Consider the following 58,467-nt stretch of genomic DNA (forward strand, 5'->3'; position numbering starts at 1 on the left):
GGAGACCATTAGGATTGAAAGAGACATATATACGAGCAAAATGTGACATGGCGCAAAGAAAAATGCTCCTTTTCATAAAGTGGGTTTTCTCTCTCAAAACTTTTATCATCAATAAGCGTTGGACAATTTTACAAAATCAAAAGAATTGATCAGAATAGGTGCTAATCCTCCTAAAAAATGAGAATATTTTTGCGTAGCACCTTCAAGTGGTAGTGATGCCTATTTAACATTGATATATGAGTTTGAATTTGAGATTTGTACATTGGATAAACATAAATCTCAAAATTTAAACTATCTAATGATGATGATTAAAATATGAGCATTACCACCACCTAAAGGTGATGAACAAAAATACACCCGGCAAAAATATTGGGGAGAGTTATTATAGGTGTTACAAAGTAATGATATTAGGACATGTGGTAAGTAGCATGTCAATAGCCAATTAAGATTTGATTATTAATAATTTCATTAACTCTAAGTGTTGTTGAACTCATGTTTTTCATATTGATATGTACAACGTGATACAACTCCTTTTAAACGGAGCCGAATCTCCTCTGGATTCAAAAAATCTGAGTCTGAGGATCAAATGATTCGGACCGTTGAAATTTGTTCAAACGACTACAATTATTATAACCTTTAGAGGGACTCCCTGTTTGTAGTAGTTGAATCCAATTTCAACGATCCGGATCATTTGATCCTTAAGCTTAGATTTTTTGGATCTAGTTCCCTTTTTTGTTTGTCTATTTTGGTAACACTAGAGGCGGGAAAAGCTAGATCCTGAGACTGTCAAAGTTTGATCTTTGACTCCTATTAATTGCCATCATTCCCAATAACCCGGCCGCAGCCCAGCCCCACCACCCAGTGGCCAGAAATTTGAACCACTTTGGTATGGGCTTCTTTTAATCCATGAAGCAATCATACATCGATCGAACACACGTTTCAATACATAGATCAAGCCATGAGCTTTCCTAGATATAAAAACTCGAGCAACATGACGTCACATCACAATTTTTTCATTTAAGTCTTCAATAAGTTTTTCCAGGTTCTTATACGAAGAGCCATCTTCGCTAACAGCATGGCGAGCCAACTTTGCAAAATTATCCACTGACTTGAAAATCTGCTCTCTTTGATCGCCTTCTTCCATCAATGCTCTTACCATCTTCTCCACCGTAGACCTATCACACGTGTCTTTCATATCGAGCCCGATCTTCCAGCCTTCACCAACCCATCTACTATTCACCTGTTGGTCTGCTAATTGTGGCCAACAAAGCATCGGAACTCCCGCCCAAATGCCCTCAATGGTCGAGTTCCAGCCGCTGTGAGTCCAAAACCCTCCGACAGCTTTGTGGGCCAGTACCTCTTCTTGTGGAACCCACTCCGCTATATACCCCCTTTCTTTAGTACCATCCTCCAACTCCACCGGAGTTGCACGCTCCTCTTGCCCACTCGAAAGCATATCCGACCGAACTACCCACAAAAAAGGCTTGCCACTGTTGATTAAACCGTGCCAAAACTCCAGTAACTGGACGCGGCTCAGCTTTGCCAAACTCCCAAAGCTGACGAAAATAACGGACCCCGACTGTTGGGAGTCGAGCCACGCCATGCAACGTCGGTCTTCGTGGCGCAAGGAGGAAACGGAGGATGATAGATCGTCTCCCACACGAGATTTGAGAAGGGCATGGAAAGGGCCTAAGGTGTAAATTTTGGGAAAGCGAGTGGCGATCTGGGAGAGTATTAAGGGTTCTAGGTCGTCGAAGGTGTTGAGTATGATCGCAGAGACTCGAGTAATGGCCTCAATTTGCTCCATGAAAAATTTAAAACTTGGATGGTCAATTGGCATTCTGCAAAAACTCGGTAGATCCCGTAGTCGCAGAAGAGCTTCCATCCCTGGAATGTCCCTAATCGGGTGATCCATGTCCTGATCTGTTTCAACACGAGAAGCATATATATAGTGTTCAGCTCAAAAAACACTGAAGCAGTATACTAGCAAGGATACAAAATACACCTGAACTAGTAAAAACCAGTTTCACATGTCACATAGGAATTGTTTTTAACATTTTAAATTATCGTTATCAACTCGCTTTTTTTTCACTAACAAGAGCATTTGTAACTTTTTCAGAGATTTGTGTTTTTTTTTAAAATGCTTTCACTGGGATAATTTTGTCGGGAAAATGATCTTAGCATTTAGTATAAGAAAGAAAAGCTAGTATATGACATTATTGTCAACTAAGGTCAATTTGATAACTATTTCATTTTTTTTTTCATTTTTTATTTTTATTTTTTAGATTGAAAACGTGTAAGAGATGTTACCTAGCTAAGTTTTGAAATCTTTCTCACCCACAATTTGTATTAATTAAAAGGAAATATCTCTTATATAAAACAAACAAAAATAACAAAAAATGTACAAGAATTAAAAAGAAGAGTGACAGATATCACCATAAGGATTTTATCAAAATACAGATAAAATCAGAATTCTGGGAAATTAAAGTTTTATAAGAAAAGAAAAGAAGAGTGACAGTGATCACCTTGGAAGGGAAGCTGGCCTTGTTGAATGAGGTCGGGAATGCATGAATAACACCAGAAGCTGCAAGCGCTCACCGTGCGGAGGGCAAATACGGGAATTCCCACCTCCTCCGCCATGTCAATCGCGAAACACATGATCCCATCTATTATGACACAACTCAAGGGAGGACGGGGAGTGGTGGTGGCGCCACACGACTCGTTGTCCTTTTTGGTTAAGGTTATAAGAAGGTCACGCAGGAGTGGCTTGGTTACGGACCTGAGCGACGAGACGATGTCGTCTAGGGGGGGAATGGTGCGGGGGTGGTCCGGTGGGAGGCCATCGGGTATGGACTCGAAGTGGAGGGTTGGGAAGCGGGCGGAGAGGGCACGGCGTTGGGTGAGGAGACGATGGTTGTGCTCCGTACTGAGGAAGGTAACGTGGATGCCAGCGTGGCATAGCAGCTGCGCAAAGCTCAGCATCGGAGTGATGTGGCCTTGTGCTGGGAACGGCAACAATAGTACGTGTGCAGCAGATTCAGATTCCTCCATCTCCGCCGACATCCACTGTGCGGCTGTGTCTATTAATATATGTGAGGTTGGAATGAAGCTCAACTTAAAACCCTAATCCAGTGTTCATCACTTCTCAACTGTAAGTAAAGACAGGGTCGGCCCAGGCCCAGTGCAGGCAGGGGACCGTCCAGGGCCCAGAAAAATTAGGAGCATCAAAATTATTAGGGTGGTATATTTATATATGTTATTATAAGAGTATAAATGTATAAAATTTGGTTCAAAGAAATAGAAATTTAACTAGAAGTGGTGGTCTGTCATTTGAAAATAATGAGGAGGTCTTGGGTTCAAAACACCATATGTGCTTATTTACTTTTCATTTTTTACAAATTTCATTTCATAAGAGTATAAATTTATAAAATTTGGTAAAAGGATCAAGAAGTCTAATTAGAAACAATGATTTTTGTTGTTTAAAATTAATAAGAGGTTCTAAGTTCGAAATGCTATGTGCATGTTTATTCTTTTCAATTTTTACAAATTTTTGTTTGGTTGTTAATTTATTTTTAGTTACTATCTAGTAGATATGTGGGTTGTTATATTTAAATATTTGTTTTAATTCAAATCTAATCTTCAACAAAGAATAATACGTAGACCAAATTTGCAAATTATATGACATGTCATCAAAATGTTTAATTTAGTGCCCATTCATTAATAATAAATATCAATTAAAGACTCGAAAATATCATTATTTTTTAGTCCCATATTGACAATGTTAGTAAATAAGAAAAAAAAACACCTCACAATTTATTCAAAAACACATTCAAAGTTCAGATGGAAAACAAAACTCATCATCTATCTACTTGTAAGCCCGAAGTTTTTTTGTTTCCCTCTCTCAATACAAAATAAATTAGTCTTTATGTGTTTCTAAATTATTGAGTTTGAAGTGTTTTTCTAAGTAAATTTTATCAATGTCTTACGTGTGAAAATAAATAATTTTCTTACATGAAGTTAGGGCACTTTTTTTACTTCGCCCGGGCCTCAAAAATCTCTGGACCGGCCCTGAATAAAGAAAGGATAAATAATGAGTGGCAATCATAGCCTTAACGAGTATCGGCGGCCTTTCTCATATTAGGGACGAATGACAGTGTCCACTAATTAAAGGAGTCATCTATTGAGATACTTTGGCATGGATAAACGCAGTCAGTCCCACAAACACAAACATATAGGGGCCGCTTGTTTGCCTTCTTTAGCTCTCACTAGATTGGATAGGATTAAAGATTAATGCAATCCATGTTTGTTCGCTCGCCGGTCTTAGCATGTCCCCCTCCCCCCCCCCCAAAAAAAAACTATGGGACTAGCTAAGACGCCTCTCTCTGCTCTTGCGTCTTGTCTTCGCTCTCGCATGCTCTCTCAACTGCTCTCGTTTGAGTCCCTTCCGTCTCTCATCGCCCCAAACCCAGATCATGTCCTCTCTCTCTCTCATCACCCTGCTCGATGCCGATGCTGATCTACACGACCCAACCTCGAGGAGGTGAGATTTTTTACTAGTCGGTCTTGGTTCGCGACCCAGACTCAAGTCAGGACCGGAATCATAGTGTCGTTGTTGGGTATACAAGGAACGCAGCTGGGATTTCGATTTCGATTGAAATTGAAATTTTGATTGTTTGTGTTTTGGGAGCTTTATCGATTCAAATGGAGGAGAAAGATGTAGTTGCAAGTAGTGGAATTTGGACGGAGAGCTTTATCAATTGTAATGAAGGAAAAGCTGTGAATTTTTATTTTTTTGGTCAAAAGGTAAGGAAAAGTTATGATTGGAATCTATGGAGTTTGGAAGGAAAAAAGGAGAGGGAAGAGAGGTTTCAGGAGTGCTCTAGAACCGGAAAAAAAATAGAAAAAGAAAAAAAAAAGAACTAATTTTATTATTTTTATTATCCTGCTTATTAGTCCGAGACTACACCAAATACTTCACTAAGCTAGTCCAGCTTAGTCTAGTCTAAGCCAGTCCAGCTTAGTCCTTGAAGCTAGTCTAGTCCAAGACAATCTAGTACAACAAACGCATACGTATGGTACAAACATCTCAAATCCGTGCCTATTGCACAATATAATTATAACAAAATAAATCCAAATCCATAGAATACCAAATCTACTCCCACGCAGGTTGTATGCAATGAATATACTATATTTACATTCATCACGGAAATACATAGTTATCATTGTATCTCAAATCGGTGTCGAAAAATTTAAGCAACGATGTGGAAATAAGGGGTGAAGTCTAAACTTCACCCCATATCCACGATATTTCTATAAATCAGTCAATTTCTTCAATATTTTCTATATCCTGAAAAAAATTTCGGCAGAAAATTTGCAAATCGTTTTCTCGGGAGACACAAAATGAATGACGTATATCCTTTATTCCCTCTTTTAACATGAATTATTTTTTAGTTTTCATCTATACAATCTAGGGTTTCAAGATGAAAATTTCAATTAAATTAGTATAATTGATTCGTTTTAGTGCAATGGTTTATTTTATTATTTTATTACTTAGCATTAGAAAGAAGTTTCATTCGCCTATATCACATACTTTATTTTACACAATCTAATCATTAATTTATGATTCATAGATATGTTGTGGCTTCATATGACATTCCCTAAACAATAACTTTAAATTTTCATGTTTTTGAGCAAATTTTCATCATTTCCATCGAAGGCAATCGATATCGATATTGGTATTGATATCTCCATCGGTATTTCAATAAATTTGCATATCAATATTTCCACCGATACTGATATTTTAAACACTGGATGCGAGAAAACAATTACATCACACAATTCATTCGATTCGACAGCCAAAAATTAAGAGAATGTGTGTGAAGTAAAAATGGGTGTGTGGATAACACACCCCTTCTTAATTTTGACATCTAGTCTCACTCTTTGGCATCAAACCCATTTATGCAATTAATATTTTCCACTTGCAAATGGATTGTAGCTCAGTTGTTTAAAAGTGTTTGCCTTACATTCGATATTTTTTGTTTGAAGCTCCCACAACCAGAAATTACCATTTGCTCAATGAAGTTTTGCCTGACTAACCACCTTACGTCGACAAAGAAACATTATCCAATGGAATAAAAATTTTGGTTGGGCAAAATTGGTCTACAATTTGGTTTTTTTTTTTTCTAGAAATTTATGGCAAACACGTTTGACAGACAAAGTAACCTTCGTCAGGCAAAGTTTTTGTGCCAAATAAAAAATATTGGCACGTGTTATGCCATCTTTTGCCCGACGGAAAACCTATTTGTCAATGAGCTTAACTTGGCCCAACGAACCATTTCGTCGAGCAAACCCCTATTTATTAAAAATTTTGTTGGTCACTTATCCTTTTTCTTGGTGACTTAGGGTTTAGGGTTTATATTTCATCAATCAAAATGAAATATTTCGTCAGGCAAAGGTGATGGACATTTTTGCATATTCAATTCCTTTAATGATTTTCACAATCTACGAAATTATTTTCAATGATCCAACCGTCAAACTTGTTTGAATATACTCCGATATCGCATACGCCAAAGTTACCAAATTCAGGTTTTCAGGATTAGATAACGGCACGAAATCCTTCGATGGTTGAAAATGTATCATCCCGATTTAAGGTTTTTTTTAGCTCCAATTTTGATGATTTTTTACAAATACAATCCTCAACCCGAGAAGAATAAAATGAATGGACCTGATCATCAATTTAAAATATTTTCACTGGTGGTTACCACAAAATCTTACATTCTACTTAATAAAAGTATATACTAAACTCTAAGTATTTGTTGCCGCTTAGTACTACGGTTTAGTAGTATTTCTCTTCACTTGTAAGTGAGAAGTCTTATGTTCGATTCTCGTCAAAGGCGAATTTGAACCACATTATTGCTAGCTCATTGTGAGGCTCAACCTGCTCCCCCACCCGTTAACTATAGTTGATATCGTTTGTTAAAAAAAAAAAAGATCTCTAAGTGTTTGTTGAATCAATTGTTTTCATGGGATATGTAATGTACGAAACTAATTACAGCTATCTAACGGTCAAACTTATTTGTATATACTTCGAGATCGTGTACGCCAAAAATCACCAAATGCAAGTTTCCAGGATTGGGTAACGTGACAAAATCTTTCAACGGTTGAAAATGTATCATCACGACTTAAGGATTTTTTTAGTTCTGATTTTGATGATTTTTACAACCACACTCCTTGACCCTAGAAGAATGCAATGAATTGCCCCGATATCAATTTGAAATATTTACACTAGTGGTTATTACAAAATTTTACGTTCTACTTAATAAAAGTATAGAATAAACTTTTAAGTGTTTGTTGAATCCATTGTTTTCATAAGATACACAGTCTATGAAAGTAATTTCAACGATCCAACTATCAAACTTGTTTGAATATAGTACGAGATCTCATTGTTCCAACTATCAAACTTTTAAGTGTTTGTTGAATCCATTGTTCCCACAATTTTTTGCCAAAATTTAACTGCGCTGTATTTCTATGCAACCTTTGCCTGACAGGCCACCTAAGTTTGCCCGATGAAGGTTTAGACCCTTGCTTGACAAATTGGTTCGTCTGGCAAAGGTCTGATATATTATAATAGGCTCAAAACCTTATTTTTCTTCCTCGCAACGTCGTTTCTGCTCCTCTTTCTGTGTTGTCTCACTCTGCCCTTGTGGTATCTATCTCTTTGCCCTTTTTGTGCTTTCTCTGTCTTCTCTTGCTCTCTCTCTATTGCCCTTTCACTCACTCCACTCTCACCGTCATGTTCAAATTCCTAAATAATCAATTCAAAGGTATGTTTGCTCATTGCTTTGATTTATATCAGTTGTGTTATTGTAATGATTGATGGGGCCATATTATTCTAAAATATTGTGAAGTTTGTGAAATGACATACCCGACCTAGAATGTCCAACAGGACACTCGAATCGTGATTCTTGGCCGACACCTAGAAGGTGACGAAACCATAAAGTGATGGTGATGTGGAAAGTGCAAGTAAATTAAAACATAAACCAACTAATAGCAGAGTGCACAGTGTGCGAATTAGAAACCTTTGTTGGAAGGAAAATTTTATTCAAACTCATTTATCTTCTTTCTACACCCAACTTATTTTTTTTTGTCTTCAAACTTTAATTGTGTCCAACAATTCTCTCTCTACACCCAAAATGAAAAAGAACAAAAAGTAAAAAATAAAATTCCAGTACAAAAAACTATGGGCCACCCCATCTCTCCAAACCCCAACTGCTCCCAATTTCTACCCTTCCCCACCACTTCCCCTACCACCTACAATGAAAATTCTTAAAATTTCAGCCATCACTACCCCTCTCCCGATCTTTCCCCAACCACATAACAACTTCATCTTCCGCGCAGTCCTTTTAACACGCCGAATTCCATGAAACTATCGATCAGTTAAATCTAACTGTGTTGGACCATCAAGTGTGCTATATGCGTAGAATCATAATTTTAATGTTATCATGAATTTTGTTTTTTTAAATATTGTCATGAATTTCTTTTGTTCTTTTTAATGGTGGGTCGTTAGGGGTTAAGGTTCTCCAAATTTTCAAATTGTTGTGTGTGGTAGGGAAAGTCTGCCGGCGCAAGGGGGTGGTTGGGGTTTGGACAGATGTGGTGGCTAGAGTTGCCTAATGTTGGATTATTTATTTATTTATTCTATTCTTGTTGAGTGTAAAAAGAGAATTATTTGGCACATTTGAAATTTCAAGATAAAAAAATGATAAGTTGGGTGTAGAAAGAGAATAAATGGGTCTACACTAATTAGGATAAAGGAGAAATATTGTATTAAAAATACAAACTAATTTATGGTTGTAAAACGTGTGAAACAACATCCTGAAATTAAGGAAAATACATTGATCGTGCTTTAAAGCCAACACTACTCCATGGACGTGAGGAACTAGAGGCAATAGTTATCAAAGCAACCCACCGCGATAGATGAGAGTTGGTTGTTGTTGCTTCTATTTAAAGGAATTCCCTGCTCACAAAGAAATAATTTGGAGTACCAGGGTCTATCACTATAAGAACATAACATCTTGAGTGAGTAGAAATGTCTCTGTGAGTCTAAAATGCCTATGTGAGTCTTCATGGCCCCTGGAAGAGGAGGGTAACTGTGGCTTGCCACCAGTTGTCCCCTTTTTAAAAAAGAAAGAAAACTACTGCAGTGGCTGCTCGAGGTAAGTCTTCGTTCATGTACTCTAGTTGTGATCTTGGGATTGTGCTAACAATAATTAATTAGGGTTTATTCTTACACCCTTATCACACAAGTGATGCCAGAGCATAAATACACAACAGTAAAGATAAAGTAGAGATATTTCTAGTGAAAGGAGGAATCCTCCCACAAGTGACAAACTCTCATAGGAGACCATTAGGATTGAAAGAGACATATATGAGAAAAATGTGACACGGTGCAAAGAAAAATGCCCTTATTTTCATAAAGAGGGTTCTCTCTCTCAAAATTTTATCATCAATATGAGTTGGACAATTTTTACAAAATCAAAACAATTGATCAGAAAAGTTCCTAATCCTCCTACAAAAATGAGAATATTTTTTCTTAGCACCTTCAAGTGATGGTGATGCTCATTTAACATTGATATATGAGTTTAAATTCGAGATTTGTGCAGTGGATAAACATAAATCTCAAAATTTAAACTCATCCAATGATGATGAATAAAGTCTGAGCATCACCACCACTTAAAGGTGGTGAACAAAAATACACCCTATAAAAATATGGGTTTTTATCACAAGTGGTCCCTGAAATTGACCTTCACCATCAAGATGGTCCCTGAAATTAAAAATCAATCAATGTAGTTCCTGAAAATAGGCGTCGCAAATCAATGTGGTCATTCCGTTACAATTCTGTTAAAAATTCCGTTAAAAGCTAATGTAGCACATAAATAGGCCCCATAAAATTTACGGATTTTTACCACAAATGATCCTTGAAATTGACCCATAACATCAAGATGGTCCCTGAAATTGACCCACACCATCAATATGGTCACTAAAATTGAAAATCAATCAATATAGTCATTGAAAATAGTTGTCGCAAATCAATATGATCATTCCACCACAATTCTGTAAAAAAAAACTTTGTTATATGCTAATGTGGGTTTAATAATTAATTAAAAAAATTGTCTAAATACCTTTTTGCATAATGGATTTTTTTTTTCCTTATAGTAGGGTCTACTCCGAAGAGAGATCACTTCCATAAATTCTCAAAGGCACAAGGCTTAACCAAGGCCTAAGAGGGTGTGTGGAAATAGTTTTCAACCAACAATGGACACACATCGGTTATAACCTCATTATCTCAAGGCAGACCTCGTCATTCTTCGCATCACCAGACCACCAGGGAAGTGTCGAACAAGCTCTCCAAGATTAAGGTTGTGAGGATGTTGATTGCCTAAATGTTAACGATGATGTCCCAAAAGTCGTTACCAATGGGTCAAGTTATCACCAAAGGTGATCTCAATCTAGGTTTGATTCGGTGAAGGGTATTGAAGTGTGTAAAGATGGGTGTATTGAGATGTTTTTATAGAGAATAGAAAGCAAAGGAGGTATATAAATGTGGACTAAGATCGGAGGTGATTGCAGGACTAGGTTTTTGGGTTGACAATTTTTTTATTAACCATTAAATTATTTAAGCCTATTTGTAATTTTTTTTTTAATTTAATTAGACTTGTGTGACCCATTTATGTGTCACATTAGCATATAACAAAACTTTTGACAGAATTGTGACGGAAGAACTACATTGATTTGAGACACTTACTTGCGGGACTACATTGATCAATTTTCAATTTTAGGGACCATTTTGATGTCGCGGGTCAATTTCAAGAACCGTTTTGATGTCGTGGGTCAATGTCAATGATCATTTGTGAGAAAAAATGACTTATAGGGTCCATTTATGTGCCACATCAACATTTAACAGATTTTTTAACATAATTGTGACGGAATGACCACATTGATTTGCGACACCTATTTTCAGGAACTACATTAATTGATTTTCAATTTTATGGACCATCCGAATGGGTCGCGAGTTTGTTGTCCCAAATTACGTGTCTCATTTGTGTCTCTTCTTTAGTTTTGAGACACTTGTCCTCCATTTAACTTTAAAACTTAACAATGTTACTATGCATAAAATTTAATTAAAATTAAAAAAACTATAAAAAAAAAACCACTGTTGAAACTCATCATCTCCAATCTCCCTACAATCCATCCCCCAATCTCCTGCAATCCTTCAAAAGAAGGCCTTAAACCCCGTGGAAACTCATCATCCTTATCGTCCTAGTCAACCCCATCAATCCAATCACTTATCACAGTCCTCAATCTCATAACCCGTAGGAGAATCCACAATCCCAAGACGTCCCCCCAAATCATTTGTGTCTCTGCCGCTAATTCAACCTAAAAAACCCATAACCCACAATCCTCTCTTGACGACGAAGAAGACGACCCTTAACCGGTGGGTTGTGGGAGACTAAACTGGGTTTTTGATTTGATCCATAAGAAGAAGATGATGATGATGGGTTGGTGCATAAAGAGACCGGCAATTGGGAGCAAAAAGGGTCGGTGATTAGGGCAAGGGGTGGCTGTTGGGGTGGTGAGTTGTTGTGGGTTTATTACTTTATTTGTTTTCTTTAATTTTTTAATTTTTATTAATTTTTTAATTTTTATTAATTTTTTAATTTTTATTAATTTTATAGGAAAAAAAAAGTTAATAGTGTTTCTATAGGGTTAAATTGAGTGACACGTGTTACAAAATTACATAAGGAGACACAAATGAGACATGAACTAGGGGATAGCAAACCCATAACCATCTGAACGGTAGGAATCAATTTCAGAGACCATTTGTGATAAAAACCTCAAAAATATTGGAGAGAGTTAATATATGTGTTACGAAGTAATGATATTAGGACACATGGTAAGTAGCATGTCAATAGCCAATTAAGATTTGATTATTAATAATTTCATTAACTTTGAATTTTGTAGAACTCATGTTTTTCATATTGATCTGTACAACGTGATACAACTCCTTTTAAACATAGATGCCTACTCGTTCTCTACTCTACAAACACATGACAGCAGATAGGTTTCCCTGGACAGAAATCAAGATAGAGTGTCCACATTTTTGTGAGAATGTTTTTATATTCCTATTATTTTCATAGCGGAAGATATTGTATTTTTTGTTTGTCTATTTTTTTTTTTTTTGGCGAACAGGAATCAATAACAACCGGGCAAAGATGCCAAAGATACACAGAAGCCTACCCCGAGGCCAAAGCAAGCAACAAACAACTAAGGAAAAGCAGTACAAAGAGGTACAACCGACATCGCACCAAATGCTAAAAATGTCACTCCTCATACTGCTAGGAAGAAATTAATGGGGACAAGGAAGACCATCATTACACAGAACATGAACAAGAGAGGATGGGGGTCTGTTGACCCAAACATTATCACATACCTCCCTACTTTGCCGCAACGCCAGACGATCCGCAGCCATATTTGCCGATCTTGGAGTCCAAGACCAGCGGCAGTCATTAAAAGCCTCCCCCATTCTTTTGCATCGCGCCAGAATTGGAAAAGCTTCCCAACTACCCCTCGTATCCGAGTCTCGAATACAGGATATTGATTCCTGAGAATCAGATTCCACGATGACAAAATTCCATCCCATACTTCTTCCAAGCTCACACCCATGCAGCACTGCCAAAGCTTCTGCCACAGCCACAGACGAGGCCGTGACCCTCCTCCTGATCGCTGCCATAAACCTGCCCTCATCGTCCCGAGCCACCACCCCCACAAAACCAGGAGCTCCACTCCTTAACCAGCTCGCATCCACATTAATTTTTATAAAACCCACACAAGGAGGAGACCACTGCACATCAGAAGCCAAACCATTGACAGAAATAGGCAAACTACATACCGTAGCCTGATTATATTCCTTAAAAGCAGCCACAGATTGGTTGATGACTGCGATGATCTGTCGAGGAACTATAGGTTGTTGATTGAACAGAAAACTGCATCTCGCCTTCCATATAAACCAACAAGTTGTAGCAACATATGAAAGCATATCGTTCCGCACACCCGACTGCCCATTAGCTAAACCAACAATACTGCCCAACCAAACCGCCCAACTTGTGACCGCATCCCTCCGCAATCCTCTAATTAACCTTAACCCAATCCAAACCTCCTCAACCCACGAACATTGGAGAAATAGATGTACCAAAGATTCCTCATACCTATTGCAAATAGGGCAGAGAGTAGACGAAGAGGATCGACGCATAAACAAATTTACTTTCGTGGCCACTGCCTCTTGTAAGGACCTCCATATGAAGGATCTGATTTTTGGCTGAACCTCAAGCTTCCAAACACACTTCCAAACCTGTTTTGGGATGAGGGCAGATCGGTGAGGGTTTCCAATTCGTTGCTGGATATTCCTGGTCATAGCCCAATGATATCCTGATTTGACAGAATAGATTCCATTCTTCACAAAAGGCCACACTAATCTGTCATTCGAACTCGGATCACCTGAATGTGTCTCGTAAATCGCCTTGATCTCCTCCTCCACCAGAAAGGGTTTAAGGAAATCAATCTCCCAGCTACCATAATCAGTGCTTAACAAAGAATTTACCCTGAGATTTAAAGAAACAGGAACTGACCCCAGGGGAGATGGATGACCAGAAGGGATTGAAGGCAGCCATTTATCCACCCAGACTCTGACATCCTTTCCATTCATTATCTGCCAGTGAGCGCCACCCCGAATTATTTCTCTACCAACCAGGAGGCTTGACCAAGCCCATGATGCTCTTCCACCCCTCTTCGCGTCGAAGAAAGAGCAGTTGGGGAAGTATCGGCCTTTAATGACCGACGCCCACAAAGAGTTTGGTTCCGATAACAGCCGCCAACACTGTTTCGCCAAAAGAGCGTTGTTGAACTCCGTGAAGCACCTCAAGCCAAGCCCACCTTCTTCTTTCGACTTCCCCATTTGTTCCTTTGAAACCCAGTGAATCCGGTTTTCCCCATCATTCTGCCCCCACCAAAATTTGGATATCAAAGCATCCAGATCATTGCAAAAAGTCTTCGGAAACTTGAAGAGATTCATAGGATAAGCCGGAACTGCTTGCGCCACTGCCTTAATTAAAACTTCCCGCCCCGCTTGTGAGATAGTGGAGCGTTTCCATCCTTGAATTTTGCCTAAAAGCCTTCCTTTTACATACGCAAGGCCACTTCTTTTTGATCTACCCCAGATGGCCGGCACTCCCAGATAAACTCCCGGGTTCCCAACTTTCTCCATCCCAAGAATGGTGGCCAGTTGGAGAGCTAACTGATCCGGCACGTTCCCCGTAACACAAGAGGCGGGAAAAGTTAGATCCTGAGACTGTCAAAGTTTTATCTTGACTCCTATTAATTGCCATCATTCCCAATAACCCGGCCGCAGCCCACCCCCACCACCCAGTGGCCAGAAATTTGAACCACTTTGGTATGGGCTTCTTTTAATCCATGAAGCAATCATACATCGATCGAACACACGTTTCAATACATAGATCAAGCCATGAGCTTTCCTAGATATAAAAACTCGAGCAACATGACGTCACATCACAATTTTTTCATTTAAGTCTTCAATAAGTTTTTCCAGGTTCTTATACGAAGAGCCATCTTCGCTAACAGCATGGCGAGCCAACTTTGCAAAATTATCCACTGACTTGAAAATCTGCTCTCTTTGATCGCCTTCTTCCATCAATGCTCTTACCATCTTCTCCACCGTAGACCTATCACACGTGTCTTTCATATCGAGCCCGATCTTCCAGCCTTCACCAACCCATCTACTATTCACCTGTTGGTCTGCTAATTGTGGCCAACAAAGCATCGGAACTCCCGCCCAAATGCCCTCAATGGTCGAGTTCCAGCCGCTGTGAGTCCAAAACCCTCCGACAGCTTTGTGGGCCAGTACCTCTTCTTGTGGAACCCACTCCGCTATATACCCCCTTTCTTTAGTACCATCCTCCAACTCCACCGGAGTTGCACGCTCCTCTTGCCCACTCGAAAGCATATCCGACCGAACTACCCACAAAAAAGGCTTGCCACTGTTGATTAAACCGTGCCAAAACTCCAGTAACTGGACGCGGCTCAGCTTTGCCAAACTCCCAAAGCTGACGAAAATAACGGACCCCGACTGTTGGGAGTCGAGCCACGCCATGCAACGTCGGTCTTCGTGGCGCAAGGAGGAAACGGAGGATGATAGATCGTCTCCCACACGAGATTTGAGAAGGGCATGGAAAGGGCCTAAGGTGTAAATTTTGGGAAAGCGAGTGGCGATCTGGGAGAGTATTAAGGGTTCTAGGTCGTCGAAGGTGTTGAGTATGATCGCAGAGACTCGAGTAATGGCCTCAATTTGCTCCATGAAAAATTTAAAACTTGGATGGTCAATTGGCATTCTGCAAAAACTCGGTAGATCCCGTAGTCGCAGAAGAGCTTCCATCCCTGGAATGTCCCTAATCGGGTGATCCATGTCCTGATCTGTTTCAACACGAGAAGCATATATATAGTGTTCAGCTCAAAAAACACTGAAGCAGTATACTAGCAAGGATACAAAATACACCTGAACTAGTAAAAACCAGTTTCACATGTCACATAGGAATTGTTTTTAACATTTTAAATTATCGTTATCAACTCGCTTTTTTTTCACTAACAAGAGCATTTGTAACTTTTTCAGAGATTTGTGTTTTTTTTTAAAATGCTTTCACTGGGATAATTTTGTCGGGAAAATGATCTTAGCATTTAGTATAAGAAAGAAAAGCTAGTATATGACATTATTGTCAACTAAGGTCAATTTGATAACTATTTCATTTTTTTTTTCATTTTTTATTTTTATTTTTTAGATTGAAAACGTGTAAGAGATGTTACCTAGCTAAGTTTTGAAATCTTTCTCACCCACAATTTGTATTAATTAAAAGGAAATATCTCTTATATAAAACAAACAAAAATAACAAAAAATGTACAAGAATTAAAAAGAAGAGTGACAGATATCACCATAAGGATTTTATCAAAATACAGATAAAATCAGAATTCTGGGAAATTAAAGTTTTATAAGAAAAGAAAAGAAGAGTGACAGTGATCACCTTGGAAGGGAAGCTGGCCTTGTTGAATGAGGTCGGGAATGCATGAATAACACCAGAAGCTGCAAGCGCTCACCGTGCGGAGGGCAAATACGGGAATTCCCACCTCCTCCGCCATGTCAATCGCGAAACACATGATCCCATCTATTATGACACAACTCAAGGGAGGACGGGGAGTGGTGGTGGCGCCACACGACTCGTTGTCCTTTTTGGTTAAGGTTATAAGAAGGTCACGCAGGAGTGGCTTGGTTACGGACCTGAGCGACGAGACGATGTCGTCTAGGGGGGGAATGGTGCGGGGGTGGTCCGGTGGGAGGCCATCGGGTATGGACTCGAAGTGGAGGGTTGGGAAGCGGGCGGAGAGGGCACGGCGTTGGGTGAGGAGACGATGGTTGTGCTCCGTACTGAGGAAGGTAACGTGGATGCCAGCGTGGCATAGCAGCTGCGCAAAGCTCAGCATCGGAGTGATGTGGCCTTGTGCTGGGAACGGCAACAATAGTACGTGTGCAGCAGATTCAGATTCCTCCATCTCCGCCGACATCCACTGTGCGGCTGTGTCTATTAATATATGTGAGGTTGGAATGAAGCTCAACTTAAAACCCTAATCCAGTGTTCATCACTTCTCAACTGTAAGTAAAGACAGGGTCGGCCCAGGCCCAGTGCAGGCAGGGGACCGTCCAGGGCCCAGAAAAATTAGGAGCATCAAAATTATTAGGGTGGTATATTTATATATGTTATTATAAGAGTATAAATGTATAAAATTTGGTTCAAAGAAATAGAAATTTAACTAGAAGTGGTGGTCTGTCATTTGAAAATAATGAGGAGGTCTTGGGTTCAAAACACCATATGTGCTTATTTACTTTTCATTTTTTACAAATTTCATTTCATAAGAGTATAAATTTATAAAATTTGGTAAAAGGATCAAGAAGTCTAATTAGAAACAATGATTTTTGTTGTTTAAAATTAATAAGAGGTTCTAAGTTCGAAATGCTATGTGCATGTTTATTCTTTTCAATTTTTACAAATTTTTGTTTGGTTGTTAATTTATTTTTAGTTACTATCTAGTAGATATGTGGGTTGTTATATTTAAATATTTGTTTTAATTCAAATCTAATCTTCAACAAAGAATAATACGTAGACCAAATTTGCAAATTATATGACATGTCATCAAAATGTTTAATTTAGTGCCCATTCATTAATAATAAATATCAATTAAAGACTCGAAAATATCATTATTTTTTAGTCCCATATTGACAATGTTAGTAAATAAGAAAAAAAAACACCTCACAATTTATTCAAAAACACATTCAAAGTTCAGATGGAAAACAAAACTCATCATCTATCTACTTGTAAGCCCGAAGTTTTTTTGTTTCCCTCTCTCAATACAAAATAAATTAGTCTTTATGTGTTTCTAAATTATTGAGTTTGAAGTGTTTTTCTAAGTAAATTTTATCAATGTCTTACGTGTGAAAATAAATAATTTTCTTACATGAAGTTAGGGCACTTTTTTTACTTCGCCCGGGCCTCAAAAATCTCTGGACCGGCCCTGAATAAAGAAAGGATAAATAATGAGTGGCAATCATAGCCTTAACGAGTATCGGCGGCCTTTCTCATATTAGGGACGAATGACAGTGTCCACTAATTAAAGGAGTCATCTATTGAGATACTTTGGCATGGATAAACGCAGTCAGTCCCACAAACACAAACATATAGGGGCCGCTTGTTTGCCTTCTTTAGCTCTCACTAGATTGGATAGGATTAAAGATTAATGCAATCCATGTTTGTTCGCTCGCCGGTCTTAGCATGTCCCCCTCCCCCCCCCCCAAAAAAAAACTATGGGACTAGCTAAGACGCCTCTCTCTGCTCTTGCGTCTTGTCTTCGCTCTCGCATGCTCTCTCAACTGCTCTCGTTTGAGTCCCTTCCGTCTCTCATCGCCCCAAACCCAGATCATGTCCTCTCTCTCTCTCATCACCCTGCTCGATGCCGATGCTGATCTACACGACCCAACCTCGAGGAGGTGAGATTTTTTACTAGTCGGTCTTGGTTCGCGACCCAGACTCAAGTCAGGACCGGAATCATAGTGTCGTTGTTGGGTATACAAGGAACGCAGCTGGGATTTCGATTTCGATTGAAATTGAAATTTTGATTGTTTGTGTTTTGGGAGCTTTATCGATTCAAATGGAGGAGAAAGATGTAGTTGCAAGTAGTGGAATTTGGACGGAGAGCTTTATCAATTGTAATGAAGGAAAAGCTGTGAATTTTTATTTTTTTGGTCAAAAGGTAAGGAAAAGTTATGATTGGAATCTATGGAGTTTGGAAGGAAAAAAGGAGAGGGAAGAGAGGTTTCAGGAGTGCTCTAGAACCGGAAAAAAAATAGAAAAAGAAAAAAAAAAGAACTAATTTTATTATTTTTATTATCCTGCTTATTAGTCCGAGACTACACCAAATACTTCACTAAGCTAGTCCAGCTTAGTCTAGTCTAAGCCAGTCCAGCTTAGTCCTTGAAGCTAGTCTAGTCCAAGACAATCTAGTACAACAAACGCATACGTATGGTACAAACATCTCAAATCCGTGCCTATTGCACAATATAATTATAACAAAATAAATCCAAATCCATAGAATACCAAATCTACTCCCACGCAGGTTGTATGCAATGAATATACTATATTTACATTCATCACGGAAATACATAGTTATCATTGTATCTCAAATCGGTGTCGAAAAATTTAAGCAACGATGTGGAAATAAGGGGTGAAGTCTAAACTTCACCCCATATCCACGATATTTCTATAAATCAGTCAATTTCTTCAATATTTTCTATATCCTGAAAAAAATTTCGGCAGAAAATTTGCAAATCGTTTTCTCGGGAGACACAAAATGAATGACGTATATCCTTTATTCCCTCTTTTAACATGAATTATTTTTTAGTTTTCATCTATACAATCTAGGGTTTCAAGATGAAAATTTCAATTAAATTAGTATAATTGATTCGTTTTAGTGCAATGGTTTATTTTATTATTTTATTACTTAGCATTAGAAAGAAGTTTCATTCGCCTATATCACATACTTTATTTTACACAATCTAATCATTAATTTATGATTCATAGATATGTTGTGGCTTCATATGACATTCCCTAAACAATAACTTTAAATTTTCATGTTTTTGAGCAAATTTTCATCATTTCCATCGAAGGCAATCGATATCGATATTGGTATTGATATCTCCATCGGTATTTCAATAAATTTGCATATCAATATTTCCACCGATACTGATATTTTAAACACTGGATGCGAGAAAACAATTACATCACACAATTCATTCGATTCGACAGCCAAAAATTAAGAGAATGTGTGTGAAGTAAAAATGGGTGTGTGGATAACACACCCCTTCTTAATTTTGACATCTAGTCTCACTCTTTGGCATCAAACCCATTTATGCAATTAATATTTTCCACTTGCAAATGGATTGTAGCTCAGTTGTTTAAAAGTGTTTGCCTTACATTCGATATTTTTTGTTTGAAGCTCCCACAACCAGAAATTACCATTTGCTCAATGAAGTTTTGCCTGACTAACCACCTTACGTCGACAAAGAAACATTATCCAATGGAATAAAAATTTTGGTTGGGCAAAATTGGTCTACAATTTGGTTTTTTTTTTTTCTAGAAATTTATGGCAAACACGTTTGACAGACAAAGTAACCTTCGTCAGGCAAAGTTTTTGTGCCAAATAAAAAATATTGGCACGTGTTATGCCATCTTTTGCCCGACGGAAAACCTATTTGTCAATGAGCTTAACTTGGCCCAACGAACCATTTCGTCGAGCAAACCCCTATTTATTAAAAATTTTGTTGGTCACTTATCCTTTTTCTTGGTGACTTAGGGTTTAGGGTTTATATTTCATCAATCAAAATGAAATATTTCGTCAGGCAAAGGTGATGGACATTTTTGCATATTCAATTCCTTTAATGATTTTCACAATCTACGAAATTATTTTCAATGATCCAACCGTCAAACTTGTTTGAATATACTCCGATATCGCATACGCCAAAGTTACCAAATTCAGGTTTTCAGGATTAGATAACGGCACGAAATCCTTCGATGGTTGAAAATGTATCATCCCGATTTAAGGTTTTTTTTAGCTCCAATTTTGATGATTTTTTACAAATACAATCCTCAACCCGAGAAGAATAAAATGAATGGACCTGATCATCAATTTAAAATATTTTCACTGGTGGTTACCACAAAATCTTACATTCTACTTAATAAAAGTATATACTAAACTCTAAGTATTTGTTGCCGCTTAGTACTACGGTTTAGTAGTATTTCTCTTCACTTGTAAGTGAGAAGTCTTATGTTCGATTCTCGTCAAAGGCGAATTTGAACCACATTATTGCTAGCTCATTGTGAGGCTCAACCTGCTCCCCCACCCGTTAACTATAGTTGATATCGTTTGTTAAAAAAAAAAAAGATCTCTAAGTGTTTGTTGAATCAATTGTTTTCATGGGATATGTAATGTACGAAACTAATTACAGCTATCTAACGGTCAAACTTATTTGTATATACTTCGAGATCGTGTACGCCAAAAATCACCAAATGCAAGTTTCCAGGATTGGGTAACGTGACAAAATCTTTCAACGGTTGAAAATGTATCATCACGACTTAAGGATTTTTTTAGTTCTGATTTTGATGATTTTTACAACCACACTCCTTGACCCTAGAAGAATGCAATGAATTGCCCCGATATCAATTTGAAATATTTACACTAGTGGTTATTACAAAATTTTACGTTCTACTTAATAAAAGTATAGAATAAACTTTTAAGTGTTTGTTGAATCCATTGTTTTCATAAGATACACAGTCTATGAAAGTAATTTCAACGATCCAACTATCAAACTTGTTTGAATATAGTACGAGATCTCATTGTTCCAACTATCAAACTTTTAAGTGTTTGTTGAATCCATTGTTCCCACAATTTTTTGCCAAAATTTAACTGCGCTGTATTTCTATGCAACCTTTGCCTGACAGGCCACCTAAGTTTGCCCGATGAAGGTTTAGACCCTTGCTTGACAAATTGGTTCGTCTGGCAAAGGTCTGATATATTATAATAGGCTCAAAACCTTATTTTTCTTCCTCGCAACGTCGTTTCTGCTCCTCTTTCTGTGTTGTCTCACTCTGCCCTTGTGGTATCTATCTCTTTGCCCTTTTTGTGCTTTCTCTGTCTTCTCTTGCTCTCTCTCTATTGCCCTTTCACTCACTCCACTCTCACCGTCATGTTCAAATTCCTAAATAATCAATTCAAAGGTATGTTTGCTCATTGCTTTGATTTATATCAGTTGTGTTATTGTAATGATTGATGGGGCCATATTATTCTAAAATATTGTGAAGTTTGTGAAATGACATACCCGACCTAGAATGTCCAACAGGACACTCGAATCGTGATTCTTGGCCGACACCTAGAAGGTGACGAAACCATAAAGTGATGGTGATGTGGAAAGTGCAAGTAAATTAAAACATAAACCAACTAATAGCAGAGTGCACAGTGTGCGAATTAGAAACCTTTGTTGGAAGGAAAATTTTATTCAAACTCATTTATCTTCTTTCTACACCCAACTTATTTTTTTTTGTCTTCAAACTTTAATTGTGTCCAACAATTCTCTCTCTACACCCAAAATGAAAAAGAACAAAAAGTAAAAAATAAAATTCCAGTACAAAAAACTATGGGCCACCCCATCTCTCCAAACCCCAACTGCTCCCAATTTCTACCCTTCCCCACCACTTCCCCTACCACCTACAATGAAAATTCTTAAAATTTCAGCCATCACTACCCCTCTCCCGATCTTTCCCCAACCACATAACAACTTCATCTTCCGCGCAGTCCTTTTAACACGCCGAATTCCATGAAACTATCGATCAGTTAAATCTAACTGTGTTGGACCATCAAGTGTGCTATATGCGTAGAATCATAATTTTAATGTTATCATGAATTTTGTTTTTTTAAATATTGTCATGAATTTCTTTTGTTCTTTTTAATGGTGGGTCGTTAGGGGTTAAGGTTCTCCAAATTTTCAAATTGTTGTGTGTGGTAGGGAAAGTCTGCCGGCGCAAGGGGGTGGTTGGGGTTTGGACAGATGTGGTGGCTAGAGTTGCCTAATGTTGGATTATTTATTTATTTATTCTATTCTTGTTGAGTGTAAAAAGAGAATTATTTGGCACATTTGAAATTTCAAGATAAAAAAATGATAAGTTGGGTGTAGAAAGAGAATAAATGGGTCTACACTAATTAGGATAAAGGAGAAATATTGTATTAAAAATACAAACTAATTTATGGTTGTAAAACGTGTGAAACAACATCCTGAAATTAAGGAAAATACATTGATCGTGCTTTAAAGCCAACACTACTCCATGGACGTGAGGAACTAGAGGCAATAGTTATCAAAGCAACCCACCGCGATAGATGAGAGTTGGTTGTTGTTGCTTCTATTTAAAGGAATTCCCTGCTCACAAAGAAATAATTTGGAGTACCAGGGTCTATCACTATAAGAACATAACATCTTGAGTGAGTAGAAATGTCTCTGTGAGTCTAAAATGCCTATGTGAGTCTTCATGGCCCCTGGAAGAGGAGGGTAACTGTGGCTTGCCACCAGTTGTCCCCTTTTTAAAAAAGAAAGAAAACTACTGCAGTGGCTGCTCGAGGTAAGTCTTCGTTCATGTACTCTAGTTGTGATCTTGGGATTGTGCTAACAATAATTAATTAGGGTTTATTCTTACACCCTTATCACACAAGTGATGCCAGAGCATAAATACACAACAGTAAAGATAAAGTAGAGATATTTCTAGTGAAAGGAGGAATCCTCCCACAAGTGACAAACTCTCATAGGAGACCATTAGGATTGAAAGAGACATATATGAGAAAAATGTGACACGGTGCAAAGAAAAATGCCCTTATTTTCATAAAGAGGGTTCTCTCTCTCAAAATTTTATCATCAATATGAGTTGGACAATTTTTACAAAATCAAAACAATTGATCAGAAAAGTTCCTAATCCTCCTACAAAAATGAGAATATTTTTTCTTAGCACCTTCAAGTGATGGTGATGCTCATTTAACATTGATATATGAGTTTAAATTCGAGATTTGTGCAGTGGATAAACATAAATCTCAAAATTTAAACTCATCCAATGATGATGAATAAAGTCTGAGCATCACCACCACTTAAAGGTGGTGAACAAAAATACACCCTATAAAAATATGGGTTTTTATCACAAGTGGTCCCTGAAATTGACCTTCACCATCAAGATGGTCCCTGAAATTAAAAATCAATCAATGTAGTTCCTGAAAATAGGCGTCGCAAATCAATGTGGTCATTCCGTTACAATTCTGTTAAAAATTCCGTTAAAAGCTAATGTAGCACATAAATAGGCCCCATAAAATTTACGGATTTTTACCACAAATGATCCTTGAAATTGACCCATAACATCAAGATGGTCCCTGAAATTGACCCACACCATCAATATGGTCACTAAAATTGAAAATCAATCAATATAGTCATTGAAAATAGTTGTCGCAAATCAATATGATCATTCCACCACAATTCTGTAAAAAAAAACTTTGTTATATGCTAATGTGGGTTTAATAATTAATTAAAAAAATTGTCTAAATACCTTTTTGCATAATGGATTTTTTTTTTCCTTATAGTAGGGTCTACTCCGAAGAGAGATCACTTCCATAAATTCTCAAAGGCACAAGGCTTAACCAAGGCCTAAGAGGGTGTGTGGAAATAGTTTTCAACCAACAATGGACACACATCGGTTATAACCTCATTATCTCAAGGCAGACCTCGTCATTCTTCGCATCACCAGACCACCAGGGAAGTGTCGAACAAGCTCTCCAAGATTAAGGTTGTGAGGATGTTGATTGCCTAAATGTTAACGATGATGTCCCAAAAGTCGTTACCAATGGGTCAAGTTATCACCAAAGGTGATCTCAATCTAGGTTTGATTCGGTGAAGGGTATTGAAGTGTGTAAAGATGGGTGTATTGAGATGTTTTTATAGAGAATAGAAAGCAAAGGAGGTATATAAATGTGGACTAAGATCGGAGGTGATTGCAGGACTAGGTTTTTGGGTTGACAATTTTTTTATTAACCATTAAATTATTTAAGCCTATTTGTAATTTTTTTTTTAATTTAATTAGACTTGTGTGACCCATTTATGTGTCACATTAGCATATAACAAAACTTTTGACAGAATTGTGACGGAAGAACTACATTGATTTGAGACACTTACTTGCGGGACTACATTGATCAATTTTCAATTTTAGGGACCATTTTGATGTCGCGGGTCAATTTCAAGAACCGTTTTGATGTCGTGGGTCAATGTCAATGATCATTTGTGAGAAAAAATGACTTATAGGGTCCATTTATGTGCCACATCAACATTTAACAGATTTTTTAACATAATTGTGACGGAATGACCACATTGATTTGCGACACCTATTTTCAGGAACTACATTAATTGATTTTCAATTTTATGGACCATCCGAATGGGTCGCGAGTTTGTTGTCCCAAATTACGTGTCTCATTTGTGTCTCTTCTTTAGTTTTGAGACACTTGTCCTCCATTTAACTTTAAAACTTAACAATGTTACTATGCATAAAATTTAATTAAAATTAAAAAAACTATAAAAAAAAAACCACTGTTGAAACTCATCATCTCCAATCTCCCTACAATCCATCCCCCAATCTCCTGCAATCCTTCAAAAGAAGGCCTTAAACCCCGTGGAAACTCATCATCCTTATCGTCCTAGTCAACCCCATCAATCCAATCACTTATCACAGTCCTCAATCTCATAACCCGTAGGAGAATCCACAATCCCAAGACGTCCCCCCAAATCATTTGTGTCTCTGCCGCTAATTCAACCTAAAAAACCCATAACCCACAATCCTCTCTTGACGACGAAGAAGACGACCCTTAACCGGTGGGTTGTGGGAGACTAAACTGGGTTTTTGATTTGATCCATAAGAAGAAGATGATGATGATGGGTTGGTGCATAAAGAGACCGGCAATTGGGAGCAAAAAGGGTCGGTGATTAGGGCAAGGGGTGGCTGTTGGGGTGGTGAGTTGTTGTGGGTTTATTACTTTATTTGTTTTCTTTAATTTTTTAATTTTTATTAATTTTTTAATTTTTATTAATTTTTTAATTTTTATTAATTTTATAGGAAAAAAAAAGTTAATAGTGTTTCTATAGGGTTAAATTGAGTGACACGTGTTACAAAATTACATAAGGAGACACAAATGAGACATGAACTAGGGGATAGCAAACCCATAACCATCTGAACGGTAGGAATCAATTTCAGAGACCATTTGTGATAAAAACCTCAAAAATATTGGAGAGAGTTAATATATGTGTTACGAAGTAATGATATTAGGACACATGGTAAGTAGCATGTCAATAGCCAATTAAGATTTGATTATTAATAATTTCATTAACTTTGAATTTTGTAGAACTCATGTTTTTCATATTGATCTGTACAACGTGATACAACTCCTTTTAAACATAGATGCCTACTCGTTCTCTACTCTACAAACACATGACAGCAGATAGGTTTCCCTGGACAGAAATCAAGATAGAGTGTCCACATTTTTGTGAGAATGTTTTTATATTCCTATTATTTTCATAGCGGAAGATATTGTATTTTTTGTTTGTCTATTTTTTTTTTTTTTGGCGAACAGGAATCAATAACAACCGGGCAAAGATGCCAAAGATACACAGAAGCCTACCCCGAGGCCAAAGCAAGCAACAAACAACTAAGGAAAAGCAGTACAAAGAGGTACAACCGACATCGCACCAAATGCTAAAAATGTCACTCCTCATACTGCTAGGAAGAAATTAATGGGGACAAGGAAGACCATCATTACACAGAACATGAACAAGAGAGGATGGGGGTCTGTTGACCCAAACATTATCACATACCTCCCTACTTTGCCGCAACGCCAGACGATCCGCAGCCATATTTGCCGATCTTGGAGTCCAAGACCAGCGGCAGTCATTAAAAGCCTCCCCCATTCTTTTGCATCGCGCCAGAATTGGAAAAGCTTCCCAACTACCCCTCGTATCCGAGTCTCGAATACAGGATATTGATTCCTGAGAATCAGATTCCACGATGACAAAATTCCATCCCATACTTCTTCCAAGCTCACACCCATGCAGCACTGCCAAAGCTTCTGCCACAGCCACAGACGAGGCCGTGACCCTCCTCCTGATCGCTGCCATAAACCTGCCCTCATCGTCCCGAGCCACCACCCCCACAAAACCAGGAGCTCCACTCCTTAACCAGCTCGCATCCACATTAATTTTTATAAAACCCACACAAGGAGGAGACCACTGCACATCAGAAGCCAAACCATTGACAGAAATAGGCAAACTACATACCGTAGCCTGATTATATTCCTTAAAAGCAGCCACAGATTGGTTGATGACTGCGATGATCTGTCGAGGAACTATAGGTTGTTGATTGAACAGAAAACTGCATCTCGCCTTCCATATAAACCAACAAGTTGTAGCAACATATGAAAGCATATCGTTCCGCACACCCGACTGCCCATTAGCTAAACCAACAATACTGCCCAACCAAACCGCCCAACTTGTGACCGCATCCCTCCGCAATCCTCTAATTAACCTTAACCCAATCCAAACCTCCTCAACCCACGAACATTGGAGAAATAGATGTACCAAAGATTCCTCATACCTATTGCAAATAGGGCAGAGAGTAGACGAAGAGGATCGACGCATAAACAAATTTACTTTCGTGGCCACTGCCTCTTGTAAGGACCTCCATATGAAGGATCTGATTTTTGGCTGAACCTCAAGCTTCCAAACACACTTCCAAACCTGTTTTGGGATGAGGGCAGATCGGTGAGGGTTTCCAATTCGTTGCTGGATATTCCTGGTCATAGCCCAATGATATCCTGATTTGACAGAATAGATTCCATTCTTCACAAAAGGCCACACTAATCTGTCATTCGAACTCGGATCACCTGAATGTGTCTCGTAAATCGCCTTGATCTCCTCCTCCACCAGAAAGGGTTTAAGGAAATCAATCTCCCAGCTACCATAATCAGTGCTTAACAAAGAATTTACCCTGAGATTTAAAGAAACAGGAACTGACCCCAGGGGAGATGGATGACCAGAAGGGATTGAAGGCAGCCATTTATCCACCCAGACTCTGACATCCTTTCCATTCATTATCTGCCAGTGAGCGCCACCCCGAATTATTTCTCTACCAACCAGGAGGCTTGACCAAGCCCATGATGCTCTTCCACCCCTCTTCGCGTCGAAGAAAGAGCAGTTGGGGAAGTATCGGCCTTTAATGACCGACGCCCACAAAGAGTTTGGTTCCGATAACAGCCGCCAACACTGTTTCGCCAAAAGAGCGTTGTTGAACTCCGTGAAGCACCTCAAGCCAAGCCCACCTTCTTCTTTCGACTTCCCCATTTGTTCCTTTGAAACCCAGTGAATCCGGTTTTCCCCATCATTCTGCCCCCACCAAAATTTGGATATCAAAGCATCCAGATCATTGCAAAAAGTCTTCGGAAACTTGAAGAGATTCATAGGATAAGCCGGAACTGCTTGCGCCACTGCCTTAATTAAAACTTCCCGCCCCGCTTGTGAGATAGTGGAGCGTTTCCATCCTTGAATTTTGCCTAAAAGCCTTCCTTTTACATACGCAAGGCCACTTCTTTTTGATCTACCCCAGATGGCCGGCACTCCCAGATAAACTCCCGGGTTCCCAACTTTCTCCATCCCAAGAATGGTGGCCAGTTGGAGAGCTAACTGATCCGGCACGTTCCCCGTAACACAAGAGGCGGGAAAAGTTAGATCCTGAGACTGTCAAAGTTTTATCTTGACTCCTATTAATTGCCATCATTCCCAATAACCCGGCCGCAGCCCACCCCCACCACCCAGTGGCCAGAAATTTGAACCACTTTGGTATGGGCTTCTTTTAATCCATGAAGCAATCATACATCGATCGAACACACGTTTCAATACATAGATCAAGCCATGAGCTTTCCTAGATATAAAAACTCGAGCAACATGACGTCACATCACAATTTTTTCATTTAAGTCTTCAATAAGTTTTTCCAGGTTCTTATACGAAGAGCCATCTTCGCTAACAGCATGGCGAGCCAACTTTGCAAAATTATCCACTGACTTGAAAATCTGCTCTCTTTGATCGCCTTCTTCCATCAATGCTCTTACCATCTTCTCCACCGTAGACCTATCACACGTGTCTTTCATATCGAGCCCGATCTTCCAGCCTTCACCAACCCATCTACTATTCACCTGTTGGTCTGCTAATTGTGGCCAACAAAGCATCGGAACTCCCGCCCAAATGCCCTCAATGGTCGAGTTCCAGCCGCTGTGAGTCCAAAACCCTCCGACAGCTTTGTGGGCCAGTACCTCTTCTTGTGGAACCCACTCCGCTATATACCCCCTTTCTTTAGTACCATCCTCCAACTCCACCGGAGTTGCACGCTCCTCTTGCCCACTCGAAAGCATATCCGACCGAACTACCCACAAAAAAGGCTTGCCACTGTTGATTAAACCGTGCCAAAACTCCAGTAACTGGACGCGGCTCAGCTTTGCCAAACTCCCAAAGCTGACGAAAATAACGGACCCCGACTGTTGGGAGTCGAGCCACGCCATGCAACGTCGGTCTTCGTGGCGCAAGGAGGAAACGGAGGATGATAGATCGTCTCCCACACGAGATTTGAGAAGGGCATGGAAAGGGCCTAAGGTGTAAATTTTGGGAAAGCGAGTGGCGATCTGGGAGAGTATTAAGGGTTCTAGGTCGTCGAAGGTGTTGAGTATGATCGCAGAGACTCGAGTAATGGCCTCAATTTGCTCCATGAAAAATTTAAAACTTGGATGGTCAATTGGCATTCTGCAAAAACTCGGTAGATCCCGTAGTCGCAGAAGAGCTTCCATCCCTGGAATGTCCCTAATCGGGTGATCCATGTCCTGATCTGTTTCAACACGAGAAGCATATATATAGTGTTCAGCTCAAAAAACACTGAAGCAGTATACTAGCAAGGATACAAAATACACCTGAACTAGTAAAAACCAGTTTCACATGTCACATAGGAATTGTTTTTAACATTTTAAATTATCGTTATCAACTCGCTTTTTTTTCACTAACAAGAGCATTTGTAACTTTTTCAGAGATTTGTGTTTTTTTTTAAAATGCTTTCACTGGGATAATTTTGTCGGGAAAATGATCTTAGCATTTAGTATAAGAAAGAAAAGCTAGTATATGACATTATTGTCAACTAAGGTCAATTTGATAACTATTTCATTTTTTTTTTCATTTTTTATTTTTATTTTTTAGATTGAAAACGTGTAAGAGATGTTACCTAGCTAAGTTTTGAAATCTTTCTCACCCACAATTTGTATTAATTAAAAGGAAATATCTCTTATATAAAACAAACAAAAATAACAAAAAATGTACAAGAATTAAAAAGAAGAGTGACAGATATCACCATAAGGATTTTATCAAAATACAGATAAAATCAGAATTCTGGGAAATTAAAGTTTTATAAGAAAAGAAAAGAAGAGTGACAGTGATCACCTTGGAAGGGAAGCTGGCCTTGTTGAATGAGGTCGGGAATGCATGAATAACACCAGAAGCTGCAAGCGCTCACCGTGCGGAGGGCAAATACGGGAATTCCCACCTCCTCCGCCATGTCAATCGCGAAACACATGATCCCATCTATTATGACACAACTCAAGGGAGGACGGGGAGTGGTGGTGGCGCCACACGACTCGTTGTCCTTTTTGGTTAAGGTTATAAGAAGGTCACGCAGGAGTGGCTTGGTTACGGACCTGAGCGACGAGACGATGTCGTCTAGGGGGGGAATGGTGCGGGGGTGGTCCGGTGGGAGGCCATCGGGTATGGACTCGAAGTGGAGGGTTGGGAAGCGGGCGGAGAGGGCACGGCGTTGGGTGAGGAGACGATGGTTGTGCTCCGTACTGAGGAAGGTAACGTGGATGCCAGCGTGGCATAGCAGCTGCGCAAAGCTCAGCATCGGAGTGATGTGGCCTTGTGCTGGGAACGGCAACAATAGTACGTGTGCAGCAGATTCAGATTCCTCCATCTCCGCCGACATCCACTGTGCGGCTGTGTCTATTAATATATGTGAGGTTGGAATGAAGCTCAACTTAAAACCCTAATCCAGTGTTCATCACTTCTCAACTGTAAGTAAAGACAGGGTCGGCCCAGGCCCAGTGCAGGCAGGGGACCGTCCAGGGCCCAGAAAAATTAGGAGCATCAAAATTATTAGGGTGGTATATTTATATATGTTATTATAAGAGTATAAATGTATAAAATTTGGTTCAAAGAAATAGAAATTTAACTAGAAGTGGTGGTCTGTCATTTGAAAATAATGAGGAGGTCTTGGGTTCAAAACACCATATGTGCTTATTTACTTTTCATTTTTTACAAATTTCATTTCATAAGAGTATAAATTTATAAAATTTGGTAAAAGGATCAAGAAGTCTAATTAGAAACAATGATTTTTGTTGTTTAAAATTAATAAGAGGTTCTAAGTTCGAAATGCTATGTGCATGTTTATTCTTTTCAATTTTTACAAATTTTTGTTTGGTTGTTAATTTATTTTTAGTTACTATCTAGTAGATATGTGGGTTGTTATATTTAAATATTTGTTTTAATTCAAATCTAATCTTCAACAAAGAATAATACGTAGACCAAATTTGCAAATTATATGACATGTCATCAAAATGTTTAATTTAGTGCCCATTCATTAATAATAAATATCAATTAAAGACTCGAAAATATCATTATTTTTTAGTCCCATATTGACAATGTTAGTAAATAAGAAAAAAAAACACCTCACAATTTATTCAAAAACACATTCAAAGTTCAGATGGAAAACAAAACTCATCATCTATCTACTTGTAAGCCCGAAGTTTTTTTGTTTCCCTCTCTCAATACAAAATAAATTAGTCTTTATGTGTTTCTAAATTATTGAGTTTGAAGTGTTTTTCTAAGTAAATTTTATCAATGTCTTACGTGTGAAAATAAATAATTTTCTTACATGAAGTTAGGGCACTTTTTTTACTTCGCCCGGGCCTCAAAAATCTCTGGACCGGCCCTGAATAAAGAAAGGATAAATAATGAGTGGCAATCATAGCCTTAACGAGTATCGGCGGCCTTTCTCATATTAGGGACGAATGACAGTGTCCACTAATTAAAGGAGTCATCTATTGAGATACTTTGGCATGGATAAACGCAGTCAGTCCCACAAACACAAACATATAGGGGCCGCTTGTTTGCCTTCTTTAGCTCTCACTAGATTGGATAGGATTAAAGATTAATGCAATCCATGTTTGTTCGCTCGCCGGTCTTAGCATGTCCCCCTCCCCCCCCCCCAAAAAAAAACTATGGGACTAGCTAAGACGCCTCTCTCTGCTCTTGCGTCTTGTCTTCGCTCTCGCATGCTCTCTCAACTGCTCTCGTTTGAGTCCCTTCCGTCTCTCATCGCCCCAAACCCAGATCATGTCCTCTCTCTCTCTCATCACCCTGCTCGATGCCGATGCTGATCTACACGACCCAACCTCGAGGAGGTGAGATTTTTTACTAGTCGGTCTTGGTTCGCGACCCAGACTCAAGTCAGGACCGGAATCATAGTGTCGTTGTTGGGTATACAAGGAACGCAGCTGGGATTTCGATTTCGATTGAAATTGAAATTTTGATTGTTTGTGTTTTGGGAGCTTTATCGATTCAAATGGAGGAGAAAGATGTAGTTGCAAGTAGTGGAATTTGGACGGAGAGCTTTATCAATTGTAATGAAGGAAAAGCTGTGAATTTTTATTTTTTTGGTCAAAAGGTAAGGAAAAGTTATGATTGGAATCTATGGAGTTTGGAAGGAAAAAAGGAGAGGGAAGAGAGGTTTCAGGAGTGCTCTAGAACCGGAAAAAAAATAGAAAAAGAAAAAAAAAAGAACTAATTTTATTATTTTTATTATCCTGCTTATTAGTCCGAGACTACACCAAATACTTCACTAAGCTAGTCCAGCTTAGTCTAGTCTAAGCCAGTCCAGCTTAGTCCTTGAAGCTAGTCTAGTCCAAGACAATCTAGTACAACAAACGCATACGTATGGTACAAACATCTCAAATCCGTGCCTATTGCACAATATAATTATAACAAAATAAATCCAAATCCATAGAATACCAAATCTACTCCCACGCAGGTTGTATGCAATGAATATACTATATTTACATTCATCACGGAAATACATAGTTATCATTGTATCTCAAATCGGTGTCGAAAAATTTAAGCAACGATGTGGAAATAAGGGGTGAAGTCTAAACTTCACCCCATATCCACGATATTTCTATAAATCAGTCAATTTCTTCAATATTTTCTATATCCTGAAAAAAATTTCGGCAGAAAATTTGCAAATCGTTTTCTCGGGAGACACAAAATGAATGACGTATATCCTTTATTCCCTCTTTTAACATGAATTATTTTTTAGTTTTCATCTATACAATCTAGGGTTTCAAGATGAAAATTTCAATTAAATTAGTATAATTGATTCGTTTTAGTGCAATGGTTTATTTTATTATTTTATTACTTAGCATTAGAAAGAAGTTTCATTCGCGCATATCACATACTTTATTTTACACAATCTAATCATTAATTTATGATTCATAGATATGTTGTGGCTTCATATGACATTCCCTAAACAATAACTTTAAATATTCATGTTTTTGAGCAAATTTTCATCATTTCCATCGAAGGCAATCGATATCGATATTGGTATTGATATCTCCATCGGTATTTCAATAAATATGCATATCAATATTTCCACCGATACTGATATTTTAAACACTGGATGCGAGAAAACAATTACATCACACAATTCATTCGATTCGACAGCCAAAAATTAAGAGAATGTGTGTGAAGTAAAAATGGGTGTGTGGATAACACACCCCTTCTTAATTTTGACATCTAGTCTCACTCTTTGGCGTCAAACCCATTTATGCAATTAATATTTTCCACTTGCAAATGGATTGTAGCTCAGTTGTTTAAAAGTGTTTGCCTTACATTCGATATTTTTTGTTCGAAGCTCCCACAACCAGAAATTACCATTTGCTCAACGAAGTTTTGCCTGACTAACCACCTTACGTCGACAAAGAAACATTATCCAATGGAATAAAAAATTTGGTTGGGCAAAATTGGTCTACAATTTGGTTTTTTTTTTTTCTAGAAATTTATGGCAAACACGTTTGAAAGACAAAGTAACCTTCGTCAGGCAAAGTTTTCGTGCCAAAGAAAAAATATTGGCACGTGTTATGCCATCTTTTGCCCGACGGAAAACCTATTTGTCAATGAGCTTAACTTGGCCCAACAAACCATTTCGTCGAGCAAACCCCTATTTATTAAAAATTTTGTTGGTCACTTATCCTTTTTCTTGGTGACTTAGGGTTTAGGGTTTATATTTCATCAATCAAAATGAAATATTTCGTCAGGCAAAGGTGATGGACATTTTTGCATATTCAATTCCTTTAATGATTTTCACAATCTACGAAACTATTTTCAATGATCCAACCGTCAAACTTGTTTGAATATACTCCGATATCGCATACGCCAAAGTTACCAAATTCAGGTTTTCAGGATTAGATAACGGCACGAAATCCTTCGATGGTTGAAAATGTATCATCCCGATTTAAGGTTTTTTTTAGCTCCAATTTTGATGATTTTTTACAAATACAATCCTCAACCCGAGAAGAATAAAATGAATGGACCTGATCATCAATTTAAAATATTTTCACTGGTAGTTACCACAAAATCTTACATTCTACTTAATAAAAGTATATAATAAACTCTAAGTGTTTGTTGCCGCTTAGTACTACGGTTTAGTAGTATTCCTCTTCACTTGTAAGTGAGAAGTCTTATGTTCGATTCTCGTCAAAGGCGAATTTGAACCACATTATTGCTAGCTCATTGTGAGACTCAACCTGCTCTCCCACCCGTTAACTATAGATGATATCGTTTGTTCAAAAAAAAAAAAAAACTCTAAGTGTTTGTTGAATCTATTGTTTTCATGGGATATGTAATGTACGAAACTAATTACAGCTATCTAACGGTCAAACTTATTTGTATATACTTCGAAATCGTGTACGCCAAAAATCACCAAATGCAAGTTTCCAGGATTGGGTAACGTGACAAAATCTTTCAACAGTTGAAAATGTATCATCACGACTTAAGGATTTTTTTTAGTTCTGATTTTGATGATTTTTACAACCACACTCCTTGACCCTAGAAGAATGCAATGAATTGCCCCGATATCAATTTGAAATATTTACACTAGTGGTTATTACAAAATTTTACGTTCTACTTAATAAAAGTATAGAATAAACTTTTAAGTGTTTGTTGAATCCATTGTTTTCATAAGATACACAGTCTATGAAAGTAATTTCAACGATCCAACTATCAAACTTGTTTGAATATAGTACGAGATCTCATTGTTCCAACTATCAAACTTTTAAGTGTTTGTTGAATCCATTGTTCCCACAATTTTTTGCCAAAATTTAACTGCGCTGTATTTCTATGCAACCTTTGCCTGACAGGCCACCTAAGTTTGCCCGATAAAGGTTTAGACCCTTGCTTGACAAATTGGTTCGTCTGGCAAAGGTCTGATATATTATAATAGGCTCAAAACCTTATTTTTCTTCCTCGCAACGTCGTTTCTGCTCCTCTTTCTGTGTTGTCTCACTCTGCCCTTGTGGTATCTATCTCTTTGCCCTTTTTGTGCTTTCTCTGTCTTCTCTTGCTCTCTCTCTCTATTGCCCTTTCACTCACTCCACTTTCACCGTCATGTTCAAATTCCTAAATAATCAATTCAAATGTATGTTTGCTCATTGCTTTGATTTATATCAGTTGTGTTATTGGAATGATTGATAGGGCTACATTATTCTAAAATATTGTGAAGTTTGTGAAATGACATACCCGACCTGGAATGTCCAACAGGACACTCGAATCGTGATTCTTGGCCGACACCTAGAAAGTGACGAAACCATAAAGTGATGGTGATGTGGAAAGTGCAAGTAAATTAAAACATAAACCAACTAATAGCAGAGTGCACAGTGTGCGAATTAGAAACCTTTGTTGGAAGGAAAATTTTATTCAAACTCATTTATCTTCTTTCTACACCCAACTTATTTTTTTTTTGTCTTCAAATTTTGATTGTGTCCAACAATTCTCTCTCTACACCCAAAATAAAAAAGAACAAAAAGTAAAAAATAAAATTCCAGTACAAAAAACTATGGGCCACCCCATCTCTCCAAACCCCAACTGCTCCCAATTTCTACCCTTCCCCACCACTTCCCCTACCACCTACAATGAAAATTCTTAAGATTTCAGCCATCACTACCCCTCTCCCGATCTTTCCCCAACCACATAACAACTTCATCTTCCACGTAGTCCTTTTAACACACCGAATTCCATGAAACTATCAATCAGTTAAATCTAACTGTGTTGGACCATCAAGTGTGCTATATGTGTAGAATCATAATTTTAATGTTATCATGAATTTTGTTTTTTTAAATATTGTCATGAATTTCTTTTGTTCTTTTTAATGGTGGGTCGTTAAGGGTTAAGGTTCTCCAAATTTTCAAATTGTTGTGTGTGGTAGGGAAGGTCTGCCGGCGCAAGGGGGGTGGTTGGGGTTTGGACAGATGTGGTGGCTGGAGTTGCCTAATGTTGGATTATTTATTTATTTATTCTATTCTTGTTGAGTGTAAAAAGAGAATTATTTGGCACATTCGAAATTTCAAGATAAAAAAATGATAAGTTGGGTGTAAAAAGAGAATAAATGGGTCTACACTATTTAGGATAAAGGAGAAATATTGTATTAAAAATACAAACTAATTTATGGTTGTAAAACGTGTGAAACAACATCCTGAAATTAAGGAAAATACATTGATCGTGCTTTAAAGCCAACACTACTCCATGAACGTGAGGAACTAGAGGCAATAGTTATCAAAGCAACCCACCGCGATAGATGAGAGTTGGTTGTTGTTGCTTCTATTTAAAGGAATTCCCTGCTCACAAAGAAATAATTTGGAGTACCAGGGTCTATCACTATAAGAACATAACATCTTGAGTGAGTAGAAATGTCTCTGTGAGTCTAAAATGCCTAGGTGAGTCTTCATGGCCCCTGGAATAGGAGGGTAACTGTGGCTTGCCACCAGTTGTCCCCTTTTTAAAAAAGAAAGAAAACTACTACAGTGGCTGCTCGAGGTAAGTCTTCGTTCATGTACTCTAGTTGTGATCTTGGGATTGTGCTAACAATAATTAATTAGGGTTTATTCTTACACCCTTATCACACAAGTGATGCCAGAGCATAAATACACAACAGTAAAGATAAAGTAGAGATATTTCTAGTGAAATGAGGAATCCTCCCACAAGTGACAAACTCTCATAGGAGACCATTAGGATTGAAAGAGACATATATGAGCAAAATGTGACACGGTGCAAAGAAAAATGCCCTTATTTTCATAAAGAGGGTTCTCTCTCTCAAAATTTTATCATCAATATGAGTTGGACAATTTTTACAAAATCAAAAGAATTGATCAGAAGAGTTCCTAATCCTCCTACAAAAATGAGAATATTTTTTATTAGCACCTTCAAGTGATGGTGATGCTCATTTAACATTGATATATGAGTTTAAATTCGAGATTTGTGCAGTGGATAAACATAAATCTCAAAATTTAAACTCATCCAATGATGATGAATAAAGTCTGAGCATCACCACCACTTAAAGGTGGTGAACAAAAATACACCCTACAAAAATATGGGTTTTTATCACAAGTGGTCCCTAAAATTGACCTTCACCATCAAGATGGTCCCTGAAATTAAAAATCAATCAATGTAGTTCCTGAAAATAGGCGTCGCAAATCAATGTGGTCATTCCGTCACAATTCTGTTAAAAAATCCGTTAAGAGCTAATGTAGCACATAAATAGGCCCCATAAGATTTACGGATTTTTACCACAAATGATCCTTGAAATTGACCCATAACATCAAGATGGTCCCTGAAATTGACCCACACCATCAATATGGTCACTAAAATTGAAAATCAATCAATATAGTCATTGAAAATAGTTGTCGCAAATCAATATGATCATTCCACCACAATTCTGTAAAAAAAAACTTTGTTATATGCTAATGTGGGCTTAATAATTAATTAAAAAAAAATTGTCTAAATACCTTTTTGCATAATGGATTTTTTTTTCCTTATAGTAGGGTCTACTCCGAAGAGAGATCACTTCCATAAATTTTCAAAGGCACAAGGCTTAACCAAGGCCTAAGAGGGTGTGTGGAAATACTTTTCAACGAAAATGGACACACATCGGTTATAACCTCATTATCTCAAGGCAAACCTCGTCGTTCTTCGCATCACCAGACCACCAGGGAAGTGCCGAACAAGCTCTCCAAGATTATGGTTGTGAGGATGTTGATTGCCTAAATGTTAATGATGATGTCCCAAAAGTCGTTGCCAATGGGTCAAGTTATCACCAAAGGTGATCTCAATCTAGATTTGATTCAGTGAAGGGTATTGAAGTGTGTAAAGATGGGTGTATTGAGATGTTTTTATAGAGAATAGAAAGCAAAGAAGGTATAGAAATGTGGACTAAGATCGGAGGTGATTGCAGGACTGGGTTTTTGGGTTGACAATTTTTTTATTAACTATTAAATTATTTAAGCCTATTTGTAATTTTTTTTTTAAATTTAATTAGACTTGTGTGACCCATTTATGTGTCACATTAGCATATAACAAAACTTTTGACAGAATTGTGACGGAAGAACTACATTGATTTGAGACACTTACTTGCGGGACTACATTGATCAATTTTCAATTTTAGGGACCATTTTGATGTCGCGGGTCAATTTCAAGAACCGTTTTGATGTCGTGGGTCAATGTCAATGATCATTTGTGAGAAAAAATGACTTATGGGGTCCATTTATGTGCCACATCAGCATTTAACAGATTTTTTAACATAATTGTGACGGAATGACCATATTGATTTGCGACACCTATTTTCAAGGACTACATTAATTGATTTTCAATTTTATGGACCATCTGAATGGGTCGCGAGTTTGTTGTCCCAAATTATGTGTCTCATTTGTGTCTCTTCTTTAGTTTTGAGACACTTGTCCTCCACTTAACTTTAAAACTTAACAATGTTACTATGCATAAAATTTAATTAAAATTAAAAAAACTATAAAAAAAAAAAACCACTGTTGAAACTCATCATCTCCAATCTCCCTACAATCCATCCCCCAATCTCCTGCAATCCTTCAAAAGAAGGCCTTAAACCCCGTGGAAACTCATCATCCTTATCGTCTTAGTCAACCCCATCAATCCAATCACTTATCACAGTCCTCAATCTCATAACCCGTAGGAGAATCCACAATCCCAAGACGTCCCCCCAAATCATTTGTGTCTCTGCCGCTAATTCAACCTAAAAAACCCATAACCCACAATCCTCTCTTGACGACGAAGAAGACGACCCTTAACCGGTGGGTTGTGGGAGACTAAACTGGGTTTTTGATTTGATCCATAAGAAGAAGATGATGATGATGGGTTGGTGCATAAAGAGACCGGCAATTGGGAGCAAAAAGGGTCGGTGATTAGGGCGAAGGGTGGCTGTTGGGGTGGTGAGTTATTGTGGGTTTATTACTTTATTTGTTTTCTTTAATTTTTTAATTTTTATTAATTTTATAGGAAAAAAAAAGTTAATAGTGTTTCTATAGGGTTAAATTGAGTGACACGTGTTACAAAATTACATAAGGAGACACAAATGAGACATGAACTAGGGGATAGCAGACCCATAACCATCTAAACGGTAGGAATCAATTTCAGAGACCATTTGTGATAAAAACTTCAAAAATATTGGAGAGAGTTAATATATGTGTTACGAAGTAATGATATTAGGACACATGGTAAGTAGCATGTCAATAGCCAATTAAGATTTGATTATTAATAATTTCATTAACTTTGAATTTTGTAGAACTCATGTTTTTCATATTGATCTGTACAACGTGATACAACTCCTTTTAAACATAGATGCCTACTCGTTCTCTACTCTACAAACACATGACAGCAGATAGGTTTCCCTGGACAGAAATCAAGATAAAGTGTCCACATTTTTGTGAGAATGTTTTTATATTCCTATTATTTTCATAGTGAAAGATATTGTATTTTTTGTTTGTCTATTTTAGTAACACAAGAGGCGGGAAAAGTTAGATCCTGAGACTGTCAAAGTTTTATCTTGACTCCTATTAATTGCCATCATTCCCAATAACCTGGCCGCAGCCCACGCCCACCACCCAGTGGCCAGAAATTTGAACCACTTTGGTATGGGCTTCTTTTAATCCATGAAGCAATCAAGCATTGAACACACGTTGCAATACATGTTAGATAAAACCTTATCAAAAATATAAGTTAAAAAGGAGTTGTATCACGTTGTATGCTTGTTTATTTATATATATTGTGAAGGCCAGAATCCCATCGACACAAATTCACATAAAAAGACAAACCAAGAACATTAAAATCTCTTAGACAAACAAAACTTTTAATGTCGTCAAACCAAGATTTCATCTTTCTTTTATCTTACTAATATTTGGTCTGTACAAGGCATATTTTATGCACATCTTTATAATCAGATTCATTAATTCAAAACGATAAGACCCACAAAAAGCCACGGATTATTGATTACAACAATAATAGCATATGTACTAACATTCCATAACCACCCAATGAATCCTTGATTAAATATTATAAAAATTCAACATGGAATCCAACGCACAGCAGAACAATTAATAATTGTACAAGCTTTAATAGATTAATTCTATCAAATTGAGTTCAACATGTAGCCATCATTCGTTTGGCATCTACATGCCAAAGTTACGAGACCGTATGCGGCAAACATGATATTCATTACAAGAAACTCCATTCAAAGTCCAAAATTTCTCACAAACTAAGCCTGAACCCTGCTAATTTACCATCACGTATTTTGCACTTTTAATTTAATACTTTCAATTTGAATTCAAGAGCAAAAATCTTAGGCTCTGATACCACATGTTAGATAAGACCTTATCAAAAATATAAGTTAAGAGATTAAGCTCATGAACCACAAATTTATACAAGTATTAAAATCACAATTTGATAAATACAATGACAAACTAACCCGTAAAAGCAATGGAAGAATAAGCCAAATCAGACTTCAAACAGTGCACCTTCTCCTCTCTTGCAAAACCAAAAGTACTCAAACTAACAATAGGTCTTAGTTCAATATTGAGTGTATATTTTGTGAGAGCAGTGGCTTATGTTTTTATACTAAACATAGATTGCCCTATTACAATCCTACAAGGAATACAAGACCAAATCCTTGTATAAGTATGAGTTCTATTCTCGAGCCAATAGTAGAGTTTCAATCCAAACCAAAGTTGAATTAACTCTTATAAACACATTAAGACCTCTTTATACCAATCTAAAATAACAATGATTATTACTAAACTGTAAGAATCACACTCATACTCTAACATTCTACCACTTGAGTATGATTCACAACAGTAAATAATCATCTCAAATTCAATATAAAGGTGATCACAAAAGTCATTCTTCAACCACACTAGTACATAGACACAACCAGCTTACATAAACCAAAACAATGAATTTATAATTGCCTTTGCAACACAATATACAAATTTAACTTACAAATCACAATGTCCAGTTTATGTTCATAGCAATGTATCTAAGCTCAAAAGTAAACCAAGACGTCTACTCCCACTCATATAGCCACCAAATCTTTTGGATAACAAAAGCTTAACCTCACATACAACTTACCTATGCATTTTAAAGTATTGAACTTAAGAATCTTTTCTGTTACATCGCATAATTAACTCAAAAGTCACAACATACTTAATTTGCACTTTGTAATTATGTGAACCAATATAGCAAAAACCAAACCAATTTGCTTCCACTTATCTAGGCTATACTTAACACAAACAAGTTAAGTATAAGTTAATATCAACTGTATTAACTAATAGTCATTGCAATACACTGAATGTCTTATCAATGTGATCAATTGCCGCAACAAATATGCAAACAAATTCCATGATCACATTCATCCAATTTGTATTTACAACAATGTGATTTTACTTGACCAGAACAAACACATAAATTGATTTGCTCCCACTATATCAAGTTAAGTTTAGTTCCAGCAAATAGCACCAAACTTCTCATTACTTAAACAAATTAAGTAACATAAATAATTACCAATTGCTTCAATAAAACCATAATTTGGTTTTCAAGCATCCAAATGAATTATAATGGCCGGCCTAAATAACCTTATGCTTACATTCGAACGTATGATTCTCCCACTTAAGCATAAGCAGAATGTACTGCACAGCCAATAAAGAAACCGGAGATATGAACCAATTGATTCCCGATTCCTTACCAATTGCATAATTTCAGTTTAGTCAAATACACCTAAACCATTATGCAAGCAGTCTATGTATCAAAAGATAGTCACAATCCATTCGGAAAAACTTATCTCACATAAACCCAAAATCACTAGTTTCAACAATGATCAAAATCAGAATAGCAAGCACAATATTTTTGCATTCAATTTGATCCTAACTAGTTCAATATCTAGTTCAATATCCATCGAGCAAGATCGACCAAATTTTGATAATGTCTGGATATGTATGACAACAACATGTCTTGATTAAAACGAGATAATCAAGACCACTATTTCTTCTGGAGAACTCAAAGTTCATCTTCCTCCCTATTTGTGATTTCAACCAAAATATAATAGCGGAAGCATGCATCATGAAATCACAAATATACATATACAATAAGCATGCATCGATATATACATGATAAGATTAGTCGACAATCATCCAAATTAAAAATATTCATGCCTTTAATTCATTGTCAACACCATCATCAATTATATACAGATTCGTAAGCAAGTCCTTGGAGAAAATAACGATAGCCACATATCATTAATCTTATGAATTTCCAATAAGATGACAAAATAATTATTTGCTTTCCGATTCATAATAGAATATATATTTTGTAAATGGCTAAAAGTTTATTGTCACAAGACTCATTATAGGCAGTCAATAAAACATCTACCTTATATATTCATCTGTTCATATATTTTCTTGTATGCATGCATGCATCAATATGCAGAGAAACTTATGCAAGTTCCATTTGATATATATAAAAACGCATGCCCATAATTACAACGTCTATGCACGAATGCTATCTCCATATATATACAGATTTCATTCAAATATGCTATTATGTATAAATCACAAAGCAATTGGCATCCACTTTATATATGCATTTATTTTTGTCGCTTTATAATACCTCATGACTTGCATATGATATGCAGTCAAATCCATTCCAACTCAAACTTGATATAAATCAAACCAATTGAAAATCAAGAATTGACACTAAGATGTGCATGTGTAGCTCCCCGCAATTTAAATGTATCGAGATTCATACATGAAAAAATGCATACACATTGACTCTTTAATGAAAAATAGAAGAGTATATCTAGACATACACTAATTTATTTATGCAGCAAAGGATGATTCCAGACATCTCACATAAATCACAAGTTGGCATCTACAGGGATTTCGAGTTTAATCATGCCTTCACAATATATATAAATAAACAAGCATACTCGAAATAGCAAAAGCCCTAATTCATTATGCTCCAACTCATCGAACTATAATCACGCATATAGGAGAACAATTAATCATGCATGAAACAGTGAACTGAGTTACCTGAATGCATCATTGGACCCGTGTTCGTCAATCCGATTGCAATTCCTCGGTTCCAAATCAACGAAACAAATTATCCATAAATGCTCGAGACCCATCCATGCAGATTGCCATCACTCCCAATTTCCATGGACCTCATACCATTGCAAATTATCGAAGCAAATCGTCATTGTTACAAATGCGCCGAACCAAAATCATCGCCAAAGCGATGGCCAGAATCCCATCGACACAAATTCACATAAAAAGACAAACCAAGAACATTAAAATCTCTTAGACAAACAAAACTTTTAATGTCGTCAAACCAAGATTTCATCTTTCTTTTATCTTACTAATATTTGGTCTGTACAAGGCATATTTTATGCACATCTTTATAATCAGATTCATTAATTCAAAACGATAAGACCCACAAAAAGCCACGGATTATTGATTACAACAATAATAGCATATGTACTAACATTCCATAACCACCCAATGAATCCTTGATTAAATATTATAAAAATTCAACATGGAATCCAACGCACAGCAGAACAATTAATAATTGTACAAGCTTTAATAGATTAATTCTATCAAATTGAGTTCAACATGTAGCCATCATTCGTTTGGCATCTACATGCCAAAGTTACGAGACCGTATGCGGCAAACATGATATTCATTACAAGAAACTCCATTCAAAGTCCAAAATTTCTCACAAACTAAGCCTGAACCCTGCTAATTTACCATCACGTATTTTGCACTTTTAATTTAATACTTTCAATTTGAATTCAAGAGCAAAAATCTTAGGCTCTGATACCACATGTTAGATAAGACCTTATCAAAAATATAAGTTAAGAGATTAAGCTCATGAACCACAAATTTATACAAGTATTAAAATCACAATTTGATAAATACAATGACAAACTAACCCGTAAAAGCAATGGAAGAATAAGCCAAATCAGACTTCAAACAGTGCACCTTCTCCTCTCTTGCAAAACCAAAAGTACTCAAACTAACAATAGGTCTTAGTTCAATATTGAGTGTATATTTTGTGAGAGCAGTGGCTTATGTTTTTATACTAAACATAGATTGCCCTATTACAATCCTACAAGGAATACAAGACCAAATCCTTGTATAAGTATGAGTTCTATTCTCGAGCCAATAGTAGAGTTTCAATCCAAACCAAAGTTGAATTAACTCTTATAAACACATTAAGACCTCTTTATACCAATCTAAAATAACAATGATTATTACTAAACTGTAAGAATCACACTCATACTCTAACAATACATAGATCAAGCCATGAGCTTTCCTAGATATAAAAACTCGAGCAACATGACGTCACATCACAATTTTTTCATTTAAGTCTTCAATAAGTTTTTCCAGGTTCTTATACGAAGAGCCGTCTTCGCTAACAGCATGGCGAGCCAACTTTGCAAAATTATCCACTGACTTGAAAATCTGCTCTCTTTGATCGCCTTCTTCCATCAATGCTCTTACCATCTTCTCCACCGTAGACCTATCACACGTGTCTTTCATATCGAGCCCGATCTTCCAGCCTTCACCAACCCATCTACTATTCACCTGTTGGTCTGCTAATTGTGGCCAACAAAGCATCGGAACTCCCGCCCAAATGCCCTCAATGGTCGAGTTCCAGCCGCTGTGAGTCCAAAACCCTCCGACAGCTTTGTGGGCCAGTACCTCTTCTTGTGGAACCCACTCCGCTATATACCCCCTTTCTTTAGTACCATCCTCCAACTCTACCGGAGTTGCATGCTCCTCTTGCCCACTCGAAAGCATATCCGACCGAACTACCCACAAAAAAGGCTTGCCACTGTTGATCAAACCGTGCCAAAACTCCAGTAACTGGACGCGGCTCAGCTTTGCCAAACTCCCAAAGCTGACGAAAATAACGGACCCCGACTGTTGGGAGTCGAGCCACGCCATGCAACGTCGGTCTTCGTGGCGCAAGGAGGAAACGGAGGATGATAGATCGTCTCCCACACGAGATTTGAGAAGGGCATGGAGAGGGCCTAAGGTGTAAATTTTGTGAAAGCGAGTGGCGATCTGGGGGAGTATTAAGGGATCTAGGTCGTCGAAGGTGTTGAATATGATCGCAGAGACTCGAGTAATGGCCTCAATTTGCTCCATGAAAAATTTAAAACTTGGATGGTCAATTGGCATTCTGCAAAAACTTGGTAGATCCCGTCGTCGCAGAAGAGCTTCCATCCCTGGAATGTCCCTAATCGGGTGATCCATGTCCTGATCTGTTTCAACACGAGAAGCATATATATATATATATAGTGTTCAGCTCAAAAAACACTGAAGCAGTATACTAGCAAGGATACAAAATACACCTGAACTAGTAAAAAACCAGTTTCACATTTCACATAGGAATTGTTTTTAACATTTTAAATTATCATTATGAACTCGCTTTTTTTTTCCACTAACAAGAGCATTTGTAAATTTTTCAGAGATTTGTTTTTTTTTTTTTTTTTTTTTTTTAAATCTTTCACCAGGATAAAATCAAAATTCTGGGAAATTAAAGTTTTATAAGAAAAGAAAAGAAGAGTGACAGTGATCACCTTGGAAGGGAAGCTGGCCTTGTTGAATGAGGTCGGGAATGCATGAATAACACCAGAAGCTGCAAGCGCTCACTGTGCGGAGGGCAAGTACGGGAATTCCCACCTCCTCCGCCACGTCAATTGCGAAACACATGATCCCATCTATTATGACACAACTCAAAGGAGGACAGCGAATGGTGGTGGAGCGATACGACTCGTCATCCTTTTTGGCTAAGGTTATAAGCAAGTCGCGCAGGAGTGGCTTGGTTACAGACCTGAGCGACGAGCTGATGTCGTGTAAGGAGTGAATGGCGGGGGGCTGGTCCGGTGGGAGCGCATCTGGTATGGACTCGAAATGGAGGGTTGGGAAGCGGGCGGACAGGGCACGGCGTTGGGTGAGGAGACGATGGTTGTGCTCCGTACTAAGGAAGGTTACGTGGATGCCAGCGTGGCATAGCAGCTGCGCAAGGCTCAGCATCGGAGTGATGTGGCCTTGTGCTGGGAACGGCAACAATAGTACGTGTGCAGCAGATTCAGATTCCTCCATCTCCGTCGACATCCACTGTGCGACTGTGTCTATTAATATATGTGAGGTTGGAATGAAGCTCAACTTAAAACCCTAATCCAGTGTTCATCACTTCTCAACTATAAGTCAAGAAAGGATAAATAATGAGTGGCAATCGTAGCCTCAAGGAGTGTAGGCGGCCCTTCTCATATTAGGGACGGATGATAGTGTCCACTAATTAAAGGGGTCATCTATTGACATACTTTGGCACGTATACAGGCAGTCAGTCCCACAAACATCTCAAATCCGTGCCTATTGCACAATATAATTATAACAAAATAAATCCAAATCCATAAAATACCAAATCTACTCCCACGCAGCTTGTATTCAATGAATATACTGTATTTACATTCATCACGGAAATACATAGTTATCACCAAAAACACATACAACAAATATATGGATATATAAAGGGAAGAAGAGTGCCAGAATCCAGAAACTCTTGTTTGTTTTTTTTTTTTTTTTTTGGTAAAGAAATTCCTCCATTTACTTTTGTTGGTTTTGGTAGGTTAGGAGATAAATTAGGAGAGATGCTGCTCCCGTTTATTATTACGTCCTCACAAACCTTACGTTTAGCAAAATATCAAGCCTAAGACATGGATTACTAACTTGAATGACATGGAACATGTGTTAAGTGCTTTCAAATACCATTATGAAAGTTATACGTTTTACTCAAAATCAGTTAGTAACAAAAAAACGTTTGCCAACTTCTTATATACTCATGAAAGATTTCTTAATTATCTCAAGCATTACATCCTCTCAAATTTTGCAAAACCTTTCTACTGACCCCTAAAACCTTCTTATTTGGGCCATCCATCCATTCCCTTATCATCTTCTCCAACGTGGACCTATCAAACTTTCCCTTTAAAGCAAGCCTGATCTTCCAATCTGACAACCAAGCCTGACCCATTTGTATAAGATCCAGCCCAACTCAACAATTTGTGATTTATTTATTTATTTTTAAACAAACGATAAAATTTATACTAAAAGGTGGGGAAATGAACTGAGCCTCACAATGAGCTAGTAATAATGTGGTTCAAATTTACCTTTACGAAAATTGAACTTAAGATGTGAAATCTTGTTCCTGGATTTCATTACTGCAAACTACGTATTTGTATTAAGGAGATTTTATATTATTTTTCAGGAATTTATATTAATTTAGTTGAATTTAGATTTTAATTAAGCTAGTTATGATGTTTGAAGTTTAGAAATTAATTAATTAAAATATGTAGACCTTTCGAGGTCACAATTTATATTTTCAAATAGAGCTCGATCTCACAAACGTGTAGGCGCAAACTGTTCGTGAAACAGAGCTATAACGACAAAACTAGAGACGTTTTGGTTTTAAAAAAATTAAAAATTGAGAAGCTACCAGATGGCAGCGAGGGAAAGGAAGGAAAGGAGAGTACGGGAGAGAAAAGGAGAGAGGGGCCAATCAGAAGAGAAGAAAAGGAAGGGAAAGGAGCGAGGTGCAAAGCATCCAAGCCGAACCCGTACAACCACACACCCGATCCGGTTTTGACCGGTGTAATAGGCGATCCAACCATTGGATCATCTTTAAACTTTAATATGTCATAGTACGTAATATTTGAGGACATTAGAAACTTACAAATCGGGAATCCGACTTACGGATCTTTCCGACTTGGATTTATAAGTTCGTAAAAATAAAAAGTCGACCGCCACATGAATTCATGATTGCCGGAGATCCAACCGTTGGATTGTAATGAAATTTTAGTATGTTGTTCTAGAAGCATAATGTGGACTTTAGGAAGTTACGGATCCGATAGCCAGATCTTCCGGTTTAGATTTCTAGGGTTGTGGACCCTACTATCGACTTTGATCGACGGTTGGCCTTTTAGTTAACTAGCCTGAGTTCTTCTAGCATGTCGGTTATGTTAGAGTGATGTTGAGATTCCATGGAGCTTATCGGGCTCAGCGTGATGACGTGTCTCGATTTACGCACTAGTGGCGCCATATTGTGTTATACTTGGTTATTATAGGTGATTTATATTGAATTGTTATTTTATTTGTTTCCATCGATCTACGTTTATGATTTGTGATTTGATTATAGATTGAAAACATTTATGATATGTGATTTGATGTGTATACTTGAAATGTGCTCTGATTGTATGATTGGCATGAGGTGATGATGTGAGGGCTAGTAGTGGACCATTAACCCATTGTCATGGGGTTTGTTGATTCGCCATGTATTTCACATCTCGTTTCCTTATTTCATTTCTTGTTTCGTTGAGTTTTTGTATTTTGAGTACTTGTTTCATGTCTTGTTCTTCGAGCGTTGTTATATTCCTTGGACTTCCGCTCAATTTCGTTGAGTGATCCGGAACTGGGTATCCGCTAAGGTTCTGTTGAGTGGTCCAGTTCCCTGCTCCCGTCTGGATTCCATTGAGTGGTCTGGAATCCCTCATGATCTGCGATTCTATTAAGTGGTCCGGAATCGTATCCAGCTTAGATTTCATTGAGTGGTTTGATATGCATTGTACTCCACGATTCCGTTGAGTGGTCCGAAATCGTATCCATTCGGATTCCGTTGAGAGGTCCGGAATCCTTTCTACTTTGCAATTCCATTAGGTGGTTCATAATCATATCCTGGTTTGGATTCTGTTGAATGGTCCGAAATCCCCTTTGGTGTCTTGGTTCCTTTGAGTGGTCCGGAACCCGATGTTGATGGATTTTGTTGCGTGGTCCGAAATCGCATTATTTGACTCATTGGTTCCTTGGATTTGATTTATTTGAGACAACTTCTGAGGTGCAGGCTTCGGCCGAACTGTGTCGCTCTATCCCTGCATTTTGATGTATTGTACATGTTATCGTTTGGTGAGATTATTGGATGATGTTGGTTGTGATTGCTGGCATTACGATTAAACTTGTTGATCAATATGGCTAGAGAATATAATTGTGCTTTATCGTTTGTTCTTTGAAATATTTCTGTAGACATCGAAATTTCGGTAAAACAATGTTGACCGATAACTCAAAGTTTCAACGCTCATGTATTACATAAATTTTACACGTAGCGTGTGTCTAAACAAAAAAATCAAAATAAGTTAGAAAAGTCATCAAACAGGACACGTGTCAACACCTGGCAGAAACGACTTATTTCATCTGGAATATTATATTCAAAATTAGGCCTTGGAAATTTCTATAAATAGAAGGGTAATTCATTCATTTGAAAAAAAAAAAGGGACCAAAATCATTAGGCAAAATTCTTGAAGTTCTGAAGCTCTGAAACTTCAAAGCTCTCAAGCATCCAGGTTCCCGAAAAATCAAGAAAGCCTTCTTCGTTCTTCGTTCATCGTTCTTCCAAGATCAAGCCCCGACGGCCCTTGGATCAACAATCATCCACCTTAAAGATCAAACCCCGACGGCCCTTGAAGAAAGCGTTCTTCGTTCATCGTTCTTCCAAGATCAAGCCCCCACGACCCTTGGATCAACCATCATCCACCTCCAAGATCAAGCCCCGACGGCCCTTGAAGAAAGTGTTCTTCGTTCTTCGTTCATCGTTCTTCCAAGATCAAGCCCCAACGGCCCTTTGAATCAACAATCATCCACCAATTCAAGATCAAGCCCCGACGGCCTTTGAAGAACTTCCACCAATTCAAGATCAAGCCCCGACGGCCCTTGAAGAAAGCATCATCGTTCATCATCCGTTCATCCAAGATCAAGCCCCAACGTCGACAAATCCACACATCCAACCGTTCTTCAAGATTGAGCCAGTTGTTCTTCGATGGAGGTAACGCCGATGGTCATGACTTGTGCAACCAATAGACGTGACTTTCCTTTAGACATCCAAGATGCTGACGAAGAACGTCGTTGGCTGTTTTGGATGTCATCTTGTGTGCCTTAGCAGCATGCTCTGGTGCCCACAGCGAGGTCAGGTTGATGACAGACTCACACCTTTGATGCTCCCCTTGCTCTTTTAGCGGCACCAACTTTAAAGTGGCATGTTGAGGAGCGATTGTGGCGCCAATGGATTGTCCGTTTGCGGCAAAAATGCTTAGGATCCTTCCCTCAGTGGTTGCGAGAACGGCTTGTCCCTTGCTTGATGTCATTGACTTTGAGGTGTGTTTGGAGTCCTTGAACGGAGAAAGAGATGAGAGGTAGAGATTGTCCCACCGGGCGTGCCAAATTTGTAAACACGAAATTTTCCTGAAACGAAAGAGACAAGAACAACGTGCACAAACAAATATTGCGATCGCAAGGCTAACACGGATTGTTGAAGAAAAAGACTTGCAAATCGCTGCACTCGTCAGCCGACTGGAGCCACAGGACGACGAGAACCCCGACCCAGAGAATGATCCACTAAAGAGAAGAGATGACGAAGAAGATGAGCCTCAGGTGGAGAAAATCAATATGAAGCCGGAGCCAAACCAAGCAGCGGCACTCATGGGATCTCTTTCTATCCAGCAGCTGCATGAGATGATCACCAACACCATCAAGGCACAGTACGAAGGGAGCTCACATACCTCCTTGTTCTACTTGAAGCCCTACTCCAAGAAGATTGATGCCCTGAAGATGCCAAGGGGTTATCAACCACCAAAGTTCATGCAGTTTGATGGAAAAGGAAACCCGAAACAACACGTCGCCCACTTTGTTGAAACTTGCAACAACGCAGGGACCGAAGGGGACTACCTCGTCAAGCAGTTTGTGCACTCGCTGAAAGGAAACGCCTTTGAGTGGTACACGAACCTAAAGCCTGAGTCCATCAACAGCTGGGAGCAATTGGAGCGGGAATTCCTCAACCGCTTCTACAGCATTCGCCGCACTGTGAGCATGCTAGAGCTAACGAGCACAAAGCAATGGAAAGATGAGTCAGTCATTGACTACATAAACAGATGGCGCACTCTAAGCCTCGACTGTAAAGACGGGCTCTCGGAAACCTCTTCAATCGAGATGTGCATCCAAGGCATGCAATGGGGTTTGCAATACATCCTTCAAGGCATCAAACCACGAACCTTCGAAGAGCTAGCCACCCGCGCCCATGACATGGAGTTAAGCATCGCCCATCATGGGAAAAAGGAACTGATCGCTGACTACAAGAACGACAAAGTTCTTGAGACAAAGGTGGAGAAGGCTGCGTGGAAATCCACCAAGGAAGCAATAACGGTCAACACAGCTCCCGTCAAAATCTCCACACGAGGCAAGGCGATTCAAACCGAAGCTTTTCGTGATCAAGAGATGCGTAGACGCACTTTGAAGGAGCTTGAGGAAAAGACTTATCCATTCCCCGACTCTGATGTGGTTGCCATGCTGGATGACCTGTTGGACAATAAAGTGATCGGTTTGCCTGAGTGCAGACGGCCAGAAGAGATGAATAGCACCGACAGTCCAAGGTACTGTAAATTCCACCGCTTCATCAGTCATCCGACAGAAAAGTGCTTCGTGCTGAAGGATCTCATCATGAAGCTGGCCCAGAAAGGAATCATCGAGCTAGATCTTGACGATGTGGTGAAGTCAAACTATACCACCATCACTTCTGGCTCTTCCTACTCAAAGTTTTTACCTCAACCGCTGGGGGCATCCTCCAAGACAAGCAAAGTTGAAGGATGGACTCAAGTCACTCCTAAGAAATTGCACAAGAAGCATACGTCTCCTCCACAAGTCCGCCAATCGGAAAAGGGGCAAAGCAGCTCTTGTCAACCTTCAAAGCAACGTGAACGTGTTGAAGATGATGAAATTTTGACACATAGATCGTCCATCCCCATCACGATGCGCGATTTCTTTCCTGAAGACTTCTTCGATCACTCGGTCAAGGCTCCTTGCTATGAAGATTGTGAGGAACGCCTCTCCAAAATTGCTTGACAAATTCACAAATTCTCCTCGTTTGCATGAGTCTAAACTGCATGGCATAAAGCTCCTGGTCTGCACGAGCATAAAAGGCAACACCAATTCTCCTCGCCCGCACGAGTCTAAACTGCATGGCACAAAGCTCCTGGTCTGCACGAGCATAAAAGGCAACATCAACGCTCCTGGTCTGCACGAGCATAAAAGGCGACACCAACTGCTCCTGGCCCGCAAGAGCATAAACTGTGTACGGCAAAATCATCATCAAAATCACTGTTAAATTCATCGCCCATTTGAACTACGTCATGACTTGATCCTTCCTCAATCGAGGGAAGGGCAGCTACAAGACGGTCTTTCCAGGCAGCAAGGTCAATGTGCACAACAACGTCCCCACCGAGGAAAGCCGTGATCAAAAGACATTACACAGCGAAACCCTGTTACAGTCTTTTGCACAAGCACTACCCCGTCTCTGGAAGCTTCGTGAGGTCCTGGCATCATGCTTTGTCTTCTCAAAATTAAAGATTCCTTTCATCACATCAAAATAAAAAAAATACGTGTTTTAAATAGAGTCAATTTTATTACAAAAAAAAATGAATACATATGTTATTATGTATTTACCAAAAAAAAAGAAAAAAAAAGAAAAGGAATATACAAGTATTATATATATATATATGTATATATGCATATACATAACTCATAAGTCGGGGCCTCGTCAGCGACCCATCCTCATTTGTGTCTCGGCCTATAGCAAAAGGGCTCAAGCCACAACGGGCCCAAACTCCAGCTTGTCTTCTTCCCCATTTATCCTCGGCCCACAGTGCGGCCCAGCAGCTCACACTCTCCCATTTCCTCACAATCCACTGAAATCATCTTCAGACAAAGAGAGACAGAAATCACCGCCGCCAAAAATGGCCTCCTTCGACGCTTTCAGCGTGGACGGCGACGATCTTCATGCCTTGGACAGCCAATTTGACCAGGACGACGTCGTCATCGAGAGCTACGCCGACTACGGCCCCGCCGCTGCCCCTAACTCCCTGGATGTTTTCGGATTCGACGGTTCTGGCTCCAACTACTCCCATTCCACTCCCTTCGATTCAGTTCCAGTTGAGAACGGCAATGGAAATGGCTACGGCGTTGGTGAGAACGACATCGACCATACATTGGAGCTACTGCAATTACTCAACGACGTCGTTGGTACAAGCAAGTTCGGCGGCGGCGTTACCGGTATGTTCAGGAAGGACTGCACCAATCTGGTCCGTCGGATCGCCCTGCTGACACATTTGTTCAAAGAGATAAGGGTGTTTAAAGGCAATGAATTTGGATCGTTGGATGCGTCGACTTCTTCCACGAATTCCGGTCCGACGGAATCATGGGTGTCTGATCTGGTGGTCGCCAAACGCGTGAACCAGGACAAACCTTCCCCATTGCTGTTTGTTGCTTATTCCTCTCGAAAACCCACTCTCTCTACTCATTACCACATTTCTCTCTCTATCTCCTCGCTTTCAACATACAATTACAGAGAATACAGAGGCGACTACATCGACATCCGTTCAAATCCGTACCTGATGAAAGTCTTGCAGAAATCGTGAAGGAGGTTCAGTTTGACGAAGTTGAAAGGGGCGCTAGATCAAGAATGTTGAAGAAGTGATTGCAAATTGGATTTGCTGTGTTTCTTAGACTCTACAGGAAATCCATTATGTCCATCGAAAAGAAATGATTCTTTAGCTATTTTACGGCAAGGTTTTGCTCCTGCCTGGTTTCGGTGCTCATTAAATCGTCGTTCATCCCCACCAGGGTACAAGGCAGCTTGTCGCACCCGAACCCGATCGAGACCATGAAGGCGCACCGCATAAATTGAGACAGTTCAGAAGGAGCAGGGAAGGCAGTTCGGAGTCAACAACCTCAAAACGGTCATCGCCGTCACGCCCACCTACGCTCGGACCTTCCAGGTGCTGCAGTTGACTGACGTTATGCACTCGTTGATGCTGGTGCCACACGACTTCATCTGAATCGTCTGAATCACCACACAGCAACAAACGTCATCTGAATCGTTACTGAGATCGACCCTCAACTCCAAGTAGTTCCAGGCCACAAATTCCTGCAAACTTGATTTCACATGGTTCACGACCAAACTCTCGTCCATCTACTCCCACTCGCCAGAGTTCATTGCCTTCCTTGTCTCCAACTTCTGCCAGGGTGGCACCTCCGTCCTCTACTCCATCGCCGGCCCAACATTTCTACGCGCCGTCGACGATAACTACTCACCTGTGGCGATCCAGATCCAGGCCATCCTCCACTATGCCACGTCGCGCCATCTCTACAACCATCTTCTTCTTCATCGTCATTTGATGAATGCAGTAGCAGACTGCTCGCTGCTCGATACGCTTGAAGTCTGGGAAGCGGCGTCGAAGCCTAATTATCTCCGTCTCATCGTCGGCTGCTGTTGCTGTTGTAGAGACCGGGAGGATCGACTGAGGTGCATCTGCTGCTGCAGAACCGACGAAATCAGAGATCTCTCAATCCATGCTCGTCTTCTACAGCGGCCATCGTCATGTTCTCCGTCCAAACTTCATGGCCGTGCCCTCCATTGCTGAAGCTTCGTTGCTTTCGAACCTGCTCAGGCGTCCCAACTCTGCATCATCCTCCTGACCGCTGTCAAACGACTAGCCGGTCTTAGCACTCCGCCTCGCCAAGTCCACCTTCATCACTGCAGGATCGTTCCCAAGCAGAAGCTGGTCCCCGCAAGGTTCGAGGTAAGGATGTACTTGGGAATGCAGTGGTGGCTGCTCTAAACCACTATACATAAAAAAAAAACTTGTGAATGCATGGGGCAGCCCAATCTCAAGCGCCATCGAACAGGACTCTTTCTCCGTCATCTCCTGCTACTTCCAAGGCTGCACCGCTCCTCTCTGCCCATCTTCCACCGCAACGCCTGGCCTCCCTCGAGCTCGTCACTATGACCACCATGATAGCAAAGAACTTCAACGACCGCCGTCAAACGACTAGCCAGTCGTGAAGCTCGAATCACCATCTTCTCGGCCTCCTTGCTCCACTCCCTGCAAATTCCTCTACCCATCACCCAAATTTATACAGAAAAAAAATATATAATAATAAAAAATAAAAATAAAAAGAGGTGATGGTGCATTTGGCACCACGTGAAGAAAGAAAAGAAAAGGGGAATGGTGGATCAGCACCATGTGAAAGCAGACAAAAAAAAATAATAATAATAAAATAAAATAAAATAAAATAAAATAATAATAATAATAATAAAATAAAATAAAAGAAGGTGGATTCTTGGTGGCTAGCACCATGCAAAAGAAAGGGAAAGGGTTTTGGAATGGTGGATCAGTCCACGTGAAAAAATATACATACATATATATATATATATATATAGGTACATAATATATGTATGTATATAGCAAAAAAAAAACAAATGCATTGAGAGAAATAAAGTCCATTTCATTGATTTTTCTGGAAAATTACAGAGGGAACATTTACATGCCAAAAAAAAAGTGCAAACAAACAAAAGCCTTTATTGATCAGGTGGCGTCTCAGTACTCGGCGGAGCCCCAGATCGGAGAGGCACAATAGGGTGGTTATTCAGAGCCTCAGTACTAGGCAGAACCCCAGGAGGAGGAGGCACCGAAGATTGATCATTTGGAGCTTTATTACGCGGTACAGCCCCAGAAGACGAAGGCAAATGTTGTTGGAACAAACCCACAACCTCTGATGATCAAGTAAAATTTGACCATCAGATTCCTGCATCTGGTCGATTTTCCTCTTCATGTTTGTAGCATAGTTATACGCAAGCATGTGCAACTGTTTATTCTCATGCTTGAGCCTTCTAATCTCCTGTTTGAGACTCATCACTTCAGCCGCCAAAGATTCAACTTGACGGGTTCGAGCAAATAGGCGTTGGGCCATATTAGACACAGAACCTGCACACTGCACACTGAGAGCCAGAGAATCCTTAACAGCCAACTCATCAGACCGTTTGGAAAGCAATCTGTTATCTTTGGGAGTAACAAGGTTCCTGGCCACCACCGCAGCGGTCATATCATTCTTCATCACCGAATCCCCAACGGTAAAAGGACCAGTAGGGGATATGAAGGATGGGCGCCATATGTTATCTGGAGAAGGCGGGACTGCCTCTTCACCAAGGTTCAAATCAAAACGACGGTCGGAGGGTCCAGACATTTTCAAAGGTGTTGAAAAAAGAAGAGGTTGGACGAATCAAAATCTTATAAGTGCAAGAATGGAGTTTCTACAAGCGAAAATTCAAGTGTACTTTGAAACGAACTGCGTGCCTCTATAAAAATCAGCACTCAACGGGATTTCAGAGATCGAAGAGGCGAGCTCAGAATTCGAAGAGGCCAATTCAAAAAATCGAAGAGGTGCTAGCTTTCTCAAAAGATGGGCTTGCTCGGAAACCACGGGCTAATCTTCATTTCCAGACTTGTCCGCACTTGTCACATGCAACCTCTGCACTTGACGGAGCTCAGAAATCGAAGAGGCCAATTCAAAAAAAAATCGAAGAGACAAGCTCATAAATCGGAGAGGCATCATGCTTTTCCAGACGGGTCAGCATTCATCACACGCTAACTCAACTTTGCGGAAATCACGGGTAATTTGTCGAATCGCCGATTCCAGATATCGAAGAGGCGCCAGTCTTTTTCAGCCTCGTCAACACCTGTCACATGCACACTCAGCTTGGCGGAAATTACGGACAATTTGTCGAAGATTTCTGATAAAGAAGAAAGCACGTGAAGCCATATTGATCAATCACGCAATGGTTGCCGACACGAGTGAAAGAATAGTGCCTCTACAGGTATTAAAGAACTTCCTATAACTGTCCACATTCACCCTCCATAGCAAGGCAGACATACAGAACATTTCTTCATCTCCAAAAAATGCTTTCCCAACAAAGCCTTTCAAGTCACTCAGTGTTCCTTATTCCTTGGGGTACCTCTGCAAGCCAATGACTCCAAAGCAAAAGTATCTCATATCACCAGGGTAGAAAGCAAGAGCATCTCATATCATGCGTTCTCCCTGTCCTTTCCTTTGTCCTTGTTCTTACCTACAAAGACAAGGATAAAGAAAACAATATGCCGGAACCTCCATTCAAACTCGGGTAAGGAACCAACTGCTTGGAACCCTTCCCTAATTGCCTACCTAGCACTGCTCTCGAGTACTCGTCTCCCACTGTTGCTGTACTTCCAAAAAAGCTGCCACATCTGCCTGAAGAACAGATAAGGCAAGTGAAAATGATACCTTGCAGCACGTGGAAACAATGTGCAGAAGAAACAAGCAGAGAAGAATGTAGCATGCACAGTCAACTCAGCAGAAGGAGTCTGAGATGAGGAACTCGAGAAGATGCCACATCTGCCTGAGGAACAGATAAAGGAAATGAAAATGATACCTTGAAGCATGTGGAGACAAGTACAACAAAGCACGTGCTGATTCATCCGCTACTTCTTCAAAATCAAAAGTATCTCATATCATCAGGGTTGCAATCACTCTAGACGGCGAACTCGTTTTGACCCTCAAATTCTTGGGTTGACTTACGAGGCGTTGTGGGCTGCACGTGCCGATTCACCATCCTTGAATCAAATCCTTAAAGATCAAGTCACCAACTGGAAGAAGAGCCCATCAATCTTGAAGATCATACCGCTGACCAAACTGCTCAGGTGTGAATTAGAAAGATTGAACAAAGCAACAAGTCGTCACCTTCACCTCGTACCTGCTTGTCATGTGTTCGAGTCAACCTTCAATAATCAAGCCTCAACGGCCTTTGAAGAAGTTTCCAGCCAAATTCAAGATCAAGCCTCGACGGCCCTTGAGGAAATCACAAGTCCGATTCAAGATCAAGTGTCTACCACTCTTGAATCAAACCCTAGTTCAAGAATAAGTTGTGGAAAATCAACAATTGGAGGAATCCAGAAAATCCTCCAACCCAGTTCAAGATCAAAGCTGTGGAAAGTCAACAAAGCGCAAAAACAAATACGTGCCGATTCATCCACTACCAAAGCCAAAGATCATCTACCACATGAAGCTCCTTGTGGTCCAATTTCAACCTTCAAGATCAAGCCTCAACGGCCCTTGAAGAAATCTCCAGCCCAATTCAAGATCAAGCCTCGATGGCCCTTGGATCAACATCTACAGTAAGGGACTTCAAAACGCATCTCCTACACGTGACAAGCACATGTATACGACGCGCCTTGAAGTGGGGGCATTTGTAAACATCGAAATTTCGGTAAAACAATGTTGACCGACAACTCAAAGTTTCAACGCTCATGTATTACATAAATTTTACACGTAGTGTGTGTCTAAACAAAAAAATCAAAATAAGTTGGAAAAGTCATCAAACAGGACACGTGTCAACACCTGGCAAAAACGACTTATTTCATCTGGAATATTATATTCAAAATTAGGCCTTGAAAATTTCTATAAATAGAAGGGTAATTCATTCATTTGAAAAAAAAAAAAGGGGACCAAAATCATTAGGCAAAATTCTTGAAGCTCTGAAGCTCTGAAACTTCGAA

General features: G+C 39.0%; 4 protein-coding genes across 7 annotated transcripts; all 4 read right to left on the minus strand.

Annotated features, from left to right (window-relative positions):
- Positions 1-947: 947 nt before the first annotated feature.
- Positions 948-4,191, minus strand: LOC103423467 (7-deoxyloganetic acid glucosyltransferase-like). Of its 2 annotated transcripts, XM_070809247.1 has the most exons (3): positions 4,068-4,191; positions 2,526-3,149; positions 948-1,923 (listed from the first exon to the last, which is right to left on the minus strand). In XM_070809247.1, exons 2-3 carry the CDS (start codon positions 3,061-3,063, stop codon positions 998-1,000), a joined length of 1,464 nt encoding a protein of 487 aa, XP_070665348.1. In that variant the 5' UTR covers positions 3,064-3,149; positions 4,068-4,191; the 3' UTR covers positions 948-997. The 2 variants fall into 2 exon arrangements, with proteins under 2 accessions (XP_070665348.1, XP_008359771.2); XM_008361549.4 differs by lacking the exon at positions 4,068-4,191 and having other exon boundaries at positions 2,526-3,358.
- Positions 4,192-14,567: 10,376 nt separating this feature from the next.
- On the minus strand, positions 14,568-17,811 carry LOC139189945 (7-deoxyloganetic acid glucosyltransferase-like). Of its 2 annotated transcripts, XM_070809249.1 has the most exons (3): positions 17,688-17,811; positions 16,146-16,769; positions 14,568-15,543 (listed from the first exon to the last, which is right to left on the minus strand). In XM_070809249.1, the coding sequence occupies exons 2-3, from the start codon at positions 16,681-16,683 to the stop codon at positions 14,618-14,620; spliced, it is 1,464 nt and encodes a 487-aa protein (XP_070665350.1). In that variant the 5' UTR covers positions 16,684-16,769; positions 17,688-17,811; the 3' UTR covers positions 14,568-14,617. The 2 variants fall into 2 exon arrangements, with proteins under 2 accessions (XP_070665350.1, XP_070665349.1); XM_070809248.1 differs by lacking the exon at positions 17,688-17,811 and having other exon boundaries at positions 16,146-16,978.
- Positions 17,812-28,187: 10,376 nt separating this feature from the next.
- Positions 28,188-31,431, minus strand: LOC139189949 (7-deoxyloganetic acid glucosyltransferase-like). 2 transcript variants are annotated; one of them, XM_070809309.1, is made up of 3 exons: positions 31,308-31,431; positions 29,766-30,389; positions 28,188-29,163 (listed from the first exon to the last, which is right to left on the minus strand). In XM_070809309.1, the coding sequence occupies exons 2-3, from the start codon at positions 30,301-30,303 to the stop codon at positions 28,238-28,240; spliced, it is 1,464 nt and encodes a 487-aa protein (XP_070665410.1). In that variant the 5' UTR covers positions 30,304-30,389; positions 31,308-31,431; the 3' UTR covers positions 28,188-28,237. The 2 variants fall into 2 exon arrangements, with proteins under 2 accessions (XP_070665410.1, XP_070665409.1); XM_070809308.1 differs by lacking the exon at positions 31,308-31,431 and having other exon boundaries at positions 29,766-30,598.
- Positions 31,432-44,022: 12,591 nt separating this feature from the next.
- Positions 44,023-46,354, minus strand: LOC139189950 (7-deoxyloganetic acid glucosyltransferase-like). The gene is made up of 2 exons (XM_070809310.1): positions 45,583-46,354; positions 44,023-45,264 (listed from the first exon to the last, which is right to left on the minus strand). Exons 1-2 carry the CDS (start codon positions 46,118-46,120, stop codon positions 44,339-44,341), a joined length of 1,464 nt encoding a protein of 487 aa, XP_070665411.1. The 5' UTR covers positions 46,121-46,354; the 3' UTR covers positions 44,023-44,338.
- Between the last annotated feature and the right edge of the window lie 12,113 nt (positions 46,355-58,467).

This window comes from Malus domestica, chromosome 12, assembly GCF_042453785.1.
Source record: "Malus domestica chromosome 12, GDT2T_hap1".
NCBI lineage: Eukaryota > Viridiplantae > Streptophyta > Magnoliopsida > Rosales > Rosaceae > Malus > Malus domestica.

Coding starts and splice junctions, on each gene's coding strand:
- LOC103423467 (XM_070809247.1), bottom strand. CDS start 3,063: ATGTCGGCGGAGATGGAGGAATCTGAATCTGCTGCACACGTACTATTG. Junction 1,924..2,525: donor AGGCCAGCTTCCCTTCCAAG/GTGATCACTGTC, acceptor GTGTTGAAACAG/ATCAGGACATGGATCACCCG.
- LOC139189945 (XM_070809249.1), bottom strand. CDS start 16,683: ATGTCGGCGGAGATGGAGGAATCTGAATCTGCTGCACACGTACTATTG. Junction 15,544..16,145: donor AGGCCAGCTTCCCTTCCAAG/GTGATCACTGTC, acceptor GTGTTGAAACAG/ATCAGGACATGGATCACCCG.
- LOC139189949 (XM_070809309.1), bottom strand. CDS start 30,303: ATGTCGGCGGAGATGGAGGAATCTGAATCTGCTGCACACGTACTATTG. Junction 29,164..29,765: donor AGGCCAGCTTCCCTTCCAAG/GTGATCACTGTC, acceptor GTGTTGAAACAG/ATCAGGACATGGATCACCCG.
- LOC139189950 (XM_070809310.1), bottom strand. CDS start 46,120: ATGTCGACGGAGATGGAGGAATCTGAATCTGCTGCACACGTACTATTG. Junction 45,265..45,582: donor AGGCCAGCTTCCCTTCCAAG/GTGATCACTGTC, acceptor GTGTTGAAACAG/ATCAGGACATGGATCACCCG.